At 38.3% G+C, this 72,089-nt stretch overlaps 2 protein-coding genes across 3 annotated transcripts; one reads left to right on the forward strand and one right to left on the reverse strand.

Moving 5' to 3' along the window:
* Positions 1–2,113: 2,113 nt before the first annotated feature.
* GFM1 (G elongation factor mitochondrial 1) lies at positions 2,114–47,009 on the reverse strand. 2 transcript variants are annotated; one of them, XR_002520492.1, is made up of 19 exons: positions 46,607–47,009; positions 45,541–45,693; positions 45,034–45,166; positions 44,383–44,587; positions 42,193–42,309; positions 39,444–39,594; positions 38,228–38,385; positions 37,071–37,155; positions 32,969–33,106; positions 31,071–31,172; positions 29,356–29,412; positions 26,590–26,727; positions 25,660–25,742; positions 12,796–12,958; positions 9,980–10,124; positions 4,337–4,497; positions 3,482–3,535; positions 3,034–3,346; positions 2,114–2,852 (listed from the first exon to the last, which is right to left on the reverse strand). XR_002520492.1 is itself a non-coding variant. In XM_021934718.1 (18 exons), exons 1-18 carry the CDS (start codon positions 46,685–46,687, stop codon positions 3,215–3,217), a joined length of 2,256 nt encoding a protein of 751 aa, XP_021790410.1. In that variant the 5' UTR covers positions 46,688–47,009; the 3' UTR covers positions 2,114–3,214. The 2 variants fall into 2 exon arrangements, 1 of the variants encoding a protein (XP_021790410.1); XM_021934718.1 differs by having other exon boundaries at positions 2,114–3,346.
* On the forward strand, positions 19,311–25,635 carry LXN (latexin). The gene is made up of 6 exons (XM_003894896.5): positions 19,311–19,706; positions 21,035–21,097; positions 22,420–22,597; positions 22,901–23,037; positions 24,973–25,035; positions 25,303–25,635. The coding sequence occupies exons 1-6, from the start codon at positions 19,578–19,580 to the stop codon at positions 25,399–25,401; spliced, it is 669 nt and encodes a 222-aa protein (XP_003894945.2). The 5' UTR covers positions 19,311–19,577; the 3' UTR covers positions 25,402–25,635.
* Positions 47,010–72,089: the final 25,080 nt, after the last annotated feature.

The following is a 72,089-nucleotide window of genomic DNA, read 5'->3' on the forward strand; positions in this document are numbered from 1 at the left end:
TGCCCGTTGTCCCAGCTACTCCAGAGGCTGAGGCCAGACGATTGCTTGAGCCCATGAATTTGTGAGCAGCCTGGGCAACACAGCGAGACCCCATCTCTTTAAGTTCAGGGGTTCATGTGCAGGCCTGTTACCTAGGTAAACTTGTGTCGTGGGGGTTTGATGTACAGATTATTTCATCACCGAGGTATTAAGCCTAGTACCCATTAGTTGTTTTTCCTGATCCTCTCCCTCCATCCACCCTCCACCCTCCAATAGGCCCCAGTGTGTTGCTCCCCTCTGTGTGTCCATGTGTTCTCATTATTTAGCTCCCACTTATAAGTGAGAACACGCAGTATTTGGTTTTCTTTCCCTATGTTAGTTTGATGAGGATAATGGCTTCCAGCTCCATCTATGTCCCTGCAAAGGATTTGATCTCGTTCTTTTTTACAGCTGCATAGTATTCCACAGTGTGTATGTACCATTTTCTTTATCTAGTCTATCACTGATGGGCATTTAGGTTGATTCCATGTCTTGCTATTGTGAATAGTTCTGCAATGAATGTGTGCATGCATGTGTCTTTATAACAGAATGATTTTACATTCCTTTAGGTATATAGTAATGGTATTGCTGAGTCAGACGGTTTTTGTCTTAGAAGACCTCATCTCTTAAAAAAAAGAAAAAATTATTAAACAAAAAAATCAAACTCTAATATCACACAAAAGAATGCAATATGACACTTCTGAATGTCACAAATTTTTCATTTCATGTCTTGGGCTTAAGTGCAGTGCAGGCAATATTTCAGTGGTCTTTAACTTTGTCTGCATATTAGAATCACTCAAAAAACGTTTTATCTTGATCCAGTCAAATACTTTAAATTACTGGGTGTAGGCCTAGGTATTTACTTTGAAGGCTCCCCCAGTGATTTTTCAAGTGCAGTGAGGGTTGGGAATCAGTACAATACTACCTAGTGCTGCTACTATTCTCCAACACAAGTATGTAATATTCGAATTAGCCAACAATTATCCTTCTTGATAGTAATATAAACAACCCTCACTTACAAATATTCTCATTAATTTTTTTCTATGCTACAGACTTTGGTTGGTATGTGATCTTTGCCAACTATAACTAATGAGTTAGAAAGAGATGTGGGTTCTGGTCCTGATCTGTCCGTTTATGAACCTATTCTAATTACTCCCACCAGCTAGGCCTGAGTCATTACCTATGAAATGCTGGTATTGGATTAAATATCTAAGACCTTTCCTAACACTGTAACATTATAACCAGGATGTTTTACAAATTAAAAATAAGTAAAATTTTTACTTATTATTCAAATTTATCCAGTTTAGTTCCAGTAGTTGTGACTATTCTCAATAGCCATAGGAATCACGCTAAATTCCATGAAGGTACACAGAATGTATTTCCTCATTAGGAACAATATTCAAAGTTACTGGGAATGGCACAAGATGCTGATGAAATGCCAAAGCAACCACATTTTTTCAGACCTGATGCTACTGTAGCAACAGACATTCATGGGGGAAATGCACTTAGTGAATAATTGTAATTAAAGTATCAATTTAAAAACTTAGGTTTTGTGGTCTCATTAAAGCTATTTACCTTATCTGTGCTTCCTCTATTACCAATGGACATAATAATAGTACTTACTCCTAGGGTTGTGCGAATGAAATGGTACAATGCATTCAAAGTATTTAGCAGCCAGCCACGGTGGTTCACACCCATAATCCCAGCACTTTACGAGGCTGGGACAGGCGGAGAGCTTGAGCCCAGGAGTTCGAGACCAGCCTGGGCAATATGGCAAAATCCCATCTCTTCAAAAAATGCAAAAATTAGCAGGGAGTGGTGGCACACACCTGTAGTTTCAGCTACTTGGGCATCTGAGATGGGATAATTGCTTGAACCCAGGAAGCAGAGGTTGCAGTGAGCAGAGATAGTCCCTCTGCATTCCAGCCTAGGGGACAGAGCGAGACCCCGCACAAAAAAATAAAAATCTAAAAAAAAAAAAAAAAGTATTTAGTAAATGCCTTGAAAACATGTGCTCAATACTTTTTAAAAATCTTTTTTCCCTAGAAACCTGCAAGTATAAAGCCACGTGTGTAAGTCAAGAAAAGCAAAGGAATTTAAAATCAATTATTTTATTTCTATCATCAGGTAATGGAAAGGACTAGGATCCATCTACACCATCAGATTTTTGGATGAAGCAATTCTGAACCGGGTAATAGAACTGCTTGGGAAAGCCTAGCTTTTTCTGGAAACAAAAGATTAACATTTGTTCCTTCGCAATCTCAGTGAATACAATATATGATAAATTCCAAGGAATTCAAATTTAACTAGTATTCATTAGGTTGATGGAACCAACTTACATTTGATTTAAGTGTACAAAAACATTAAGATGAGCACAAACAAGAATAGCATATGCAAGGGTCTACTTTTCACTTCACAATAGACCACAAGGAAGTAATACTTACACTCCTAAAACAGAGGCAGTTACAAATTTGCAGAAACCACAAACTGAAATAATCAGACATATATAAAACAGAGAGAAATTTGGCTAATATTTTAATATCCCAATGAAGAATCTGAAAAACTCTCTCTATGAAGATCATATGGAACCCACTCGTCAACAGAAAAGCCTGCCCATTAATGACACTCCAAGAAGTGTCATGGTGTATGCGATTCACTTTCAAGTCTTCAGCAAACTAAAAATACAGAGGTATGAGACTTAAACAGATAATAGTGAAAGCAAATATGACAAAACAAATCATTATATGATAAACAACCTGTTAACAAAGGAGGGTAGATGAAAAGTATGTGGTGGTTCTTTGCATTTTTTCAGCTTTTCTCTGTGTTGTAAACTCCTATGATACAAAATTTGAAAAGGAAATGAACATACATTCTAAGCTTAAAAGTATAACCGAAATTAGTCTCTTCTCCCCTTAAATAAATATTAAACATATTTCAGTAATAATTATATTTTATTTGAGGATTTTCAATAAACTATAAAACCAATCAATAGAATTGAGATAGACATAGAATTACCTTTGAATATAACAGAAGCTCCTGAATATGAATAAGAAGGGCTTCTTTTGAAGAAAGAAGAGCCCGCTTCCTGGGCTCAGAATTTCTTGTTTCAGCAGCCTGAATTTATTCCACTGGAATCCATCAAAGTATCAAGACCACACAAATTCAGTTAAAGTCAGTCAACTCACAGTAAGCAAAGTTAGTTCTTGGCTTTTCCTTTTTTAACAGGAAGTTGACCTGTAGCTTCCAAATACTTATTAATGATGTCTTCTTGTGTGGATGGTAAACATGGCTGATACCTGCAGTACTCCATTGTGTATTCTCCCTTTCCCTAAGGATTTTTTTAAAAAGAGAATTTTTTTTTTAAACTATCAAGTAAAGTCATGCAAGGTCAAGATTTTATAATATGATCATTGTGTAGGGTGGTCTTCTGAAGGGTGCTACAGTAAAGTTTAAACTTGCCTACCTCTGTGCATGACCGAAGTTCAGTGGAATAACCAAACATATCATTTAGAGGGACCTGAAAACAAACACAGTAGATATTTTAGCATTGCTTATTGGAAAATATTTGAGAAAAATACAGATGCACTTTAGCCATTTAATTCCTTTAGATTAAGATTTCTGCTCACTACTCTTAGTTTAAAATAATTAAAAGCCAAAGAGAAACATTTTTGTTTTATTCCAAGTGGAAATCCTATTTGAAAATTATTTCATTTGACAGTCGCGACCAGAAACCAAATCTTTCCATTTCATGGAGTGAACACCACTGACAGCCTTCCCTCCTCATCCCCACTCCACTCTGTAGCCCCAGCTTAAGCACTCAGAACTGTTTCTTCTGAGAAAATGTGAATATAACTTTCCTTTGGACACCTTAATGATATGCTGAGAGTAGTGTTTTCCAGGAGGCCTTATGAAATGTAATAAACACTTTCTCCCTTGAGATTTAAGTCAAGAAAGGTATAGGCAAGGGAATTAAAAGGGATAAATTAAAGATAACTATGCAAATAAAGCTAAAATGAGAGAGATAATATACATCTTATTTTTCCTTTTCTTTTTAATTTGTCTGTCTGTGCTTATCCAAGAAAGAGAGATATAATATACATCTAAGAAAATGACACATTTCCAAAAGGTCAAGATAAAATAAATCTTATATTTAACTTCTGCACTTAAGAGTTGCTCTAATAGCAGATTACAGAAAATGCCACATGTATAAAGCCACAAATCCAGCAAGGAAATGTGTCCATTTGCAAAAACAAAAGTTAATCTGGATTTCCTTCTATGGTTAATAAAAGCAGGACTGTCAATGACCAAGAGTACTTACATCTGCATGCAGTGTAAAATAGTCCTCAACTCCGTCTTGCCCAGTGATTACCCCATGGCGTCGGTTAATTCCTGCAATTACTTGTCCCTGAAATTCATTTGGACCTACAATTTCCACAGCCATAATAGGTTCAAGAATACATAATGTTGCATTTGCCAAGGCTGGGTTAAAAAAAAAAAAAGTTCATTAGTCTTCATACAAACTACAACTGTCCAGATATAAAAAAGGGAGAAAGATGCTACTTTCCCAAAGGTACAAACACAAATGGCAAGCTTGAAATATTTGACCTAGACTCATTTTTCCTGTAGTAATAACAGTCACTCTTCTAAATGGAAATTCCAACATTTAATTTTAATATTGGTATTTCCATTATCATATTATTATCCTTAAAACTCATTAAATAGCAGAGAATAATACAAAAGGGTCTTAAAACAACATCTGATCAAGTCCTTTACCATCTAAATGATCCAGCTCAGTTAGGTATTCTCTCTGAAAATCGTCAGGGGTAAAGATAATGACTGTAACAAATTTGACCAAGGTAAACCCTTTCTCTTTTTTTTTTTTTTTTGAGTCTTGCTTTGTCACCCAAGCTAGAGTGCAATGAGGCAATCTCGGCTCACTGCAACCTCTGTCTCCCAGGTTCAAGCAATTCTCCTGCCTCAGCCTCTGAGTAGCCGGGATTATAGGCGTCTGCTACCACTAATTTTTTGTATTTTTAGTAGAGACAGGCTTTCGCCATGGTCAGGCTGGATAAACCCATTCTTTCTTGTAGTCCCTGGCAGACAGTGATTTTTAATTATAAGAAAATAACTTTTGTCACAGGGCAGGAGGGGACGTGGAGGGTACCCTTCCTATACTCAGAAGCAAGAATCAAGCCACGTCTATGATGTCTTTCCTTTTCTAGTCTGAACAATTTCAACACCTGATTGAGAATGGGAAGACCAAGTTTCTAGTTTTTGCTCTACCTCAAAGAAGTTATATGCCTTTTGGAAAAACACAGTTTGTCCAGGTCTCCAATTTTTTCATCTACAAAATAAGGATTCTGGACTAGATTGGGCCATTTAAACACTAAAACTCAGTGCGTTTGTATTTATTTTTATCCCATTTAATACATAACCAAAACACTTCTTTCTGTTAAAGTGCTAATGTTTAAATGTAACAATATGGAGAGAATATAATAAAACTTCAAACATTTATACTTAATTTGGAAGTTGTGATAGTGACAAATACTTCAGTCTCAGGTTTGTTAAATTATCTCCAAATAAAGGCTTTCACAGAAATGATGACAAGGGTAGTATTTTGTTTAAATATAATCACAGGTTTTCCAGAAGCATCAATTTGATTATAATAAACCAAAACTAAAAATTTTTCTTATATATTCACTTAGTGCTTCTTCTAGAGACAGTTATAGCTTAACTGCAATACTTATGACAACAGGAATGTAATTAGAAATATTTTTAAATTTAAATCATATCCTAGCTCACACCTACCCTCGAATAATTAGTTCTAATGGGTGAATTTTGTTCTGAAAGAGAAATAACTGAACTCAAAGAGGTACTGCAGACTCCTATGCTTCACTGGCTAAGTCCTGCAGAAACCTACATGGACATCTAAATCAGACTAACAATTTTAGAGTGTAGAAACAGTTCTATTCCTTGCATAACTTCTTTACAACAGCAGGGCTTCCTTGGCTCTAAAGCAATGTAATTAATATGAAAAAAAGCACCCAGAAGGAGAGATGTGAGCAGACGTATCTAGATTTAGTTACACATTATCTAATGTTCTCAACAGGATAAGTAATGTAAAACATCTAGATTGTGAAAGGGTAAAGGGAAGGAAAGAGGCAAGTATATGGTGTCCATCACTCAATTATTGAGGACAGCCTTTCTGGTTCTATTTCACATCCCCTTACCCTGCTCCCTTCCTTTTAACTCTCTAAATCTACTACCCGATTTAGTTCCAAATGAATCTTATCTTTACACATGTCTTCCTCTAATCCTATACCATGAGATAAGATTCCAAAGCCAATTCGCCTGCCATTTTTCAATAGCCACATTGCATCCAAGTCCTAAAAGAAATTTTTCCTCCAGCAGGTCTGTAGTCAAGTCAATTTCACCTTTCAGTTTTAGGTTACATCACTGATCAGTCTCATGAACAATATTTAAAATTAGGTTCAAATGAATTCTAGTGTTCATTTTTTAAATCAAGAATACAGGAGAATGTGAACTACAGTTCTTCCAATTTTGATAAGATAAAACATATAATAATAGTATACTATTATAGTAACTATAATATCTTATAGTTATAAGCTATTCTTATATTAAACTCATTTACCAACATTTTCACTGTAAAACTCTAATACGGCATTCAACAGAGGTGTATGTAAAAAAAAAAAAGTTGATTTTCTTGCTGAGTGTGGCAAGAACTTCCTTTCACCTGACTTTTATATTTTTGTCTTTTTTTATCAGGACAGAAAAAGCTAATTTTTATTTTTACTTCAAATCTAATGTTTTTAAAAAAATTTTAATTTTTAATTGACAAAATAATAATTGTATAGGCCAAGTGCAGTAGTGGCTTATAACTGGCAGGTGGATCATTTGAGGTCAGGAGTTCAAGACCAGCCTGGCCAACAGGGTGAGACCCTGTCTACTAAAACTACAAAAATTAGCTGGGTGTGGTGGCACGCACCTGTAATCTCAGCTATTTGGGAGGCTGAGGCAGGAGAATCACTTGAACCCAGGAGGCGGAGGTTGCAGTGAGCTGAGATCACACAACTGCACTCCAGTCTGGGTGACAGATAATAATACAATAATAATAATATACAATAATAATAAGAATAATTGTATATATTTGGAGGATACAGTGTGATGTTTTCAAGATTTTTGTCTTTCAATCATGGAGAAATAAAAATCAGATGAAGAAACAGTAAGGTAACTTATTTCTCATGCTAGCATCCTGCTTGTTTGCACAGTATATCTTGTAAAAAATAAAACTACTCAGCCAGCCATGGTGGCTCACACTATAATCCCAACACTTTGGGAAGCTGAGGCAGGAGGATCACTTGAGCCCAGGAGTTTATGAGACCAGTCTGGGAAACAAAGTAATACCCCATCTCTACATAAAATAATAATTAAAAAAAATTAGCCAGGCATGGTGGCATGCCCTTGTACTCCCAGCTACTCAGGAGGCTGAGATGGAGAATCACTTGAGGCCAGGAGTTCGAGGTTGCAGTAAGTCAAGATTGTGATACTGCACTCCAGCCTGGGTGACAGAGCAAGACCCTGTCTCAAAAATAGAAAAGTAATCCCAGAAATTTGGAAGGCCAAGGTGGGCAGATTACATGAGGTCAGGAGTTCAAGACCACCCTGGCCAACATGGCGAAACCCTGTCTCTACTAAAAATACAAAAATTAGCTGGGTGTGGTGGTGCATGCCTATAATCTCAGCTACTTGGGAGGCTGAGGCATAAGAATTGCTTGAAACTGTGAGGTGGAGGTTGCAGTGAGCCAAGATCACACCACTGCAATCCAGCTCCAGCCTGGGTAACAGAGTGAGACTCTGTCTCAAAAAAAAAAAAAAAAACCTCAATTCAATTATAATCTAGTGTTTTCCCCCTGTACATCTAATAGGCAATTAATCATACTTAATAATATATATACTATACCTAAATAACAAAAAACTAAATGGTACATATTCAACTGTTTAGTTAATATTCATATACATTTTTTCCACAGGAAATATATATACATATATTAATATATTAGCTCCAAATGAATCTTACCCTTACACATGCCTTCCTCTAACCCTAGACCATGAGACAAACAAAGCTCCAAACTTAACTCACCCTGCCATTTTTGGATGGTGCATTGCATCCAAGTCCTAAAAGTAATATTATATATACATATTTTATATTTTTTAAAGTGGCCATATACATTTTTTTCCACAGGATATATTTTTATATATTATCTGTATTTTTTATATATCTTTTTCCCACAGTATATTATACATATTATATATTTATATATACTTTATATAGTTTACATATATTTTATACTTTGTTATATATTATACACTTTATATATAGTATATATGCATATATACTTTATACATGTATTGTATATAAACACATCTACAAATATATATACATATATAATATATAACATATATATCCTGTAGGAAAACGTATATGGCCACTTTATTTATATATGTATATATATGGCCACATGCATCTGTATTTACTTATATTTAAATGTAGGAGCAGTTAAAAAGGATGAGGCTCCTTGTTGATTGATAACCATATCAATTATCTGGCTTTATGTAACCTCTATTTCCAGGAAAGCTACCAATTTCCAGTAAAGAACCACCATAGAACAATCAGTACTTTCTAATTTGTTTTAACTGTACTTTTAAAAAGTATATAAAGTGATTATAACTAATTTGTCAGTTTAAAGCATACTAAAGTGGTAAACACACAGAGGTAAAAACCCAAGTATTTTAATGTGAGTCATACCTAATAAAGTCTCATTTTCTTTGTCATTTTATTTACCTGTTTCCTATTTACACAACCTTCAGACTGTGACAAGATTTCTACATCATAAATTTCAACTGCATTTTTAATAGAGAGCTGATATAAAGGAAACCTCTCTTTGATAGCTGAGAAACTGAAACATAAATGAGGAATCAGCAACTCTCCCCAACCACTGCCCCCCACACCTGATCACAGATGCAAAGTGTGACCAAAAATACCACAAAGTTCAAATTCATACAGAATCAATAAATCCTGATCTACAGAATGTTTAGGAAATACTATGATTAAAGTTTCTACTGTCCACTTTAATCCTCTTTGATAAAGATATTTTGGAAATATTTTGTGAATCATAATTCTACTGTGTGAAGACACTTGTGGACATTACTAATGTATTTTCACATAAAGGACATGGAAAAGATAACAAAGAGAATGGAATTTTCTGGCTTCAGGAAATGGCTTTGAAGTTCCTTTCTTGAATAATCCTGATGTGAAACTGCTATGTTGTCACTAGCTTTTTTTCTCTTAAAAGCAAAGAATCAGATATGTTTGCAACTGCATAAGGTTCTAGTTCATCAGCATTTAAATACAAATATTATTCTGTGAGAAATGTTGACAATTTTAGCAGTTTTGCAAGAAATCTGCATTGTGAATAAGGTTTACCAAATTCTTTCAAAATACTTTGCCATTCTCAAAATGCCTAAAAGCATACAATGTCATAATGAAGAAATTACTTACAAATTTATGGATTTCTTGACATTTGAATAAGTCACTGGAAATAACAAGACTGTAGTTAAGACATCTTTTAAAAATTTCTTAGAATTCTGAACATTTCAGTCTTCTCTATTAAAAACAGAACTTATAAATTATCTATGAATTCAAATACCTGAAAGAAAACCCCAGAGAATGTAGGAGAATACGGTAGTCTTTTAGTTTTGCGAGAAAGAGAACGTAATAATCTACCTTGATCTCAATTCCATAAAGATTTGCCCACTACTTACAATATTCCCTGTGGTGCCTAGGGCTCTGGGTGAAGAAGACTAAAAATAGTGTTGCCTTCTGAGGCTATGATGATCTATCAGGAAAACAGATACGCTAAGGTACCCGGGCACAGCATACCTTGTTTAAGAGCACCTTCTCCTGCTCGGATGAAAGAGATTTCATTAGAATCAACCATGTGGTGTGCTCCATCTTGCAGGACAAACCGGAGCCCAGAGAGCTTGTGACCAGAAAGAGGGCCCTTCTCGCAGGCATCTAAAAACCCCTGTTAATGAATGAACACAACTTCTGGAGAGAGTGGATTTTACTTGCAGATACATTATCAAGAACCCCAAAATATTTGTGTTCAGAAGTGTACGTTTTTATGTGTGCTGTATTTCACCCCTCAAAGGAGAATTTTTAAAAAATGTTTAACAACTTTACTATTGTTTTTTAACTTTTAAGTTCAGGGGTACATGTATAGGTTTGTTACATAAGTAAACTTGTGTCATGAGGTTTGTTGTATAGATTTTTTCATCTTTCAGGTATTAAGCCTGGTACCCATTAGTTACTTTTTCCTGATCCTCTCCTTCTCACCCTTCACCCTCTAATAGGCCCCAGTGTGTGTTGTTCCCCTCTATGTATCCATGTGTTCTCATCATTTAGCTCTTTTATAAGCAAGAACATGTGGTATTTGGTTTTTTATTCCTGAGTTAGTTTGCTAAAGATAATGGCCTCTAGCTCCATCCATGCCCCTCCCTGCAAAGGACATGATATTGTTCTTTTTTATAGCTGCATAGTATTGGTGTGTATGTACCACATTTTCTTTATCCAGTCTATCATTGATGAGCATTTAGGCTGATTCCATGTCTTTGCTATTGTAAACAGTACAACTTTACTATTTAAGTTTTATTACTGTGGCATTTAGATGAACAATTCCTTGGAAAAGCATATTAGTTAAGGGCATAAGCTGGTTTGAAAGCAAGGCTTAGAGTGCTAACAGTCACTTTCTCATAACCTCATCTACAGGAATTACTCAACTCAATTATTCATAACACATCATAGAGACAGCATGATCTTAATTTAACAATGAGGAAACAGTGGAAAGGCAAAACTAAGAAAATCCCTAAAAGAAAACCCCCACCAAAATTGGTGTTTATTCACTAGCTGTGTCTTGAGCCCCACACTGCATACCTCTAACTGCTTTGCCTCATTGGTAGATCACTACATTACAGCTCTGGTGTTACAAAATGTCAGTAAGAACTAGAATTAAAGAGTAATTCACCATTTTTTCAAATCTAATTATTTAAAAAAAAATAGCTTCGTTGAAATATAACTGATATACAATAAACTACACATATTTAAAGAGTACCATTTGATGAGCTTGCAATTTTTATTAATTCAGTCACTTAACAAATACTTGTAGAGCTCCTACCACTTAAGTTAGTTTTTCTCGGCAACACAATAACATGGCTGCACAGATAGCACAAAATATTTCTTGACATTTCAAAACTGTAAGTTATATTTGCTGTAAAATATCTAAGTTCTCCTTCATCTACATTCATCTTAGTGGATGTAAGAATTTAAAGTGTGTGAATGACAAAATATTGTCTTGAAATAGAATACATTAATCACACAAAAAAATGCTCCACCACTGAAATCAAAACTATAACCTGTTAATAAGATCTTCTAAGTCAAAAGGTTAAAAACAAAAACTGGCCGGGCACAGCGGCTCACGCCTATAATCCCAGCACTTTGGGAGGCCAATGCGGGCGGATCATGAGGTCAGGAGATCGAGACCATCTTGGCTAACACGGTGAAACCCCGTCTCTACTAAAAAAATACAAAAGATTAGCCAGGCGTAGTGGCACGTGCCTGTAGTCCCAGCTACTAGGGAGGCTGAGGCAGGAGAATGGCGTGAACCCGGGAGGTGGAGCTTGCAGTGAGCCGACATTGCGTCACTGCACTCCAGCCTCGGCGACAGAGCGAGACTCGGTCTCAAAAAAAAAAACAAAACACAGTCTATGTGAATTAATTAAGGGTTTACAACATTTTTTTTTTTCTTTTTTCCGTTTTGGAGACAGGGTCTTACTGTCGCCCAGGCTGGAGTGCAGTGGTGCACAGTTCACCACAGTCTCTATCTTCTGGGCTCAAGCAATCCTCCCCTCCCACCTCAGCCTCCAGAGCAGCTGGGACTACAGGTGTGTGCCACTACACCAGGCTAATTTTTTTTTCTATTTTCATTTTTCTGTAGAGATGGAGTTTCAGCATGTTGCCCAGGCTGGTCTCAAACTCCTGGGCTCAAGTGTTCTGCCCACCTCAGCATCCCAAAATGTTAGGATTACAGGCGTGAACCATTGTGCCCAGCCTACAACAGTCATAAAGCAAATGACCTGGAAAGTGAACAAAACACCCCTCACATGTGCAAAGCACTTCTCCAAGGAAATGTCACATAGTCTTATCTGATCCTCAATTTTGTGAGGGGTGCAGGTTTAAGTATTTTCTCTCAGTTTACAAATGAAGAAACTGTTCTCAATACTGATTTACCAAAGCATATTAATCAGTAGCAGAAATGAGACAGTAGCACCCAGGTGTTGGGAATCTAAAGAATGATCATTCAGCTACAATAGTACACATAAAACTCTTACAAATCACTAAGAACTACTACAAATTTTAATTGCTGATTACAATAGAGTAGTTTCAATTTATTAAGAAAAATACAACTATGATTCAGAAACATAATAATTTCCCATCATTGTCACAGCATGGATTTATAGCTCTTCTACTTAATGAACTAGACATTCTAAATCAGATGGAAAGCCTAACAATCAGAGAAACAGGAATGTAACTAAAACAAACCGTGATAGACAACATGATGGAAGATAAAGTATGATTTAATACCTGACGAACTGGTTTTTAGTAAGTAAAAATGCAAAAACGCTTTTTAAAAAATTTACCTTTTCTACAGCAGGCACAAACTGCTTTGGAATATTTGATCCGAATGTTTCATCTGAAAACTCCAATTTAGTGTAGTCCTCCGGATCCAGAGGCTCCAGGACACCTATTACTTTTCCATACTGGCCTGCACCACCTGATTGTTTTTTATGTGTAAACTCAAACCTGAAAGTGATTTAGGAGAAAAAAAAAAAAGGAGCATTATGTAATTACAAAATAAGTAACCCCTATTAATTTAAAAGAACACATTTGATTATTTATTTATTATCATGGTCTTTTTATAAAAGTTTACTGTAGATTTTAAAAAGAACCCTCTCTTTTCTGTTTTTACTTAAAGTGAGGGTGGGATATACTACCCAAGGTAATACACAGATGAATTTCACAAATAAAAAAGTAAAAGTCAAGTAATTAAAAGAAAAAGGTCAGTCTACGGTTCTTGTTCTAATAACCTACATTCCAAAGACCTTGCCCATTTCCCTGGAACACAGTGTTCTTTCTTTAAATCTCTGTAACCAAAGACTTGAAAATAGGACCTTTGATGGCTAAGTTAATTTATTCAGATAGTTCCTATTTGATTTTATTCCTTGGGCATCATAGACTCAGGCAATACAAGAAAAGGGATTTCCAAGTGAAATAATTAATACCTGAAAATGATCGGTGGCAAAATGATAGAGACTAACATAAGTCAGTCATTCAAAAGACACAAAAAGATACTTAAACACAGGTCAGTGTTTACTTCAAACCACTAATGGCAACATTAATATGATAGAATAAGCACTTTACATACATACTAAAGATATGTAAACACAGGCTACTGTTTCACTGGAAAAATCATTTCATGAGTATCTACTGTTTGCAAGGCATTTCTTCCTTTAAATTGAAATCTTCCTCAAGACTACAAGATGGAAGAGGCCAGCTGCTTTCAAAATTATTAGCAGGTAAGAAAATGGACATTAATGAGTGTGCATTCCTGCATACAAATCTGAGAGTGGTTTGGAAAAAGGAAATATCAATATTTGCCTGTTCTAAGCTGTTAGGAGATGCCAGCTTACAACAGGCAAATTTCCAAAACTGTGGAACGCTCTGATATTCTCAAGTATACACAACGGTTTCTATGAGACATTTTAAATCATGTTTTCAATTTGTCAACAATATAACATCTATACAAGCGTAGTCTAGATCTGTGATGTCTATATGGTAATAACTAACCATGGCTGTTTACATTTCAATTAAAAGATTTCCATCACTGCCCCAAGTTCTACTGGGCAGCACTGCTCTAAAGGACCAAATCACAAACAAGAAACTCCACACAGTTTCAGGAACCATATCTGAATTTATAATCGAGAGAGTGTCAAACAACAGAATACTTCTGTGCCAGGTTTATGTTAAGTACCTTATATGGATTGTCTTACTTGTTCTTTACCACAAACCCATGAAGTAGGTATTATTTGTATCACCATTTTACAGATGAGAAACCTGAGGGACAGAGAGACTAAGTAACTTGCCCAATGTGACAGAGCATTAAGTGGCAGAGTCAGGATTTGCTCTAAAACCAAAGATCTTAAACATTCTTCTAGAAGGCTAATACAAAAAAGATATAAACTAACTTACAAACGCTGGGGTTAGTTTATTCACTTCAAAAGCTAACAGACGGTGCTACAAGAAGACAGATTTTGCAGTAGTTTAGAAAAAGTAAAGGTAGAAGAACTAAGACTGCGTGACAGGCAGCTAAACAGAAATGCCGAAGGTGAAAGAAATGTCACATTATGAAAGACAATTTCATTTTGGCAAAACATCATCTGTCACATTAAAATGAATGTTGATTAGAATTGTTGGGTGGGGAGGGATTGAGGGAAGAGAAATTACCTATTGGGTACAATGAATATTATCTGGCAGATGGTTACACCAAAAGCCCCAGACTTCACCACTACCCAATATATCCATGTAACAAAACTACACCTGTACCCACTCAATCTACTTTTTTAATCAAAAAAAAAAAAAAAAATTACGTCAGGGCCACATTGTTTTCAACAACAAAAAATATATATATATGTAAGAATTGTGTTGGCTTTGTTGTTTACCTCAAATTTGCAGATTTGTTTTGACTTCAGAGTCATAACAAAGTTGCAAGCAATGGGCATTTCTAGTAATTATGTTTTTAAGAGAGCCTAAATTGGTATGTATACTTTTAAATGCCTATTATCTCACAACCAGTGTTACTAGCTTTGATATACAGAGATGGTGACTGTATTCATAAGGCTTCAAAATGGTGACTTGAGGAAGCTCACATATTGTATTTCTCACTACTGGTGGCAACACACGAGATATTAACTAGCGTGAAACCTAAAATTTCATTATCAGCAAAAAGCTCTGAGTTATCAGAATGTACTCAGCCACTTTCCTGGACACTATCAGCAGAGGACCTATTCAAAAACCTCACACACACAACGACAACCTAAGAGGCTGGCTTACAGATACATGACTCATCAAAAGGAAAAAAAAAAAAAGAGAAAAAAATTCCTCCAACTTCTTAGAAAAGGCCTTAAGACAAGAACTAACCATTTCATCCTTTAGTTACTTTATAGTTGCTGGCTAATATAACTAGAAAAGATGAGAAATGCTATATTGCTATTAATTTTTTTAAAAGCTACATAGTCCAAAGAAACACTGTATTTATAAATTAAAACAGTTTATGAGGAAGACAGTACATTACAAATACATTTTTGTTCACTTTCTTTTTCAAAGCATCACAACATACAGGCATATCTTGGAGGCATTGTGGGTTCAGTAACAGACCACTGCAATGAAGCTAATATCACCACAAAGCAAGTCACACAAATTGTGTTCCTAGTGATTACAAAAGCTGTATGTTTACACGATACTGTAGTCTATTAAGTATGCAATAGCATTATGTCTAAACAAAAATCCCACCACACATATCTTAATTAAAAAATACTTTATTGCTAAAAAATGTTAACAATCATCTGAAACTTCAGCATCAGAATTAGGAGTAGACACTGAAGGTCTAGGAGCCTAGAGGGTCTTAGCTTGATGCTGATGGCTACTGACTGATCAAGGTGGTGGCTGCTGAAGGTTGAGGTGGCTGTGGCAATTTCTTTTAAAATGTTTTTTAGAGATGAGTCTCTCTATTGCCCTAGTTGCCCAGGGCTGGTCTCAAAGTCCTGGCCTCAAGTGATCTTCCTGCCTCAGCCTCCCAAGTAGCTGGAATTAAAGGTGTGAACCACTTCACCCAGTCACATGACAATTTCTTAAGACAAGACAACAATGAAGTTGGCCCCATTGATTGACTTTCCCTTTCACAAGACTTCTCTGTAGCATGTGATGCTGTTTGAAAGGATTATATCCATAGCAGAGTTTCTTTCAAAACTGGAGTCAATCATCTCAAACCTTGCCACTGCTTTATCAACCAGGTTTACTCCTTGTTATAATTTTAACAATGTTCGCAGTGTCTTCAACAGGAGTAGATCCCATCTCAAGAAACTACTTTCTTTGCTCATCCATAGAAGAAGGAACTCCTCATCTGCTCAAGTTTGAACATGAAATTGTAGGACTTCAGTCACATCTTCAGGCTCCACTTCTAATTCTAGTTCTCCTGCTATTTCCAATACATTCACTGTTACTTCACCCACTGAAGTCTTAAACCTCTCAAAGTCATCCATGAAGGTTGGAATCAACTTATTCCAAACTCCTGGTAATGTTATTTTGACCTCCTCCCAGGACTCACAAATGTTCTTAATGTCACCTAGAATGGTGAACCCTTTCCAGGTTTTCAATTTACTTTGCCCATATCCATCAGAGGAATCAACCTATGGCAGCGATCACCTTACAAAATGTATTTCTTAAATAATAAGACTTGAAAGTCAAAATTACTCTTTGATCCAGGGGTTGCAGAATGAATGTTGTATTAGCGGGCACGGAAACAATATTAATCTCTTTGTACATCTCCATCAGAGTTCTTGTGTGACAGGTGAATTGTCAATGAGCAGTAATCTTTTGAAAGAATCGTTTTTCTTCTAAGCAATGGATTTTAAACATTCAGTAAGCCATGCTGTAAACAGACGTGCTGTCACCCAGGCTTTGTTATTCCATTTGTAGAATATAGGCAGAGTAGATTTAGCATAATTATTATGGGCCCTAGGATTTTGACAATGGGAAAGGGGCACTATCTTCAAACTTAGTCACCAGCTGCATTAGCCCCTAAGAAGAGAGTCACAGCCCGTCCTTTGAAGATTTGAAGCCAGGCACCAACTTCCCTACAGCTATGAAAGTCAAAGATGGCATCTTCTTCCAAAAGAAGGATGTTTCATCTACATTGAAAACTACTGTTGTTTGACTGGGCGTGGTGGCTCATGCCTGTAATTCCAGCACTTTGGGAGGCTGAGGTAGGTGGATCACGAGGTCAGGAATTTGAGACCAGCCTGACCAATATGTGAAATTCTGTCTCTACTAAAAATACAAAACTTAGTCAGGCATGGTGGCGGATGCCTGTAATCCCAGCTACTCGGGAGGCTAAGGCAGGAGAACGGCTTGAACCCAGGAGGCAGAGGCTCACTACAGTGAGCTGAGATCATGCCACTGCAATCCATCCTGGGCAACAGTGAAACTCCATCTAAAAAAAAAAAAAAAAAAAAAAAAGAAAAGAAAAAAAGAAAATCTGTTGTTTCGTGTAGCCAACATCATCAAGGATCCTAGGAGATCACTGATCACTACCGCAGCTTCCACATCAGCACTTGCTGCTTCACCTTTCACTTTTACATTACAGAGATGGCTTCTTTCCTTAAACCTCATGAACCAGCATCCGCTAGCTTCAAACTTTTCTTCTGCAACTTTCTCACCTCTCTCAGCCTTCATAAAATTGAACAGAGTTAGAGCCTTGCTCTGGATTAAGCTTTGACAGAGAGAGAGACATTTGATATAAGATGATGAGCAAGCAGACAGATGGTATTTAAAGGCAAAGTCAATCAGAACCCCCAAATCCCAGGAGACAATAATAAACATGAAACTGGGGCCCAAGTCCAGAATCCAGATTTACTGCGGAATCTACATAATTGGAAAAAAAGAGACCTCAAGAGTCTCGGGTGTGTGTGTTACTACCAAGTTAAAGGTCCTGGCCAGGCGCGGAGGCTCATGCCTGTAATCCCAGCCCTTTGGGAGGCCAAGGCAGGTGGATCACCTGAGGTCAGGAGTTCAAGACCAGCCTAGCCAACATGGTGAAACCCTGTCTCTGCTAAAAATACAAAAAACTAGCCAGGCATTGTGGTGGGCACCTGTAATCCCAGCTACTCCGGAGGCTGAGGCAGGAGAATCGCTTGAACTCAGGAGGCGGAGGTTGCAGGGAGCTGAGATTGCACCATTGCATTCCAGCCTAGGCAACAAGAGTGAAACTCTGTCTCACAAAAAAAAAAAAAAAAAAAACAGCTGTTAAAACAGCATAATACACAAGGGAAAAAAAAGGCCGGGTGTGGTGGCTCACGCCTGTAATCTCAGCACTTTGGGAGACTGAGGCAGGTGGATCACCTGAGGTCAGGAGTTCGAGACCAGCCTGACCAACATGGAGAAACCCTGTCTCTACTAAAAATACAAAATTAGCTGGGCATGGTGCCACATGACTGTAATCTTCAGCTACTTGGGAGGCTGAGGCAGAAGAACTGCTTGAACCCAGGAGCAAAGGTTGCAGTGAGCTGAGATCGCACCATTGCACTCCAGCCTGGGCAACCAGAGCGAAACTCTGACTCAAAAAAAAAAGGTCCCAATCCAGGCAGCGAAGACCTTGGCCAAACCTTGGTAGAATCTCCAAGTTATCCTAGCCCAATTAGCCTAAGACCACCAAGGATAAACCTGTACTTCTACAAAGTCAGGTTTATAGACCCATTTCAATGAGGGAGACCACACACCAGAGAGAGTAATTTGTATAAGTTTAGTTTTTAAGTTTATTTTAATCCTTGAAGTAAAATATTCAAAATGACTCAAATTGGAAGCATGGTATTACACTAAAACTTCATCATTTTAAGATTAGTAAAGGAGAGGGGTACAGGCGCATTTTTTTTCTCCTGATCCAAATTACATAATCTCCCAATTTAATACTATAGTTTGCAGATTCTCATACTTTGATTTGGGCAGAACTGGTCCAAAACCCACAAAGAGCTGAGGACGAGAAAGCCTCTTCCTGGACTCTCACAAGGGGAAGGGAAATGAAGGAATCGAATCACTACCTGGAGTGCCTGTGCACCTTGCCCTGTCAGGGACACTGCGTGTGGTGTATATGGAAGTTGCACTCCAGTATGCAAGCGAAGCAACCAGACTTTTTTTCCATGGACAGGAAACTGGAGGCTTCAGAGACGTCCTACATAAGCGAAGGCCAGAAAGCCCCACCCTGCACTTCTATAAAGGTTAATGAAAGGAAAGACGCAATCCCAGAGAACCTAGCCCACTGACTCCCTCCCCACACCTCCACCTGCTGGTGCCTGACAGCATGCTGGCCTCTCTTCCAGTAGGAACCGGCAGGCGAGTAAGGAAGGCCGCTGCTGGCAGTAGCGGGGCGGGGCCTCAGAAGCAGCCAGCCCAGGGAGCTGGGACGGAGAGAGCCTGAGCCCAAGCAGCAGCTTCCGGAGTCGGAAGTTGCTGAGAAAGAAGACAGACTGAAGGAGCTTGCGACTTTTTCGCCTCAGCAACCGGACCCAGCAGCAAGCAGGACGGGTGGCGCTCTGCTACTAGTCCCGTTAAGCCTCAGCAGCCCAAGCCCTGAAGTCACTGCTCTAACAAAATGGAAATCCCGCCGACCAACTACCCAGCCTCCAGGGCAGCCTTGGTGGCACAGAACTACATCAACTACCAGCAGGGGACCCCCCACAGGGTGTTTGAGGTGCAGAAGGTCAAACAAGCCAGCATGGAGGTGAGTTTAGCTGGGGGTGGCGCGCAGCGGGGGCTTCAGGATTGCGCTCCCTCCACTGACCCGAGGTCTCAGCCTTTGTGTGCAGATACTCCGTGCCACCCCCTACCCACCTTCTGTTTTAGGACACACTGTTGGTATCTGGTCTTGAGATATTAAGGTTTCTGGGGGAATGTCTATACTACAGTCTCTGCAGACAGCCCGGGACTGTTTTCATCTTAAGGCAGAGACAAAGTTTTTACACGCACAGTTACAGGAAAATGGGAAAACGCTCTAAGTAATGGGGCAGCACTTTCCTTAAGTGTAACCTGTAGGAACCATTCGAAAGACTCTTAAGGCTGCCACGTTTCTCATCTGCTACTCTGATCTGGACCAGCAAAAGCTCCCATCTTCCAAATGACTCTCTATTGCCTACATTTTAAGACAAATCCTTATTAGACCCTTTGACCAAAATGAAGGGGGAAACAAACAGCAAGAGAAACCGACAAAGTCAAAGAATAAAAGCACTGTGGGCTGACGCTGGCCTTTAGCCACCCAAACACCACTACCACATGACTGCCTTAAATGATGTGCGCCCTCTGCTAAAGGCTTGAGTTAAATGTTTAAGGCCTCAGCAATCACTAACGATGTTTGTTTTCATTTTACTAAAATCCACTGGATTTCAGATTATCCCTTATTTATCTGACAGAATATTAACTGCTAACAGTCTTTAAGAGCTGACAGACCGTAGATCTTATTTTGAAACTGGACCAGATAACATAATTAGGTATAAATTTTCAACCAGTATTTTGATTTAAAAGTGAAACTCATTTCTTAGTCTTATAAAATTTGTTAATCATTTTGCAGTTCCACTAATATACAAGTAAAAACAATACTTAATTGTATTAAGTCTCCAATTGCTTTGCAGTAATCTGCCTCAAAATGAAATTCACGTTCATTGAACATTATTTGGAGGGTACACTGAGCTTTATGAAAAATCTTTTCAAAGATGACACTATTTGTCATCTTTAGAATTAAACACTGTTTCACAATTTATGTAGAGACTTTAAGATCACAGATCCAGAGGTTAAAGTCTTTTGATGATTGAAAGTGAGTTGTGCCCAATTTGTATGCTTTTATCCTACCCTTTTGTTTTCATCCAAAATAAACCTGACAGGGGACTTGCTAGATTAGATGTTACATTCATGGTGACATGCCTTTTTCAAGATCTAAGGCTTTCACCATTCCCCTTCAGCCAGCCCCTCCAACCAAATGAGATGGATGCTTCTAACAATGCAAGTATAATGTTGTTATAATATTTTCTTGTCTCCATTACATTTGTTTAATTTTAGGATATTCCAGGAAGAGGACATAAGTATCGCCTTAAATTTGCTGTTGAAGAAATTATACAAAAAGTACGTCAATTTTTTTTTCTTTTTTCTTTGAGACAGGGTCTCTATCACCCAGGCTGAAGTGCAGTGGCGGAACATGGCTCACTGCAGCCTCAACTTCGTGGGCTCAGGCCATCCTCCTACCTCAGCCACCCCCAGTAGCTGGGACCACAGGTGCATGCCACCACACTTGGCTAATTTTTGTGATCCTCCTGCCTCTGCTTCCCAAAGTGCCAGGATTACAGGCATGAGCTACCATGCCCAGCCAAAATGTTCTTATTAAATCAAATTTAATTCTAAATATTCCAGATCATTTTTGCTGATCAAATCCATAACACTGATTAGTTTTACCTCTTTTTAAAAAGTTGTTGTGAAATCCCTGCCTCTAAAAATTACCATATGAGCAAAGTTTACAAGGATCAGTTCTTTACTATCGTTGGGTATTCCTAGGTATGTGAATTATTTCTACCAACCTACACAGAAAAAGACTATATACTTCAGTTCAAATGAATTTCCTTACTCTTAGGGCAATCAGCACTTATGCCTAATATAAATGAGTGAAGTAATTTACTCCCCAATCAATCACTTTCTTACGTCTGCTTTTCTCATTCTGTTTTTCATTGGGTTTTTAGAGAAATAATGTGTTCTTAGATATTCACAAGCAATAGAATGCCAGCTGATACCACCATTCATATAAAGATCCTCCAGTAATAAGGAAGGGAAATTTTAAAGATTATACACAACTGTCAAATTAGTAATGAGACAAACTTCAAAGAAAGGAATGGCAATCTGTACCACAGCCATCTTGAAATTTTAAAAAGCTTGCCTTTCTGTTGAGCATAATTCATAAGGAGATTCATTAAAAGGCATCTGAGCTGCTAGACAGCCATCTTTACAAAGCATAACCCAATGCTATAATCTTCTAATTTTATATCCAGACACAGACTGCTGCATCTGCATTTGAAAAAAATTATGTTATTTCAGGAGCAAGGAGTAAGAGTAATGGAAAAACTTTAAAAGTAACCAGAGTCTTGAGTTGGTATATAAAGTCAGACTAAAATCTGGCCTTGCAAGTGGACACCCCATTAATACTGAGATATATTCAGTTTTAAGACTAGACTTTACAAGATCATTTATAAGGTAAGTTACCTATTTTAGGGTACTCACATGATAAGTATAGAATATTAATAGGCCAGGCCCAGTTAGATACCTCTGAAAACATGCACTCTGAAGTCTAGTCTAAAACAACACCATTAGGGGCCTATGCTTTAAATCATATCTCAAAGATGATAATTAATAATGAATAGCCTCCTGTATATAAGGATCTTTTGCTAAATTTCAAACAGCAAGTTAAGGTGAACTGCACAGCTGAAGTACTTTACCCTTTAATGGGACAAGAAACTGCACCAGAAGTCAACTTCACATTTGAAGGAGAAACTGGAAAGAATCCAGATGAAGAAGACAACACATTTTATCAAAGACTCAAGTCGATGAAGGAACCACTAGAAGCACAAAATATTCCAGGTATATACATAAATATGGCATGAAAATCATTTGTTTGTTTCAACTTCAAAATCAATCTCAATTATCTATGCTTAAAATTGTTAGTTGCTAAGTATGTTAGAAACATGCAGGCTTTTGCAAAAATACTCATCTCCAATCTAATCCAACAAAAAAGAGGCCTCAGAAATTTCATAGATCCATAGCTTAATTAAATTATTTTCTGCACACATTTGAAGGAAACTAAGACATGATTTAGAATTTACATTTTGTTTTAAAAGGTTAATACTACATATATAATTATCATATAAATGTTTCTCCTACCAGACAATTTTGGAAATGTATCTCCAGAAATGACGCTCCTTCTACATTTAGCCTGGGTTGCCTGTGGTTATATAATATGGCAAAATTCTACCGAAGACACATGGTATAAAATGGTAAAAATTCAAACTGTCAAGCAAGTGGTAAGTAGTTTCTATAAAATACACTATTAATGGGGTTAATATTTATCGAAAGTATTGTAATTCATAATTCGATAAACAGTATCCCTATAGTCATTTTGTATTTAATAGCAAACCTGGGATTTCAAAGGGGAGGTCAGTTACAATCAAGATTAGAGAAGGTGAAGAATTGTAGGAAGAGTCCAAAGCAACAGTAACTGGTCTAAAAAGTTGTTTGATTTGGCTGAGAGATGCAAACCACAGGCCTCCTGTGCCTCAAACTTGCCTAATAACTGTGCTTGGTTAGTTGCATTCTCTGGGAACATACTGACTAGGAAGCATAACAATAGCAAGGCAAAGCCAAGGATTTCAATGAAACACTTTCTATTAATACACAGTATCTAGACTGCACTTTCAGAAAGCATCATGGTAATTGTAGCTCTTAATCTTTCAGGTTAGTCAAGTCAGATTTAACTATGATACTTTACTCAAACCCTCTTCTAGAACAAAAAGGTTTAGAGAGTTTTATTAGTAGCAGCAAGATAGAATCCCAGGTATACAATATACAGTCAGGTCTCTCTGTCCATGGGTTCTGCATCCATGGATACAAACAACTGAGAATCAAAAATATTTGGGGTAAAAAATGGATGGTAGCATCTGTACTGAACATGCACAGGTTTTTTGCTTGTCGTGATTCCCTAATATAACAACTATTTACATAACATTTAGATTGTATTCGGTATTATAAGTAATCTAGAGATGATTTAAAGTATATGAAAGGGTATGCATAGGTTATATGGAAATACTACACTGTTTTATGTCAGAGACTTAAGCATCTGTGGATTTTGGTATCTGAGGGGAATCCTGGAACCAGTGCTCCATGGATACTAAGGGACAATTGTAATGACTCTCCTCACCTTTAATCTGCTCTATAAAGATCCTCAGGGCCACTTTTTATGGCAGTCACAAGCAAAGCTGTGCTTTCAGAAGAGGAAAGTCTTGAGTTATAATCCGACATTTAGCTTTTGTGCTCAGCTTAATACAGACTATTTCCCTTAGCAATCTAAGTTTTGTGTTCAACTTACTATAGTCATGCCATACTGAAACTTTTTTTTCCCTCTACTGTACAGTACAGAAAAAAGCTTAATTACACAATCACATAACTATACTCACTACATTTTATTATTCTCAGGTGTTCTGGTTTCATTTGTTTGTTTGTTTGTTTGTTTGCCTGTTTTTGAGACAGGGTTTCACTCTGTTGCCCAGGCTGGAGTGTATTAGTGTGATCATGGCTCGCTGCAGTCTCAACTTCCCAGGTTTAGGCGGTCCTTCCGCCTCAGCCTCCCAAGTGGCTGGGAGTACAGGCGCACACAGCCATGCCTGGCTAATTTTTTGTTTCTTCTCATAGAGACGTGGTTTCACTGTGTTTCCCAGACTGTTCTTAAACTCCTAGGCTCAGGCAAGTTGCCTACCTTGGCCCCCCCGAAGTGCGGGATTACAGGTGTGAATCACTGTGCCTGGCCTTATTTTTCAGTTTTCAAAAAGAAAATTTCTATTGTAAAATTGTATTATTTCAATGTAAACACCCATTGCTACAGTTTATCCCATAAATTATGCTTTTCTGTACAATGGAAACACGAAGGGTTCTTAAATAACAAGCTACACTTGGTAATTCTCTTAAGTAGCTACCACAACTTGGAAAGTAAAAACAGGTAAACATTTTTTGGGGAACAAATATAAAATCATGATTTTAAAATGAATCTTGAAAGAACACTTTATTTAGTGTAAGAGAATAGATTTTCTGTCACATTAAACTGAAATTCTGACATTCAATTTTTATTTTTACCTAAATATAAATATTATATTCATCTACTAATCAAAGATGATTTTCAAAATTAAATGTAATTTTTTGCCAATGATATTAAGTTTTAAACAACAGGTTTTTATTTTTTGTCACAGCAAAGAAATGATGACTTTATTGAATTAGACTACACCATTCTACTTCATGATATAGGATCTCAGGTAAAGTATAATTTACCTTTATTTGATGTCATTCTGAAAACTGAGACTCCCTGTATTGCCAAAGTATGCTTTATTAATTTTGACTCTAAATCAGAATTCATGTAAATCCAGATAGGCACCATATTTCAGTATATTATAGCTGTAGCAATTTAACAAAAGTACTATTCTTTGCGAAGACTGTTTTATCTCTAACAAAATATAAACGCAACTACATTTTCCTAAATGTTTTCTGAATTTTATCATGGCATTAATTTTCTTCACTTGCAGGAGATTATTCCCTGGCAAATGCAAGTTCTCTGGCATCCACAATATGGCACTAAAGTAAAACATAACAGCCGTCTGCCAAAGGAAGTACAACTGGAATAAACAAAAACCCTAACACTGGAAGTGTAAACATGTCTATTAATGATGTATATGCCAATTTCACTGGCATCTAGCTTATGAGGTCAAATAATCCCAAAGTGTCACTTTATATAAATGTCTTGATTATGGTATAGAACTTTATAGATTCATAATACAAAGTATCCCTATATAAAAATGTCTTTATGACAGTAATAGTGGTATGTATATCCAAAATAAAAAGCTTCAATTTCAACATAATGTGTAATTACGTTGCATACTTACGGGACAGGGGCAGTAATGGTCTCTCGAAAGGCAACTTTTGGCTTTCCTGTGATACAAGGACAGCCATATTCTCTTTCCATCCTCTAAAAAGAGTGGGGAAAATATTATTCAAATTTTAAAAAATAAACTGAAAGAAAAACTCCTGAGCATCTTATATATCTTAGTAGCATTCATTTAAATATAATAGATAAACAAATCTTAAATCATTTTAGTATTTTATAAGGATTAGGTATGTGATACTTAATACAAACTGCTTTTACAGATTTTATATAAATGAATTCTAAGTTACATTGGTTAATTTATATTTACCTCCAATTAATCTACCCACTAAAACGTCACCATTGTTCCATATTATTATATATTCATTTGAATAATATATAAATCTGTTGTCAGGATTTTCTATCTCAACTTCAAAGATATGATCTCATCAAAATTTCTAATCACATACCTTTGTTTTTTACTTATATATCCATACATACAAGACCTTTCCTGGGAAGGTATAGGCCCCACCTTCCTTTTATCTATATTATAATGATCTTCAATTATTGACTTGAGAAGAAATGGCCTGAAGAGTTGGTACAACCGCAGGTTGTCTCCCTAAGGCTTGAACCAGGATTTACCTGACCCAGTTAACCATGACCTGGAGATGGACAGATATTCTTGTTGCAAATCCCCTGAGCCTTGATTCTAGGGGTCTAGAACATTTTACAAATAAAAAGATTTAGAGATCAAAAATAAATATTTTGTAACACATAGTAGCGGAAGCAGTAGACCACATCTGCATACAAACCAGAGTGAAGTTAGAGACATTAGATTGAGACATTAGATGAAAAACCAGTTAGTTAGAGACATTAGATTGAGAATTATTGACTTTTAACAAAACAGATAGTAATAAATTGATTTTAACTTAACTTCCTTATTATTCATTACCTGAGCATAGATTTCCAGGTGTAATTCTCCCATTCCAGATACAATTGTCTCTTTGTTCTCAGTGTCAAAGTGTACTTTAAATGTGGGATCTTCTCTTGTAAACCTGCCAATACCTTTTGAAAACTTTTCCAGATCGTTCTTCAAAAGAAGAAGAAAATCACTATATGTTTTACTGCGCATGATAAGCAATGGGATTTTAGAGAAAACTTTACTGAATGAAATAAAATACATCAGCAGTTAAGAAATAAAAATGATACACATCTAGTTCTACTCCATTTTTAAAAACAATGTGAGCTTGGATACCGCACAGCCAAGAGAGCAGGGAATAGCTCACTGAAAAGAATTTTCTTTCCATACCAAGATAGAAAACAAGAGTCCAAGACTTCACTCTATGCCCTTTCCTCTTACACTGACAAACTGTCCTTTTGTGAAAATTGCCCATAAAGCAGAAATTGGAATCTGTGTTACATTTTAGAAATCCTATACATAATCAAAGGAATCAGCATGTTTACCAAGACACTATTGTAGATCCAAGCAGGATAGTTAAGACCAACAAATAGGCAAATACCACAATGAGACTTGTCCCTTTCAAAACAGTCTGCTTGGATGTGGTATGATGTACCTTTTTTCTCGTTAGATGACATGTAATCCCATGTGGTAAGCAAAGTGATGGCCCTCCAAAGATACCCTAATCCTCCCAAATCTGTCAATATGCTGCCTTACATAGTAAAGGGGACTTTGCAAATGTAATTAAGGTTACAGACCTGGAGATGGGGAGATTGTTATCAATTATCTAGGTGGGTACGACATAATCATGTGTGCCTTTAAAACATGGAGGAAGCCAGAAGGGTGGATCAGAGGGATTCCATGAAGGAAGAAGTGGCAGGAGATATCTGAAGCATGAAAGGGACTTAACCAGCTGTTGCCAGCACTAAAGATGGAGGAAGCGGGCCACAAGCCAAGGAAGGTGGGTAGCCTCTAGAAGCTAGGAACAGCCCTCAGGTAACAATCATCAAAGAAATGGGGACCCCCATCCTACAACCACAAGGAATTGAATACTGCCAATAACCTGAGTAAGGAGAGAAATGATCCCATAGAGCCTTCAGAAAGGAAAACAGCATTGCCAATATCTTGATTAATTTAGCCCTTTGAGAACAGTTATCAGTCTATGATCCACAGAACTATAAAATAATATATTTGTGTTGTTTTAAGCCACATGTGGTAACTTCCTATGTCAGCAATAGAAAACTTACATGCCCAGTACCACCAATATTAACAGCTATCATTTACCACACACCTGGAGCTGCGGTATGTGTTTTGCATACGTTTTCTCAAATCCCAACCACAATGCTGCAAGGCAGAATTATCCACATTTTATAGGTGAGGAAATGAGGTACAGAGAGTTTAAGTGACTTGTTCAAGGCCACACAGCTATTGCATGGCAAAGCTGGGACTGAATCCCAGTTTAGTCTTTCTAGGTCTTTTGCCTTTTTCCTGCACAAGCCAGATACTCTCAACTTAGAAACATCATGCCTGCCCCTACTATTGAGACTCATGGAGACTTCATTATTTGATTTAAATTAACTTATTCCAGCAAGCAAACATCTTTAAACTTTTTAATGCATACACAACCCAAAACACCAAAAAACCTTCTGGATATTGAAGCATTGATTTCCCTCCATTATTGTAAATTATCAACAGTTAAGTGTCTTAAATAAACTCTGAATTTAGGAATGAAAAAGCATAATACATAAGTTCTAACCTTGCATACTTCCAAAGAGAAAAGCAAGCAATTTTAACAACGTACTTGGAATAAACTACAGCATCCTACCGAGGTTAAGATGTAAGGTTCACCTTTCCTCAAGTTCCTGAGAAAATGCAGTAATTTAATATGTCTTGCCACCTCAATTTTCTCTTTTCTATATTGAGGAAAGGTCTGGTAAACCTCAAGATTCCTCAAAATAGATGTAGTAGTAGCTGTTAGTGATATATCACACATGACAATTCATCAGAGTATGTTTTGTAATAAGTTCTGTATAACAAATCACAAAATGTTCACTCAATGTATGAATAAGTGAATTTCAATATACCACATTAACATGATTGTTATGAATGCCAAGGCAACTTAAGAACTAAAAAATTATGGTTTAAGATCAGACTAATTCCTATGGCAAAGAATGAAAATGCAAAACCTAACCAGGCAATTTTGGATTTATTAAAAGTTAAATTACATCAACCCAATTATAAAACTATAAAGCATAAAATTATCTTAAAAATTATATTTCAAAGTGAAAAAAAGTCTTATTTTCAGGCTTTCCATGCAATACTCAGACACTTACCTCAGAAATACCACAAAACCTAGAGCTATATTATAACCTATGAGTCGATTAATCAGTTCAACATTCTAAAGTACTTTATAGTGGGGTTTTACTACAACTTACGAGAAATGCCCCTGACTCCCCATTTTCAGTTATTTATGATTTGAATCCGGGAAGTTACACTTACCACTCTGAAGCCAACAATATACTAAAGAGTTATAAAGTACAGTAATGTGAATATTTTAACACCATCCATTTCTTCAAATATACTGAGAAGTTATCATTAGGAACAGACTGGTAAATTTAAAAAGAAGATCTCAATACCAACAGAGGAAACAGAGACCATAAGACTGCTGGTTATTACAAGATATCAAGTGCATGGTAGAGAGAGATGAAAAAGAGCTCAAGTTTTAATTGTGATATACTGAGCTTTAAATCAAACTCCTACCTTGTTAGAAGGCTTCATTGCTACTGAAATGACAGGATCAGGAACATGAATTGACTCCTAAAATATTTTTAAAAGAAAACAGAAGAATTCAAAAACAGACCCACATGGGTCAGGGATAGATTAATGTGCCACTTCACAACAGAACAAAGGATAAATACTAGCCATTGTCTTTAGGCTAGACAATATATATCTTGATGTGTTTTGCATTAAATACATATATTAATACAACATATTAATAAATAAATAAAGCTATCTACTTATATAAGTTCCCCCTTCCCAAAATAAAATTAATGAATGTATTTATTTACCTGTTTAACATAATCACTACAACTAATCCAAATACTGAGATGTGAAATTCTTATTGCTTGGTGGCTGTTGCACTCTTCTAAGTTACTTTATTTAATCAAAATATACTACAATTACTGATAAGGCAAACAGAGAAAGGGCACCACATTCTTCATACCCATGATACCTCATTTAATCAATTACAACTCTGAGAAGCAGGCATTATCCCAATTTTACAAATAAAGTCACTAAAGCCTTGGAAATAAGGTAAAACAAATTGGCTAAGGGCCAGGAGGTAGTATAGGGCAAAGGTGAGACTCTAACCAAGGCCTATTTGTTTCAAAGCCTTGGTAAGCACTTCCCACAACCACCAATCACTTCATGTTGCTAATGAGAAGTACTTAGAGAAGGTCTTATCAATAATACTTAGAAAACATTCCTTTTATCTGGATCTCAAACAAAAATTGTATAGATTTATGCTTTTTTGTAGTGTCCTAAATCAACAGGTAATACTACACACATTAGAGAATATTATAGACAAAAAAACTAAACTATAAAATCATGAATTCATCATTAGATAGCAGGAAGTATTACAGTGCTAATCTGTTAGAGTTGGGTCAGTACTTATGTAAATGACCCACTGCAAATTACCTATGTACTCATCATACTCTTTCTTTACTGAATTCATGAAAGAGATCACTCTTATGAACAAATGGCCATAATGTAACAGAATTTGCTCTACTACAGAAGCAAAAAAGGTGAGTGAGTGAAGGGAATTCAAAGGCAGGAACTACCTGTGCATGCTCCTCCCTCAGAATCCCTCAATGATAAAAAGGGACTTCTGAGTTCCAAACGGCAGGCTGTTTCTATAAATCAGACTGTGTAGTTGCATATTGCCTTCTGAGCCTGGTTATGTTCTGTTATCCCAAGTCTAGTCTAAATGTTACAGTCTGGTCTCACAAGGGATTGAGGGAACAGTACACTTTCCTGCTACTGAGTTAGTAAGGAAGTAGCACTCCACTGAAACTAGCTTGACGCTAGTGGTAACAATTAGAAATGCACCCCGAGTGTGGATGCAGGTCTCAGGGTGGAGGAATCAGAGCCACACTGTCCAGGTACCATCTGGTGGAGATTTTTCCTTCTTGCTAAACTTGGGAGGATTGTGGATCCTCCAAGTTTTCCTTTTTACTATAGTCAAAACTCTTCCTACTTTTTACTATGAAAAAACCAAGTGAGTTAGCTTACACAGCAGTTGTCTAATTGACATTCAAAGAGCTATAACCAACATTCAAAGAGCCACCACTAACTTGATGACTGTGGTACTCAATGAAAACTTCTGTGGTTGTTTTTCTGAAGTATTAAATGCACTACATGAAAAAACAGACTTTTAAAATTCTAGTGATAAGTAGCTTTGAAATTAAATGGCTTACCATGGAAAGGTCACTGTTGGCTTTGTTTGTGAACGTGTCTCCACTAGCACAGTCAATGCCAAACAATGCACAGATGTCTCCAGCATATACTTCCTCAACATCCTAAAAAAACAAATAAAACAAAATGATATTTGATATAAGTAATACAAATAAAGACGTGGTAACTAAAAAGTAACTGTACAGTACACACATTGTATATAAATAAGCATGGCAGAATCTCTCAGCTTGAATTCTATAGTGAATTAGCTAGAACCAATACAACAACAATCAACCATGCTAAGATGTATTTTTAAAAGGCCTTCATTTAAACCATATGTCAACAGACAAGATTTTAAACAGAAAACTCATTACTTGAAGGATCTGCAGTACCAACAACACAGTGCCTCAAAGTTCTAAAGTTATTTCTATGGAATTAAAAGGCATGTACTGGCGGGGCATGGTGGCTCACGTCTGTAATACCAGCACTTTGGGAGGTCGAGGCGAGTGAATCACCTGAGATGAGGAGTTTGAGACCAGCCTGCCCAACATGGTGAAATCTTGTCTCTACTAAAAATAATTAGCCAGGCATGGTGGCGGGTGCCTGTAATCCCAGCTACTCGGGAGGCTGAGGTAGGAGAAACGCTTGAAACTGGGAGGCTGAGGTTGCAGTGAGCCAAGATCGCGCCACTGCACTCCAGCGTGGGAGACAAGAGCAAAACTCCATCTCAAAAAAAAAAAAAAAAAAAAAAAAGGCATGTACTATGTGTGTTGCCACAGTTAGACAATGAGATTGTGTATGACAGAGATATACCAGGAAACCTGTAAAGGAAGTTTTGAAAACAAAGGAGAATGGAGCCCACTGTACTAAAAATAATTTTAATTTCTCACAGATGCAAGCAGTCAAGAAAACACAGGAAATCTAAGAACAAAGCATTGGTGCCTCCAAGCTTCCTAGTTTTTGTCCTTTTACATTTACAGTTCATTCACAACAACTGTGGCTGTGAGTAAACATGTCTTTCTTTAATGGTGACACAGCTACACAAATCTTCCAGCTCCTGGTCCATGAAACAGCTATGACAATAATTTAGCCTGCCCCCTGCTGCCTATCTCACAAAACAGCAATGCTGTTGGGTTTTGAGACTGACAATTCCTCCTCTAGAAGAAACAAAAGTTATAGCTACCAAAAAATTCATAAGATTTTGCTTAGACTGATACATTTCTCCAGGAATATATAGCTGGATTGGGAGAGGGTGGGAGTAGGGGACAAACTCATGCACTCAGTATTCCTTCCAAGAACTAACCATAAGGACTACAGAAGGCTATAGCAGACTCCAAGCCAACTCAAGAATTCAAGGCGTAAGTCAAAGTTTATCTCCCAGATCAGCCCCTGAAGCTTTAAATCTTCAGGTGGATTCTGGCCCCAATATGGTCCTATAGTGGGTTCTACAATAGGAATAAAAGCTCCGGGGTTAAACAGGTCTTTTGTGCCTGCTGTATTTCAGAAAGTAAATAAAACAATGTGGAAAAGTGTGTAAATTTATGATTCTCTTATCTTTAAGAATCACAGTTCCACAGTCTTAAATGCCTATTACATTCTTTGTAATGATAGTTCTTGAGGAAAGTGCTGAATCTTATATTCTGAGTGTTAGGAAACTATCTCTTTTCCTTAATCCAGGCCCTTGAGAAAATATAACTAATTCACAACTAGTGGTATTTAAAAAAACTGAGTTGTTAACATCTGCTAATTTAGCCTATAGCAAAGTGCTAGATCAGAGCTGCAACACATTTAAGTAAAAAGGAAGAAACTAGGAACATACATTTAACCAGAATTAATTTTCTAGTGGGGCTCAGGATACCAAGAAAGGTCTATTTCACCCATATTAGAGGAATTTCTAACCTCACGATGACCCCGTACTTGCCTCCATCATGTCGGCATGCATGCGAGTCAGCCGTTGCAACCGTACTTTCTTTCTTGTCCTTGTGTTATAGATGGTGTCACCCTTCTTTAGCTCTCCCTGGTAAATGCGAACGTAAGTTAATTGTCCAAATCGACCTACCTAGAAGTCAAGATCGGGTAGGGGCAAGAAGAATAAAAAGAAACATAATAATCAAAGTACTGAGGAAAGCTTCATAAGTCCCTCCGAGTATTCTCTACCAATTTTAGTAAACTATCTTACATACTTCAGTTTATTGTCATAAACTAATACTAGCTTTGAACACAGATAAATGGCTGTTATTCATCAATCTTTTTGGTATCACAATCTAAGTTATTTCTGTTTCCTTTGAAATAAGCTATTAGTATTAGAACAAAATTTTTAAATTTTTTACGTAATACAGAAGTATCTTTTGCCTTCTAACATTATTTCGTAAGTTTAATACAATAAGATATCAGACAAAACAAGGTATAATTGGAAAAACAACAAAGATACCATTAGAAACAGTAGGTGTGTGCTATACATCTAAAATACAATCTCTGATAATCATGTGGAAAATTATGCAAGTAAGAGTTCTGTGGCTGGGCTGGTCGCTCAGGCCTGTAATCCCAGCACTTTGGGAGGCAGAAGCAGGTAAATCACCTGAGGTCAGGAGTTCAAGACCAACCGGGCCAACATGGCAAAACCCCATCTCTACTAAAAACACAAAAATCAGCCGGGGGTGGTGTCGCACCTATAATCTCAGCTACTCGGGAAGCTGAGGCAGGAAAATTGCTTAAACCTGGGAGGCGGAGGTTGCAGTGAGCCAAGAATGCACCATTGCACTCCAACCTGGGTGACAGAGTAGGTGAGACTCTGTCTCCAAAAAAAAAAGAGTTCTGTGAAGTGACTGAATATAATAGCAGTGACCAATTAACATATATTTAAAAGTTCCCAGTTCTTACCATGTTAATTGTACGCTTAACAAAATAGCAATAGAAATCCCAATAGGAAATTTTAAACATGTGATTAGTGATTTTAAATTCATTCAGAGGAATAAATAGGTAAAAACAGAAATTTTTCAAAATCTATGGTAATGATATAAAACTAACCCTGACATATATAAAAACATATTAAAATGCTTGAAACTCACAAAGTTCAGAAACAGCACAAATTAAACTAACCACCCCATACAGTATAGTATAAAAATCTAAAGTATAAAATATATTTGTCAATAGATGGTAAGGAAACATGACAAATCAATGGAAAAGGAAAAAAGGATTATGCATAAAGTACTAACTGGACAAATGATACTCTATTTGGAGGCAGAGGAAACACATTTAGATCCTACTCACCAAACCAAATACCAGTTGAATTAATAATGGGGAAAGAAAAAAAAAACGTAAAAAAGTAGAAGGAACGAAACTAAATATTAACAAAATATATACAAATAAAAGGTTTCTAAGGTTAAAAATTAAAGAATGACTAAACGAAAAAGACTGACATATTTGAGTATATGAACTTTAAAGCACTGATTGCTTTTAAAAATCAAAATGTATTTCATCAAGATGAAAGATTACAATAAAATTTTTCATTTGTTAAATCAGTAATGATTTTTAAATAATACTCAATGATGATATTCGTTGAAATAATCCAATACATTAATTTGGAGAATACGAACACAATCTGGCAATATAAACCATTAAATATGAAAACATTCTATGCCTTTAACTCAATAATCACTATTCTGGGAATCCTAAGAAAATATTCTTATAGATGTATTTTTAAAAGCTTTACATGTAAAAAATTTTACTGTAATGTTTCTACTTTTTAATTAAAAAAATTTTCCCCTAATTTTGGAGGTAATAAATATACTGTGAAATATTTTTAAAGTAGGAAAAAGCCCCCAAAATATAATCCCATCCCAGAAATAACCACTCTTAACACTTCCAACTTATCTACCACTTTTCCCCACTTAAAATATTACTAACAGAAGCAACAGCATTTCCACAAAAAGCCCATCCAGTCCCCAAATCTTGGTTTCTAATGCCATTTTACTTAAAAAGGAACCAGTGCTCCTTGGAGAATGGCTGACTCTAGGGCTAGGACACGGAATATACAAGATAAGCCTGGAGCGTCTTGTAGTGCTGGCAAGTAAGGAAGTATTCTCAAAAAGGCAAAACATTGGAAGATGTTAAAGGAACACAGGAGTCAACTGAGAGTTCCCAATCGCCAAACCCAGTCACTCTGAACGACAAATGACATACTCAAAGTCATAGTCATGATTATAACTCAAAGTTCAAAATACGTATACATGAGTCCATACTGATATTAAATAAGCGATTGTCCAAATAAACAAATGAGCACAGAAGAAAGACCAATCTCCCATTCAGAAGAATTCCAAATAACTTATGTAGATACTGCCCCCTCAAGGGGGTGGAACATAATTCCCCACCCCTTAAGTGTTGGCTGAGTCAAGTGACTTCCTTTTAAAAAGTACACTATGAAAAGAGGAATAAAAAAAGTACAGTAACTTTATAGCGGAGAAACCTGTCAAACACTATCTCAGCCAGGTGTGGTGATTGAGGTTAGCATTAACAATGATAAATCATGCCGCAAGTCTGTACCTTGGATATGATGCAACAAGAATAACACTTTACCTCGATGGTAGTCCTCCTAAAAACATGACTCCAATCTAATCATGTGAAAAACATCAAATAATAAACCCAAATTGAGCGACACTCTACAAAAGAGCTGACCAATAATTCTCAAAAATGTCAATCTCGTGAGAAACAAGAAAGTCTAAGAAACTGTTACAGCCTAGGAGAGCATGAAGAGACACGACAATCAAATGTAACATGGTCCTCTGGATGGACCTTCTGTAGTCCTTCTGTCTAGTGAGACGGAAAAAGGACCTAGACAAAAACTAAAGAAATTCAAATGAAATATGGATTTTAGTTAATAATAATATACCAATATTGGTCCATTAGTTGCGACAGTGTATATTAACAATAGAGGAAACTGGGTGCAGGATATACAGGAATTCTGTGGACTATCTTCATAACTTTTCTTTAAAATATTCTAAAATAAGTAAGTTTGTTTCTTTTTAAATCACAAAAATCTTTTCATGTCAAAAAATAAGCATTTCAACATAACTTTTAAAGTCTGAATAATGTTGCACTATAAGAATGTACCTCAGTTTATTTATCAAATTGTAATTACTGGGCATTTTATTTTTATTTATTTATTTTTTTTCGAGATGGAGTCTTGCTCTGCCGCCCAGGCTGGAGTGCAGTGGTGCGATCTCGGCTCACTGCAACCTATGCCTCCCAGGTTCAAGCAATTCTCCTGCCTCAGCCTCCTGAGTAGCTGGGATTACAGGTGCCCGCCACCATTCCTGGCTAATTTTTGTATTTTTAGTAGAGACGGGGTTTCACATGTTGACCAGACTGGTCTCAAACTCCTGACCTTGTGATCCGCCTGCCTCAGCCTCCCACTCCTGACCTTGTGATCTGCCCGCCTCGGCCTCCCAAAGTGCTGGGATTACAGGTGTGAACCACCGCGACCGGCTGGGCATTTTCAATTATTTGTGAGATTTTGGTTTTATAAGGTGAGCTGAAGCTAACATTAATTCGCTACCCTTCATTAGTTCCTTAGGACATATTTCTAGAAATGGACCCAATGTTATTTATAATAGCAGAAACCTGGAAACAATATGAACGTCTAACAATTAGGAAATTTTAAGCAAATTTTGGTGTATCTACTTGATGCACTGTTACGCTACTACTTAAAATGTTTAAACTATTTATAGAAATATGGACCATTATCTATTGTGACATTAAATAAAAAGAGCAAGACAAAACTATACAGGTAGTATGAGTTCAGTAAAAATGTACACTCTTCAGGCAAAGAGAAGAGACTAGAAAGAAATGCACCTAATAACAAAAGAACTATCATGTCAGAGCTTTGGAAATTCTCTATCTGCTCCTTCTACTTTTCCTATTTTACGCATCTTTCATAAAGGTCAGAGTCATTCTGTAATAGGAATAAAGCCTAGAAGTAAAAACATTCTACAGATAGCAGTTAAATACATTAAAAAGCAACTTACCTCCAGTTTAAAAGCCAGGCCTACAAACGGGTGGGAATTGTCTCTACTGGAGTTCATTAGGATTTTGGTTTTCTCTTTTGAGTCACTTAAAATAAAAGAAATATAAATCTATGAGATGTAATATTGATATTTCTATCATTTTATTTCATCAGGAAGTATTATCTGAGAAAAAGCACGTGTGTGGGATATTACTGGTGTCATACATAAGTAAAATTTCACTGAAAGAGATCAACAGAAATAAGTTCTCAGCTGGGCATAGTGGCTTATGCCTGTAATCCCCACACTTTGGGAGACCAAAGTGACAGGATCACTTGAGCTCAGGAGTTTGAGGTTGTGGTGAGCTATTACTGCACCACTGCACTCCAGCCTAGACAACTGAGCAAGACTTTGTCTCAAAAAAAAAAAAAAAAAAGGTCTTCAGAGCTTAGCTTAGTTACTACACAGGGATAGGACAAGAGTAGACTAAAAAACAAAGAAATGGTCTCATAGGGAAAGAAAAGAAAATAATCAATGAGTTTTTTTTTTTGAAGTTTGGTTTTTTTTTTTTTTTTTTCTGAGACACAGTCTTGCTCTGTCATCTAGGCAGGCTGGAGTGCAGTGGCGCAATCTCAGCTCCCTGCAGCCTCCGCCCTCTGGGTTCCAGCGGTTCTCCTGCCTCAGCCTCAGCTGGGATTACAGGCGCACACCACCACGCCCAGCTAATTTTTGTCTTTTTAGTAGAGATGGGATTTCTACATGTTGGTCAGGCTGGTCTCGAACTCCTGACCTCAGGTGATCCGCCCGCCTTGGCCTCCCAAAGTGTTGGGATTACAGGCGTGAGCCACTGCGCCCGGCAGAAGTTTGTTTCTTAAAGTTTTTTTTTTTTAACAGTTATGTCTGAAAACATCTAGTCCCAAATGAAAAAATTTTCTAATGATGTAAACCTTGAGAGATAGTAAAACAAATCATACTTTTAACTCAAAACAGAATATGATATGGGAACTGATATAATATTTTTCTATGTCAAAATTGTTACCCAAATAAAAACCATGATTAATGTTTGTAAATTATGAAAAAAAATCACAGACATAACTAGAAGAATCATCCTTAAATTCCTTCACAGTGCACAAATATGAAAGTATTTCTGCATAAACTAAGATTCAGTTTTCAAGACTTACTCCTCCTGATTGAGAATAGCATAGTTCTGGACTTCAGATGGATTTGGGAGGTATTCTAAAACAGCATCTAAAAGAGGCTGAACTCCTTTGTTCTTCAGGGCACTTCCCAAAAATACAGGAGTAAATGATCTTTTCAGAGTAGCTCTTCGAATTGCTATCTACAAAAGAAAACAATTTAATGGTAGTTAATGTTAAAATTATATGTTGTGCTTCAAGTCAATTACAAAAGAATAAAATGAACTGATACTCTACTCTTTGGAGTGCTGACTCTAATAGAGACTAAAATCAGGTCCCCAATGAACTTAAGGTCAAAATACAAAGAAAAAAATCACTTTCTCCTTCAGGGTGGGGAAGTGATTTACTATACAACTGCTTTCGACACTCTTGGAATCACTAATTGTCACTAATTTTCAATTTGCTAAATAAAAATACATATACACATAGAAAATAAACACACTAATAGAACACTGCAAAGAGTATGCTACAATTGTGTAAAATGGAGGAAAAAGTAATATATATGCAAAACCAAAAGCCTATGGAAAGATATACCAGAAACTATTAACTGGTAACCTGTTTCAGGGACGGGGAAGAGAACTGGGAAGACGGAAAAAAAATAAAATAAAAGGGTGTTTAGTGTTTACCTTTGTATACCTTTTAAATATTTAAACCATATGAACATATGCTCGATTAAGGAACATTTATCTTTTTCTCTTTGTAAAGAGCATACATACAGGAAACCAAACAGTACAAATCTCTCATAAATTACAGGTCATGACAGTAGCAGGCTCCAGGTCCTGCCCCAACCCTTAGTGAAACACCATCAATGTGTCTGCTGGCTGAGCAGGCCTTAGAGAATACGTAGTGGAGCTTTAGCTCTAGCAGCTGGAAGAGGCCAACAATAGTGCTGTGGCCACAACCAACAAATGAATAAAATGACCTGACATTCTTTGGAGTGCTGGCTCTAATAGAAACTAAAATCAGGTCCCCAATAATTTAAGGGTCCTCAATAACTTTTCTCATTTGAAGATATTATATAACTCACTTAAAAAAAGTAATATACCATGTCAAGTATTTTTTGAGGAAGCCAATTATGTTAAATAAATGTACTGAGATTTCATTAATAAAGCCCATACATAAAAGCATCATGTCCCCTCCCTACAAAAAACAAAAAACTTCTTTTTGTTGTTAATATAAGACTTATTTTGAAAGCACTTGCCTTTAAATCAGAAATCGAGGGGATTTTTTCTTCCAGAAACATCTCACCAAGCTGTTCATCTGAATTGGCAACACATTCAATTAGCTCCTGCCGGTGGTCAGTGGCCGCCGCCCTTAATTCAGCTGGAATCTCACCATATCGAACAATCTGACTAAGAAAACAAGTATTTTGGTGCTTTAAGGATATTCAACTTGATATATGAAGGACTAATGAAAAAGATATGATTAAAACATTTTTTTAGGTAAGACAGAGCTCTGATACATTTGCATTCAAATGGCAAACAAGACTAATGCATACCTTTAAAATGCACACAGAATAATAGATAAATATACCGTAACAGGCAAGTTTAAAGACAAGGTTGCACTACCAGTAACTGAAGAGCTAAAACAGTCCACTATCATAAGAAAAAAAATCTCTGGTTTTATAATAGACATCACATTCTACTTTTCTGCATATCAAGTTTTACAGAAGATAATGATAAAATATATAACACAAAATCTTCCCAATGTAATGCAACCTGGTTTTATCCTTACTCAATATACAGTAAAACACAAGTTCAAAACAATGACTTGACAAAGTATCAACTAAATCAAAGTTTAAACTCTTCAGTGTAGTTTTTACTGTATTCTAATTATTTTAAAACTGGCAAGCATGCAAAGTAATAACAGCATCCATTTACTGAATACTTATAATGCAGTAAGCACTAAACTACATATCTGACAAGCTATTTATTTGATCTTCACATATGAAGTAGCTTTTATTATCTGCATTTTCAGATCAACTAACTTACATAGGCAAAGTAATTTGCCCAACGCTGTCCTACTAGTAAACAGAAGAGGTAAGATTCAAAGCCAACCTGTCTGGGGCCCATCTGAGTTCTTGAAAATTCTATTAATCATATTCTTATTAATCACATTCTTATTAATCACAACATAACAATCTCTAGCGAGCAGCACTAGGAAGACCTTACTCTATTCCTTTCCATTAATAACAGACCTGATCATACACTTTTTAACAAAGAATATCCCAATTTGTAGTTTAAAAAAAAGGGTGACTAAATATGGCAGACTCTTCAATCTGTGACATCAGTTCTCCATTCCTCCAGAGGCTGAACAGGTAAAATTACAAATCAAATGTTCAAAGCTAAAATGGATATACTTGATATGATATTTAAAAGCAATCTGAAAACTTTTCAAGGTATTTCTTTTAAAATGGAAATTAATATAAAAAATTAAGCGTTTCAGAAAATACATTCCTAACTTTAATAAAGACAAAAGAAGCCATTTCCAAGGAAACAAAAAGTAACTCTTAATATTCTAAGACTCCCCACAGCCTCAGATTTTAGTTTCAACCTTCCTGGCAAGCTCCCTGCTTCTTAGCCTTTCACGTGTCAGAATCATCTGTGGATTCCTTTCCAAATATACATACAGTAAACTAGGGCTGGAGAAGGGTACATGTACATTAAGAAGCTGCATCTGTGGTTCTGATGTACAACAAAGTTTAAGAGTCTCTACTTCTGACAACAGAAATATGTGCCTTGGTAATTCTGGGAAAGTGGATTTATTCATTCATTTACAAATATTTTTGAGTCCCTATTATGTACTAGGCAGTTGCAGGGGCTGGGACATAGCAGTGAATAAAGTAGGAAAAAATAAAATGAAAAATTCTGCCTTTCTGGGCCTTATATCATAAGGAGTAGAAGGTAAACTTTGCTGTCATTACTCAGTTGTCACATAAAAAGTGAGAGAAACACCTTATCCCCTGGACAGACTCCATCCTTTTCCTGCTTACAAGATGGCTGATGAAGATAAATTCTACAGTTCACTGATCACAATGCCATTCACCCACCTGCCTGACCTGCAATCCCAATTCCATAGCAGAGGAAGGAAATCCCTCAGGAAGTGCCTGTGGAGAAACTACCAGGCTCCAGAGGTCACTCCTCAGAACAAAGGATCATTTATGACTCCTCACATTGTCTAGATCAATGTCACTCAAAGTATGGTCTGCAGACCTGTAAGAGCAGCATCAACTGGAAACCTTCCAGAAATGCAAACTACGGCCCCTACCCCAATGGACTGATCAGCATCTCTGGAGGCAGAGCCAGGACTATGTCTTTTAACAAAGTCTCCAGGAGACTGTTATGAATGCTGAGGTTTGGTAACCACCAGGCAATTGCAGTACTTTGTAGGTAAAGGTCGCTCAAAAGCTGATGAACCAAATACCACATCAAAAAGTTACCAATTTATTTCTTGCATTTCCCAAACTACATTTGTACAATTTTTACTGTTTTAACTTATCAATCTTTTTTGTCCATGTAATTATAAAGCAGGAGGAGCAAATATTTATGATCCCTATTTTCTTCCTAATTTTTATCCCAATACCCCAGACCTGGCAGCTGCTCTATAAAAGTCCACAGAATGAATGAATAAATGAACAAGTGCAAAAAGATATAATACATTTACTAACCCAAATTTACTAACCCAAACTGAAGGCCTCCTTCCACCACACCATGCGTGCCATAATGTGATATGAGTTTATTACTCAAAAAGTAACACAGTCTTTCTCAGAATAAATACTAAATAAAATGGGGAGCAACAAGGATTAAAGGCATTAAAACAAAACCATCTCAGAGTATTCTTCCAGCCACATTTCAAAAAGATAGTTACTCTGGGTTTGATGAACTTATCCTTTCCTTCTTTTTAATGCTTTTTAAAATTTTAAATTTTAATAATGTATTTTTAGCACTTACCCAAAGTCTCCATCAAAATAGATGGCTCGTTCCTCAATAAGATCTATAATACCTTTAAAATTACCCTCCAAACCAATGGGTATCTGCATAAACGCTGCATTATGATTTAGTTTAGACCTGAAAAATAAAAGTACACTTGTTTACCTTTTTTCTTTTCCCCTAGTCCCTTTGAAATGAGTATTTTAAAAAATCAATGGCAGACACTGGAGAACTGAGAAGGGTGTTACCATCAGGTCAGAACAGAAAATATAAATCTGTTGGGAACAGACTGACAATGTAACTCAAGAAGCTCAGGAAGCCACAACCCCATTCAGGCAACAAAAAGAACTCCAGAATAACTGTTTTACCATCAGATCCCCAGATACACTGGATCAAAAGCAAAAGGGGGAAGAATAGATAATGGGGGGCTAGCCGGGAAATTAAATAGTAGGATAGCTGAGCCCACCTTTTATTTATTTATTTATTTTTATTTTTTTTGAGAGAGTCTCCCTCTGTTGCCAAGGCTGAAGTGTAATAGCACAATTTTCGTTCACTGCAACCTCTACCTGCTGGGTTCAAGCGATTCTCCTGCCTCAGCCTCCCGAGTAGCTGGGATTACAGGCGCCTGCCACCATGCCCGGCTAATTTTTTGTATTTTTAGTAGAGACAGGGTTTCACTATGTTGGCCAGGCTGGTCTTGAACTCCTGACCTTGTGATCCACCCGCCTCGGCCTCCCAAAGTGCTGGGATTACAGGCGTGAGCCACCGCGCCCGGCCCAGGCTCAAAACTGAATAGAAACTGCATTCACTGGCAAAAATTCTCATTGGAAAAGAATATGCTCTAGCTACCACTGTTTAGTCTAGACTCTAAACTCCCATCTATAACTATGGTTAAAGATCTAAGAATTACCAAATATTTGAAGGAAACCAAAAGCTAGAAAGAGAATGTGAACTTAATAAAACTTATCTCCAAGAAGAGAGTTATTAGAGCAAAGAAAATAAAATGTAAAGATTTGAGAAACGATTACCTCTACTGACAAAAATGTTGCAATAAAAGAGAAAGTTTACGAAAATTAAGTACATAATTGCCGAAAAAAAAGTTTTAAGGCAAGCTAAATAACTGAAGAGACACAAATGAATATCAAATCAGTGAGCTGGAAGATCAACCTCAAGAATTCTCTCATAAGTGCAATGCAAAATGAGAAGGAGACAGAAAGAATAAGTATGATAGAAAAGGTAAGACATGAAGGTCAGATCTAGAAGTTCCAGATTTTTATCTGCTTTATAGAAGTTACAAAATGGAAAACAAATAAATGGGAGTGGAGAAAAGAATAAACCGAAGCAATCAAATAAATGCTAAAACAGTGTTTCCTTGGAATTCAGAAGATTCGGTGAAAAAAGTCCATCTATTGCCAAGCACAAATAAAATAAGGACAAAAAGTAAAAACATTTTACCAAAAGTTATAAATACCCAACTAAGAAAATGTTCACTTTCATATCAAATATATCACTTCCATCAGATTTTTTGTCATCAGACACACCATTCTCAGCCTGTCCACTACCATAAACTTTACACCTATATATCCATCAACTGTGCCATGTGAAACATAAGTATGAACTCTACAGCTACACTTGCACATCTACAAAAGGTGAAAAGTGAAATTCTGACCTTTTTAAAGGCTTTGTGAAATATACAGTATTGTGTAAAATTTAAAATGCTATAAATACTACTGGTTCTATCTGGTACAGAAAGGAAGTGTTACTGTTGTCCTAAAAATATGTTTCCATCTGAAAACAAGAAAATCTCATCTCTATGGCAAGCTATTTAAGGGCATTAATTAAAATGCTTCAAGGAAAAAGTAAAACCAAAGATAATCTTTCGTCTAAATAAAACACAAGGCATTTTTAGAATCTAGATTATAACTTCTCTAATAATAGCAAAACAGTATAAACAGACTGTTTTCTGAATCCATCTTCAAATTCCCTAGAATTTAAGTAATATTGTCCCCATTTTACAGGGAAGGTAGCTGATGAGAACATACCACAAGTCAATTTACTAAAATCAGTGTTCCACTTACTAACTCACATAAATACATTTAAAAAGCTAAATTTAAGAATAAAGTTTAATGACAGTGAATTAATCATCCTTCTGGATATAAGGTTTGCTGTCTAGAGCATCACATCCTCTTTGTCCATTCTAAGGCTCATTACCTCATTTGCTGCAGGGCCCTGGCTGGGTTGGAGCCCAGTCGGTCCAATTTGTTAATAAAAGTTAGAAATGGAACGTTGTAGCGTTTCATCTGACGATTGACAGTCATGGTCTGGCACTGTACCCCTCCAACAGCACAGAGAACAAGGACTGCACCATCCAACACTCTCAGGGCCCTTTCAACTTCTATTGTGAAGTCCACATGCCCTGAATAAGATGAAGTATGAGAGGGTCTTAAAGAGCAATCTGAATTTTTAACATATGCACTATTAAAAGTTTTTGTATCTCTGCTCATCACTAAAGTCTTCTAATTAGAATGTAGATTCCTGAGCTCACCAATACTATTCACCAACCCTTAAGTGGAGGGCCCGGCAAGACCACTTCAAGAAGATACTAGGGCACAGGCACCTTTAGAATCAGCTAGAATATGTAGGAGGCAAGAATCTGCCTACTCACAATTACTTGCACAAAATTTTCAAGAAAACTACGTAAGGATGAAGTGCTCTAGGTCCTAAGTTAGGCTTCTTTAATAGGAATTCAGTGTTATACTTTTGAGTATTTGACACTCAAAAATTAATTGGGTCATAGTAACAGAAAGAACCAAATGTGCTTTTGCCAAAAGAAGCTGCAATAAAACCAAGAATCCAACTTACCAGGAGTATCTATAATGTTAATATTGACATCTTTCCACATGGTGTAAGTGGCCGCTGACTGAATAGTGATTCCTCTTTGTCTCTCTAGTTCCATGGAATCCATGACAGCACCAACTCCATCTTTACCTTTCACCTAAACACAAGCACAGCAATTCAGACTTTCTCTGTTCCTGCATTCCAAGAAGGAAAGAAAACTTAACTGAAATGGAAACAGTTGCCAGGTGCAGGGGCTCATGCCTATAATCCCAGTACTGTGGGAGACTGAGGCAGGAGGATAATTTGAGCCCAGGAGTTTGAGACCAGCCTGAGCAACAAAGTGAGACCCCGTCTATAAAAACTTAAAAGAACACCAGAACACAGATACTTAAGCAACTTTCAGATAGGCCTGTCAAAGGTCCACTGTTACCACTGTTTTAATATTTCAGGTTTATAAGCTTTATTAAATAATGGCAACAAAACAATTAAAATCAGGTTCTAATTCATCCAGAATCGACCATGAATATATACCTCATGCATCTGTGCAATTCTGCCAGTGTAGTAAAGGACTCGTTCTGTTAATGTTGTTTTCCCAGAATCAATGTGAGCTGAGATTCCAATATTTCGTATTTTTTCATTAGGAATCACCCCTGATGAAGACCATCGGCAGGCATTCCAATTCACCTGAAAAAAATACGAGAGCTCAATTCTACGCACCTTTTATAAGAGAGAACAACAGAGAATTAAAGGAGTATGGTGCACATTATTCCTCCAAGAAATCTCATTGGATATGAGATAGCTTGAGAAAGGCACCAGGGGAAACGTTTAAGCCTGGAACTCTTGTAATCAGAGGAGAGACTACAAACAACAGAAAAGGCGTATTCTTTTAAATTAATTAACGAATAAATCAAATTTAATTAAAATGGGAGATAATTTTTACTACAGATTTGAAAATACACACTGGGGCAGATAAAATCACAAAGACAGCTCCAAAAAACTTTAATACAAAATACAAATTTTAGCTTAAATTTAACTTAATTGTTTTCCCTTTCTCCTTTATTGTAGTTCACAGATGACAAATATGTTTGAGAACTTATATGCTCTATGCAGTGGTGCTAAGGTCTCCAAAAGATTTACAATTCCCTCGAAACAAAAACAATTCATGAAGTTTGTTTTAACTTTACTCTGGGGGCAGGGGATGGGGATCCCTATTCGATGGAATTAAGATACAATATAAACCTTTCCCTATAGGACTGCACTTCCACAATGTACAACTATTTATGGGAAAAGAGAGGCAAAAACAAAAACAAAAACAAAAACAAACAAAAAACAACCTTAGAAAAGGTGGATAAAATATGAAAGTATTTGAGTGACAGGTACTTTTAGCTGATTAAACCCCAGGGATACCAGAGAGCAAAACAAACAAGTTAACGAGCTAATGTGCAGGCACGGAGGGGCTTTTCAGCACTGACGCGCGACCGCCAGTATTCGGAGCTGCCAGTCAGGAGGACTCAGGGGTGTCACTGCCTTCCATGGCCCAGAAGAGACCACAAGGTCTCGGGAATGGTCCCGATTCAGTCTCTCTGTGCTCCAGTACCTGCTTCCTCTGCCATCCTAGGGAGGCGGGGGCCCTTCCGCGCCCCAGAGCCGTGACAGCTGCGGCTCCCAGCAGTCTCATCGCAAGCACAGAGCACGCGACAACTCCCGTGGCTCCGGGTCGGTTCAGCTGCCGGTAAGGCACCGGGAAGCGGTCAAAGTCACGCCGGCGGCCAATGTTGTAAGAGCACTTCCGGGGCAAAGGACGCAAGGAAAAAGAGAGTGAGGAAATGAAAGAGAAGCAACTGGACTGGAGGCGGAGCAGTGCCTACGCTGCTCGCGCGCCTTCTACCGACTTGGAAGAGAAAGTGCAATCGCTTTGCGTTTGCTCCCAGTAAGACGACACAGGTGTATGGGTGGGGGAAGGGAGTCCTTCTTTGGTCTTCGTCTTCTTTTTCAAATATTACCTCTGTATTAAAATACAGCCTTTAAACATGGTTGTTAGGCCTGTAAAGCAATGTGGAGAAGTGTATATAACAGAATTTAAGTACGTAAAAGGCAAAATTATCTATTACAAATATATATATATGTGTATATATATGACATGGCCTGAAAAAGAAAGTGGAAAAAATATAGTGAATGAACTATCAATTACAACTACAAACATTTCAAAATGTTATTTGTTATTGTTCGATGTCAGATATTAATATCTAGTCCATATGGAAGACTGCATCCTTGACTATTCTGCTTGGGTGTGTTAGAGGCATGTTGAACTTAACAGGTCCAAAATTGAGCTTCGGATCTTCTTCCCCAAACCTTCTACAGTCTTCTCCAACTCATAAATGTAAGCTTTAGTGACTCTAGCCAAAAATGTTAGTTACTTTGACACCACGCTGTGACATCTCTGGTCTAATCAGTCAGCATATCCTGTAAGCTCCACTTTCAGAAAAATACCCAGAACTTGGCCGGGCGCGGTGGCTCACGCCTGTAATCCCAGAACTTTGGGAGACTGAGGTGGGCAGATGACGAGGTCAGGAGATAGAGACCATCTGGCTAACACGGTGAAACCCCGTCTTTACTAAAAATACAAAAAAAATTAGCCTGGCGTGGTGGCGGGCCCCTGTAGTCCCAGCTACTTGGGAGGCTGAGGCAGGAGAATGTAGTGAACTCGGGAGGCGGAGCTTGCAGTGAACCGAGATCGTGCCACTGCACTCCAACCTGGGCGACAGAGCTAGACTCTGTATTAAAAAAAAAAAAAAAAAATCCAGAACTTACTTCTCCGCACCTCTCAGTACTGCCATTTCTGGAAGGAACTATGGTAATAGCCTCGTAACCGATCGCACTGCTTCTATCCTTGCTGTTGTCAGTGGGCCGGTTCAGGTGCTTGACTTCGCCACAAGAATTTGAAAGCAAGTACAAAGTAAGAGTAGGCGAAAAAATTTATTTGGTTTACCAAAAGTACACTCTGAGAGGCAGAGTGGGCTGCTCAGAGACAGAGAGATAGACAGCCTTTAGTATCTTTAGGGAATTCCCTTTATGGGTGAGGCAGGAGAACAGGGTCTGGAGGCAGGGAACCGAAGGCCCTGCTGACTTCCTAGAGTTGAATCAAAAGGAAAACCCCACCTCTCCATGCCCAAGTAACAAAAGGATCAGAGGCTACTCCCAAATGCATTGCATTGCAGATAAAAAAATGGAAAGTACCTCTGACTGGTCCCCTATGGCAAACAGTCAGACTGGTTGCAGGCGAAGTCCTCATGTGTAACTTTGTAACTTCACTTCAGCCTCTGATTGATCATCTCCTGCAACCAAGCAGGCTGGTTGTGGGCCACTCCTTCATTTACACAGGATGTAACCAAGTAACCAATGGAAACCCTCTAGTGGGTATTTAAGTTCCGGAATAACAGATGCTCTTGAGCTGTGGAGTGTACTTTTGTTTCAACACATCTGTGCCTTCATTGCTCCATTCTTTCATTGCTTTGCTTGTGTGTTTTGTCCAATTCTTTGTTCAAACACCAAGAACCTGTACGACTCATAGTCAAGACCCTTCACTGGTAACATGGGAGATGCACATCCATATTAATAAAATACTGGTAAGTTCAAGTATGCAAAGCTGGACCTGTGGTTGGCACATGTACTCAGGATCTACATGTTCTAACACAGGGGTACCCAACCTCTGGAACAGGGACCAGTACCAGTCCATGGCCTGTTAGGAACCAGGCCACACGGTAGGAGGTAACAGTGGGCAAGCAAGTGAAGCTTCATCTGTATTTACACCCTCTCTTTATCACTTGTTTTACCACCTGAGCTCTGCTTCCTGTCAGATCAGCAGTGGCATTAGATTCTCATGGGAGTGTGAACCCTATTGTGAACTACGCATTCAAGGGATCTAGGTTACACACTCCTTATGAGAATCTAATGCCTGATGACCTGAGGTGGAGCGAAGGTGGGGCTGCTAGTGTTGGGGAACAGCTGCAAATACAGATTAACATTAGCAAAGAGGTTTGACTGCACAGAGACCATAATAAATCAATTGCTTGCAGATTCATATCAAAACCGTATCAGTGAGTGGCAAGTGACAAAAGCTGCACTGGTGGCAAGCTTTATAGTGGCAAGTGAGTTGATGTACTTTAATTTTACAGCTGCATCTGATGGCAGACTTTAAAATCATGCGTGACCCGCCTATTATTTTATTTACCAAATCTGTCCACGCTTCCTTCCCACACTGAGCACTTGTCTCAGTCACAGTTTTGGTAAGCCCACAAGCCAACCCTAGCCAAATGAGTAAAAAACAAATGTCACTGGAGAACTTCTTTGAAAATGGGGACAGACCCAATGATGAGACAATGGAAAACTGTAAGACTGACAATAAAAGGAAAATTGCATTTAAAAGAAAATACCTAGAGCCCTACTTAAGTTGCAGGTTCATTGCAACAGGTGATTCACATTCTCCAAGCCTGCTTTGTAAAATATGTGGCAAGAGACTATCCAACAAACCCATGAAAACCTTCAAAACTGCTTCACCACATGGAGACCAAGCACCCTACATTAAAAGAGAAGCCTTTGGAGTTTTTCAAAAGAAAAAACATGAACACGAAGAAAGAAGCAATTATTGAAGGCCACCACTTCCATCAAATGTACCTGCACTGACAGCATCATTCTTGGTAGCTAACAGCATTGCTAAAGCTAAGAAGCCCTTTACTATTGGAGAAGAATTGAACCTGCCTGCTGCTAAGGACATTTGTCGTGAACTTTTAGGAGATGCTGCAGTTCAAAAGGTGGTACGTGTGCCTCTTTGGGCTAGCACCATAATTAGAGGAAATGATGAAATAGCAGAGGATATCGAGGCACAATTGTTAGAAAGGATTAATGGAGCTGGGCGCAGTGGCTCATGCCTATAATCCCAGCACTTTGAGAGGCCAAGGCGGGCGCATCACAAGGTCAGGAGTTCCAAGACCAGCCTGACCAAAATGGTAAAACCCCATCTCTACTAAAAATACAAAAATTTGCCAGGCATGGTGGTGTGTGCCTGTAGTCCCAGCCTCAGGAGGCTGAGGCAGGAGAATCTCTTGAACCGAGGGAGACAGAGGTTGATGAGTGAGATCATGCCTGCACTCCCAACCTAAGATTGACAGAGTGAGGGTCATTTCAGAAAGAAAGAAAGAAAGAGAGAGAGAGAGAGAGACAGAGAAAAGAAGAAAGAAAAGAAAGAAAGAAAAGAAAGAAAAGAAAAGAAAAGAAAGAAAGAAGAAGGGGCAGGACGGTGTGGCTCCATGTAATCCAGCACTTTGGGAGGCAGAGGCAGGAGGCCGGATCTAGGTGGAGATGGGGCCAGTGAAACTAAAATAAAGTCGCCAGGTGTGATTGTGAAATTATGAGGTCAACTACTCAGGAGGCTAGAGAACAGGAGAATAAAGCTGAGGAACGGAATGAACACAGTGAAACTGAATCAACCACTACCTCAGCTGAAGCGACAAAGCGAGATCGTCTCAAAGGAAAAGGAAGGAAGGAAGGAAGGAAGAATCACTCTGAGTACAAAATCCGGGTTGACAATAATTGAGTTCTAAAAGCAACAATGCTTGTTTTTGTATGATTTTTCAGGAGGATGTGCCGGAGGATATGTTATGTGCACGTTTGTTGCCTACAAACACCACAGCGGCATAACTAATCAAGTCTTTGAATGATTACATAGCAAAACTGAATTGGTTATTTTGTGTCAGTATTGCACAGACAGAGCAGCTGCCATGACTGGACAGCTTTCTTGTTTCACTACTAGGGTCAAAGAGGTTGCTTCTGAATGTGAGTCTACACACTGAGTCGTCCATAGAGAAATGCTAGCTAGCCAAAAAGTATCACCTGAACTTAATGTTTTGCAGGATGTGATTAAAATTATCAACCACATTAAAGTACATGTCCTTAACTCACGTCTGTTCACACAGCTCTGTGAGGAGATGCACACAGAGCACACCTACCTTCTTATGCACAGAAATGAGATGGATTTTTAAAGGTGGATCACTGGCCAGAGTTTTTGAGTTATGAGAGTCATTCCACAGATTTCTTTTAGAAAAACATCACCACTGGCAGCACATTTCAGTGACACAGAATGGGTCACAGAACTTGCTTAGTCATATGACATATTTAACCTGCTCAATGAACTCAATCCGTCACTTCAGGGGAGAAGGACAACTGTGTTCAAGTTGGCAGATAAAGTGGCTGCATTCAAAACCAAAATGGAATTATGGGGTGATGAGTTAACACTGGGATTTTTAACATGTTTCAAACATTAACAGAGATTTTGAAAGAGACTAAGCCAGGGCTTTCTCTCTCCCAGCTGGTGCATGATCACCTATCTTAGCTTTCAGAAGAGTTTGAGCATTACTTCCCAACCACAAAAGATCCCTGAACTGGGAAGGAATTGATCCATGACCCATTTGTGAATAAATTATTTGTAAATCAACTTTGTCTGTGCTAGAAGAGGATCAATAGTTTTGTAGCAGGAAGAGCCATAGACAAAACCCCTCAGACACTGAGTTAAAGAAGGAAGGGGTTTATTCGTCCGGGAGCATCGGCAAGACTCCTGTCTCAAGAGCCAAGCTCCCAGAGTGAGCAATTCCTGTCCCTTTTAAGGGCTCACAACTCTAAAGGGGCCCACGTGAGAGGGCCATGCTCAATTGAGCAAGCAGGGGGTACGTGACTGGGGGTGCATACACAGGTAATTAGAAAGGAACTGAACAGGACAGGGATCTTCACAGTGCCTTTTTAATGGAAATAATCAATTAGGTCAGGGGTCGATCTTTAACTACCAGGCCCAGGGTGTGGTGCCAGGCTGTCTGCTTGCGGATTTCATTTCTGTCTTTTAGTTTTTACTTCTTCTTTCTTTGGAGGCAGAACTTTGGCATAAGACAATATGAGGGGTGATCTCCTCCCTTAGTTTGAGATCACAAATAATGGTGGCCTTAAAAGTATGTTTGAGACAACTTCAAAATCTCCATACATTCTGGATTAAAGTCAAGGCAGAATATCCTGAGATTGCCTAAAAAGCATGGAAAAGCCTGCTTTCATTTCCAACACCCTATCTTTGTGAAGTAGGGTTTTCTGCAGTGACAGCAACCAAAATGAGTTATGTAGTAGACTGGACATAGGCAACACACTTTGAGTGTCACTGTCTCCTATCACCCCTAGATGGGACTGTCTAATTGCAGGAAGACAAGCTCAGGGCTCCCACTGATTCTACATTATGGTGAGTTGTATACTTATTTCATTATATATTACAATTTAATATATAATGAAAATGATAAAATTGTAGAAATAAAGTACACAATAAATGTACTTGAATCATCTTGAAACCATCCCCCAACTCTCTGCCAGTAGAAAAATTGTCTTCCATGAAACCAGTCCTTTGTGCCAGAAAGGTTGGTGACCACTGCTGTAACAGGTATTGCATGTATCATTAGCATACAAAATCTCTTCCTGGTGGTGTGTTTTTTACTATCAAAATAAGGAAAAAACTATTAAAAGCTAAACCTTGAGCCTAGCTTACACATGCAGAACCTGAAAAATTTCTAGCCACCCAGTCGCCCTCCCCCTGCCCCTCACTCAAGGCAGGAATTTGTAGCTAATAGCTTCTTGGGTTTTGATGCTAATTGGCTGGAAATTGGGGAAGCTACAATATGAATAAAGGCTTTTGTTCTCTTTCCCGGCTGTACTGGGTGTCAGGAACTTGTAACCATTGGGAAGCGGGCTGGTACCCTGTACAACTTCTTAGCATGGCCTCCTAAGCTTATTTATTCTGCCTCAAATTCACAACACAGTAACTAAAGGGATACCTTTAAGTCAGACCAGGTCCTTTGCTAAAGACACTCCATCCACTGAATTCATTGTTGCTGTTATTGTTTGGGTGAGGGAGAAGGGACCAAAATGGAGGAAGGTGAACAAGATGGCACAGTCCCGATTGCTTCTGGGTTCTTCATCACCAACTTTCCCGTGCCCGGGAAAGTGCAGGACAACCGAGCATGCGCCAGGTGACGTCAATCCAAAGAGATCGAAACTTACCCGGCCAGGCCTACAGAGACGCCCCTATCACGCCCTTATCTCGCCCACTGCCCTCCCCCTTCCAGTACCAATGTATAAAAGTCCGCCGCGGGCAGAGGCCGGCATGACTTCCCCGGCCCCATACCTGAGGACCGGAGAACCTCGCCTGAGAGTTGCTGCATATTTGCAATTAAAACCTGCCACTTTCTTACTTAATTTGGTCTCGTGTTAAACTTATTTAACTCCCCTAAATTAATTAAAGCTCCCCTAAATTAATTAAAACAGTTATCTCAAGGAATTCCTACTTCCCTGCCCCTTTTGCTCAAGCCACATTGGCCTCTGGGATGGTTAGTATTGAGTGTCAACTTGACTGGATTGAAGGATGCAAAGTATTGTTCCTGGGTGTGTCTGTGAGGGTATTACCAAAGGAGATTAACATTTGAGTCAGTGGACTTGGAAAGGCAGACCCACCGTCATTCTGGGTGGGCACCATCTAATCAGTTGCCGTGGTGGCTAGAATAAAAGCAGGCAGAAGAATGTAGGGGGACTAGACTGGCTAAGTCTTCTGGCCTCCATCTTTTTCTCCCATCCTGGATGCTTCCTGCCTTCAAGCATAGGATTCCAAGTTCTTCAGGTTTTGGACTCTTGAACCTGTTGAGGACTAAACTCTGATTTTTTTTTTATCTTGCCCAAATTCCTATCTAAGGGGTCTGGGGCGTAATGCCCTATGCCCTACAAACCATAAATTCTCATCAGGTGGGTTTTATTTAACCCTGTATATTATGACTTATTTTCCAACCTGATCCTGGCATGACATTATGAGACAAGGAAGAAAATAAAAATATTTTATCCCACAACATGTTTATTTGCCGCATTTTGAAATAGCCCTGCAAAGCTGTTCTTTGTGGGGGAAAATTTGCATCTGTAAAGAATCTTTGTTAAATAGCTAGATCTTTTTCTTCCAGACCCTCCCAAGCCTAAAGAGATTAACTAAGATCTGAATAAGAAACATTTGTCATCTATTTTCTCTAAGTGCAGCCACTAAAGACTTCAAAAGAACTTTGGTCTCCACAATCTTTATCTTAACCTGAACATTCCCTTTCTATCAATCTCAGGTCTTCAGACAAATTCAACCAATTGTCAACTAGAAAATGTTTAAATTCACCTACAGCCTGGAAGCACCCCACCTCCACCTCCGCTTTGAGTTGTCCCGCCTTTCTGGGCCACACCAATGTCTTTCTTAAGTGTATTTGATTGATGTCTTGTGCCTCTCTTAAATGTATAAAACCAAGCTGCGCCCCAATCACCTTGGGAACATGTTCTCAAGACCTCCTGTGTCATGGGTCACAGTCACTCATATTTGGCTCAATAAATCTCTCCAAATATTTTACAGAGTTCGAGTCTTTTCTTCGAAACTATCAATTGAGGAAAATGACAAGTATCAGTCATTTTAGGAGATTTATTTGCCAAAGTTAACAACATGCCCGAGAGACAGATCTATGCCTTTCTTCAAAGATGATTTTGAGGGTTTCAAATTTAAAGGGGAAAGGACAGGATATTGAGAAGCATACAGTTTTCACATAAACAAAAGGGGGAGAGAAAAAATGTGGGGAATCTGCATTTTACCTAAAATAACACAGCCAAAATGGGGTAGGGGAACAATCACATACACATTTGTGTCTGGCGGGCCAGGTTGACTGCACCTGTAAAGATAAGCTATCAACTTGCATTGCATGGAGAAATTTTAACAGCTCACCAGGAATTTCCCTGTGGGAAAAATATGGGGGAGGCATGCAGCTTTTCATCTTGTAGCCACCTTATTTGGGAACCAAAAGCAGGAGGCAGGTTTGTGTGACCCAGTTCCCAGCTTGACTTTTCTCTTTGGCTAAATGAGTTTGGGGTCCCAAAATTTAATTTCTTTTCACAAACCTACACCAGTGGTTTGCCAGGGCTCTTGGGCCTTTGACCACAGACTGAAGGCTGTACTGTTGGCTTCCCTACTTTTGAGGTTTTGGGACTCGTACCGGCTTCCTTGCTCCTCAGCTTGCAGATGGCCTATTGTGGGACTTCACCTTGTGATTGTGTGAGTCAGTACTCCTTAATAAACTTCCTTGCATACCTACATCTATCCTATTAGTCCTGTCCCTCTAGAGAACCCTGACTAATACACCCTCCTTGCTGATCCTCATGTGGCTAGAGCCTTTGCTCTTCCCCAGAGAGCAGCATGGTTCTTTCCCTCTTTTTTTTTTTTTTTTTTTTTTGGACGGAGTCTAGTCCTGTCACCCAGGCTGGAGTGCAATGGCATGATCTCAGCTCACTGCAACCTCTGCATCCCAGGTTCAAGCAGTTCTCCTGCCTCAGCCTCCCGAGTAGCTGGGATTACAGGTGCCTGCCACCATGCCCAGCTAATTTTTGTATTTTTAGTAGAGACGGGATTTCACCATGTTGGCCAGGCTGGTCTTGAACTCCTGACCTCGTGATGCACCTGCCTCAGCCACCCGAACTGCTGGGATTACAGGCGTGAGCCACCACACCTGGCCTCCCTCCCTCCCTTTCTGTCTTTTCACTCTGATTCATTTTTCTTCAGAGTTCTTCTTAGATAAATTCAGACATTTTGCATACATATCTGTGTATTGTCTGAATCTCCATGTGAGAATGTAAGTCTCATAAAGACAACAGTTTTGTTTGTTCATTACTGTGTCTCCATACATGTTTGAGGTGTCTAATAAATATTTGTTAAATGAATGAATAAATAAGATCAAGTAAATTGAAATCAGTACAAGGGACAAGAAAAGGAAAATGAAAGTTTCAATGATGAATTTCAAACTTATTTTTTGTATATCATCCATGTAGTAATTTGCAATAAAGGATTTCTAAGCCACTTTAATGAGTGAATCCATTAACATTTAAAAAATACTGTATTAGTTTGTTTTCATGCTGCTGATAAAGACATACTTGAGACTGGGTAATTTAGAAAGGAGAGAGTTTTAATTGACTCACAGTTCCGCATGGTTGGGGAAGCCTCACAATCATGGTGGAAGATGAAGGAAGAGCAAAGGGATATCTTACATGGCGGCCAGCAAAAAGAGAGTTTGTGCAGGGGAAATCCTCTTTATAAAACCATCAGATCTGGTGAGATTTATTGACTATTGTGAGAACAGCATGGGAAAGACCCACCCCCATGATTCAATTACCTCCCACCAAGTCCCTCTGACAACATATGGGAATTACAGGAGCTACAATTCAAGACGAGATTTGGGTGGGGACACAGCAAACTACATCAAATACTTTAAATAAACTTTTTTATTTAGACTTCTAAAAATTTAGTCTTTATATACCTTTATAAGTATTATTTTAAAATACATAATTATGTAAATATAAAATAAAGGTTTTTAATTTTTAATTTTATATTTAATTTAGTATACAGATGACTAATCTTAAATAAGATTGTATATCTACTATATTGAAATTACTACTTTAATTGTTTCCTTAGTAACGATTTATATTCATTATTTTGTGTGTGTGTATATATATATATTCATTTGTTCCATGATTATACCAAGTATATTTTTATTGTTATTAATCACCACTTTTAATCAAAGTAATCCACTTTCACTTTCTCCAAAGAGAAAAATAGAAGACAGAAATCTATGAAATGTCTAGCTAAATTTTTATGAGTACATATTTTCGTCAAGGAAAAACAAATCTTGAGGACCCAAAATCACTTAGCTAATGGGAAGAGTCAAGCTGGGAACTGCTTAGGGCAAAGCCTACCTCCCCTTCTACTCAAAGTCACTCCTCTGCTCACTGAGATAAATGCATATCTGATTGCCTCATTTGGAGAGGCTAATGAGAAACTCAAAAGAATACAACCATTTGTCTCTTGCCTACCTATGACCTAGAAGCCCCCTCCCCACTTTGAGCTGTCCTGCTTTTGCTTTGAGTTGTCCCACCTTTCCAGACAGAACCAATGTTCATCTTACATATGTTGACTGATGTCTTATGTCTCCGACTGTATAAAACCAAGCCGTGCTCTGACCACCTTGGGCACATATTATTAGGACCTCCTGAGGCTGTGTCACAGGCATGTGCCCTCAACTTTGGCAAAACAAACCTTGTAAATTAACTGAGACCTGTCTCAGATATTCAGGGTTCACATTTTGGTAACCATGAAGGGAATCTGAGTGGAGGTACCGCTGATCTGTAAGATAAAATAAATCTTTCTGAGTTCTCTTCAAAGTGTTTAGCCTGTGAACTTCCTTACCAAGGCGAGACGTGTCCCACTGCCCCATTGCGGTGGCCTCAGGGACGGGAGATCGAGACCCATCTGTTGTGACGAATAAACCCAGACTCTCAGAAACGTGGGGAGGAGAGGCTTGCCAATACTGCGGCGAACAGGTAAACTCTGTGCACAGACCAAGGTAGGAAACGTCGCAGGGGCGACAAAGTACTTCTTTGGTGGTCGGAGGGGGTGGTCGGGGCATTCCGGAGGTTGAAAGTGCTTGAATGGTAACAAGCACTACTGCTGTGCGCAGTGAGTGAGTCCAATCTGCGGTTCCGTGGTCACCTTATATGGCTTAGGGCGACCCTTTGGGGGTCCCATCAGGGATTTATACTGACCCGCCATCAATGCTAAGAGGGAACTGAAACATTCCCGTGAGGGAAGTGACCAGAGCCGACGAAGCAAAACAAGGGTGCAAGGGACCTCCAGCAGGCGGAGATAGGCGAATTAAGCCTTAGCAAAGCTTCCACTGAAGGATAGGCAAGACACTGCTAATATGAGGGGTTGAGCCACAAGGAACTCCCCTAATAGGCAAGAGATCCCTAATATGAGAGGATGAGCCACAGCAAGACCCCGCTAGGCAAGAGATTCCTAATAAGAGGGATTGAGCCTAGCCAGGACCCAGTATGGGAAATATTACAAGCAAAAAAGATGAAGTTAGCAACAAAGATATCCCCCTTGATAGTCCCCTAGGTCTCAAAGATATACCACCTGATAGCCCTCTAGGTCTCATGCTGAAAGGTTGGGAAGATAATGAAAGAACTAAACGTAAGAAAAAGCAATAAATGATAAAATATTGCTGTTCTATTTGGACTCAAAGACCTATCCTCAATCCCTCAATCTTCTGGCCAAAGTTTGGGTCAACTGACGATATACTATGTCAACTTTTAATTCAACATGCAAATAATAAAAGCCCTGTTTCTCAAGAAGAACTGGTCTATGCTCTTTGTTGGAAGCAAAGACCTGTCCTCCCTTTTCCCTTATGCACCTGCCCCTACTTTAGAACCAGTGAGGGAAGGGGCTCAGGAGATCCTGGCAAAAAGAACAGCACACGGGATCCCCTAGGCCATCCTCCACCTAACACCCATAGTCCCCCACCTAATACACCCAACCCTTCCCCTTAGGCCTAGCCTAAGTCCCCCTCCCCAAAAGAATTCCAAGCTCCTAATTCGCCAGGTGGCTTTTGCCGGGTTGGCAACATCAAGGATCTGCCACAACATGTTGTTGGCATCATCCAGCCCATAGTACACCCCAGCGAGGGCAAAGCCCATGCTCCTGCCCGCTGGGTGGTCCAAGGTCCCGGCACCATATTGATGGTAGCTCTGCAAGACACACAGGCCAGGCCCCAGCCTATGCCCTGAGCAGACTACATTATGGGACATCTGCCTTGCTTTTGGCAGGGCCAAGTAATACCAGGCCTCAGCCGCAGCTCCTAGCAGCCAGGCATCTCTGCAGCTAAGTCTCCTGAGGAGGTAGTAGATAATCTTTCAGCTGATATATCCACTAGCATTTATTATGGTCAGGCCAGTGTTAAAAGTGAAAATATCCACCTGAAAAGAACTCTGATTCTTTAAAGTTTTATATTATATATTAAGGTTTTATATTTTATATTAAAATGCGCCACCAGAAAAGAATTACATGTGTATAAGTATGAGGCTATTCTGTTAAAAAGGATGGTTTAACATTAATTACTGACAATTCACTTAACCTAGCAAGTTTCTTAATGATATATCCAAATCTAAAAAGAAAGCACACATGTTTAGATTTAACGGATTACCACACAAACATCTGGCCAAACTTAAAATAAACCCCCTTCAAAAGTGATTAAGGGAAAAAGAACGCAACAAGTGTTCAGTGATTAATAAAAGTTCCTAGAGAGATAAAATCAAAGTGTTTAATAAGTAGTCTATCCACATTTATAAGCTGTCTGCACTTAGTTAAGCTTTAGAGTATCTGCAAGATCAGGAGAGAACCATCTATACTAATTCTAAATATGCCTTTATGGTGGCTCATACATTTAGAAAAATTCAGACTGAATTAATAGTAAAAGTCAAAGCCTTGTTCATGAAGAGTTAATCACCCAAGTGTTGAACAGCCTTCAGTTACCAGAAAAGAAAAAATAGCTATTGTCCATGTCCCCAGGCACCAAAAAGCCTGTCTTTCAAAAGTCAAGAAAATAACCTAGCAAATCAGATAAGCTGGACCAGCTGCCGTTTCTCCTGGGAACTCAGAGAAATGTTATTCAAACCTTTTATAAAGAAAGTCCTATCCCACCTACATTAGAGGACTCATTAAAGACCCCAAGCCATGTATAGTATAGTCAAAGTTTATACCTGTATAGGAATTTATACCCTTAGCCAAACAAGTCTGGAGACTTGGTTGCCAAAAATAAAATATCTTCTGACTTCCTATTACCCTAGTAAGAATCCAAACTACCTCTCAAAGCAATCCAACATTCCTACGTACTTGGTTTATCTTCCACTTTCTCTTCCTTCAGAACTCATGATTTTCCAGTACAGGCTGCCCCTAGAGTTTCCAGGACATTGACACCAGCCTGAGGAGCCAGCCTAGTGCTTCTAACACACTGAAACCATAGTCCAAATAGGAAGAAAAGATGAACCTATCATACCCGAGTCAAGAAAGCACTGCCATCTCCGAAGTCATTGGTCATTATCCAAGAGAAAAACCTCCTCAAACTAAGGTTAAGAAAAGTTTAACTCTCTTTTATCTATTCTATTACCCTTTCTTTTTTCCTCATTATATTGCTGTCCTTGTTATGAATGTAACTAGGTCAGACTCATTCCAAATCATTACTTTCGATGCTTGCCTTGTCATGCCTTGTCAAAAGGATGAATACTGGCAAAGATATGTCTCTACTTAAGAAAAATACCTCTGCCCCTTCAGAGAAGCCACTGACCACCCCCCCACCTTGCTCGTGGTGGGGGTACCAAGGCACCCCAAGTTAGGAGATAAGTTCTCAATGGGCAGATGTCATCCTAACTACCAGAGCACACAGCAGGACCTCCCCATAAGGCTCTACTGACCTAAAATCTTACCTCTGCCTTACGAAAGGAACTACCCCCTCTAATTGTCAATTTGACCGTTGTAACCCAGTAACTATCTCTATTAATGCCCCTACCTCCACCAACCCTGCGCCCCCTTTAGAATGCCTGTATGGCTTAGGAGCAGAAGTCAATGGATATGACTACATAGGCTTCTTTAAAATTTGCTTTATTGACCCCCCCCTTCTTCTTCTCCATCTGAACCTTCTACCCTACCTAACAACGTTAAAGTATATATTTTAGAAGTAAAAGATTTAAGACAAATCCTAACATTGAAACAGGATATCAAGATTTAAATGCCTGGTTGAAATGGATTCAATATTCCCACCACACGTTAAACAAAAGCAGTTGTTACGCTTGCGCGCACGGCAGCCCAGAGGCACAGATTGTCCCGTTTCCACTAGGATGGTCCTTCAATCAACCAGGCATAGGCTGTATAGTAGCTCTTTTCCAGGATAATACAGCCTGGGGCAACAAATCATGCCAAGCTCTCTCTTTCTGCTATATCCTGAAGTCCAACACCCTGCAGGTCAGTCCCTGAGGGCCATCCAGCTTCCGGTTCCCAACATCAATTTCACCTCATGTCTCTCACAACGGGGAAAATTTGGCATTCCTTAGAAGCTTAATAGGATGCGGTGAGCTTAAGCCCTTCCAAGAGCTTACCCATCAGTCTCCCCTTAGTCATCTTCAAGCGTATGTATGGTGGTGTTGCGGTGCACCTTTACTGAATACCCTGCCAAGTAACTGGAGCAGCACTTGTGCTCTTGTCCAGTTGGCTATCCCTTTCACCCTGGCATTTCATCAACCAGAAAAAGAAAAACCACAACACCAAAAAATAAGAGAAGTCCCTATGGGTCTTTTGACTCTCAAGTTTACATAGATGCCATTGGAATCCCCCGGGGAGTGCCCAACAGGTTCAAAGCCTGAGACCAAATAGCTGCAGGATTTGAATCCATGTTTCCATGAATAACTATTAATAAAAATATAGCTTGGAGAGATTACATCTATTATAATCAGCAGCAGTTTATTAATTACACCAGGGATGCTCTCAAAGGAATAGCTGACCAATTAAGGCCTACTAGCCAAATGGCTTAGGAAAACAGAATAGCTCTAGATATGTTATTAGCCAAAAAAAGTAGAGTTTGTGTTATGATTAAAACCCAACGTTGTAAATTCATCCCAAACAACACTGCCCCCGATGGGAGCATGACAAAGGACTTGCAGGGACTTACTGTTTTATCCAATGAATTAGCTAAAAATTCTGGAGTCAATGACCCCATTTCAGGATGGCTAGGAAAGTAGTTCGGTAAACAGAAAGGAATCGTGGTCCCAATTCTTATTTCCCTTGCAGTTGTAATAGGTGTACTCATTCCCGTCAGGTGTTGTGTCATACCATGCATCCATGGGCTAATACAAAGAATTGTACAAGCAGCACTTACTAAAGCCTCCCTTAGTTCTCCTCCACCTTATTCAAGTAAGCTTTTCCTTTTAGAAGATCAAATCAAACAGCAAATCCAAGACATGTTATAAAAGTTTGAAGAGAAAGAATCATAAGAAAATTAAAAGGGAGGAATTGTAAGATACGATAAATCTTTGAGTTTCTCTTCAAAGGAATTAGCCTGTTAACTTCCTTATCCTTTGTTCTCAAACTCAACTTTCTCGTTCTTCCTTGCCCCTTGTTTATTACCGTAAACAGCCTACCCACTTCCCATCAGTTCTAATCAATAACTAACATCTGTTCTTTTGGTTACCTGTACCCACTGTTCCCCCGAAACTGCACGTCTCACATGCTCCACCTCTGTACCTCACGTCCCCCTTCCCTTCTCTATTTAGGAAAATATGTACAAGTAGCCAATTGGGTCAGCTCAGATTGTGCAGTACAACTCCAGCCCATGGGGGAGTGACACAGAGATAGGGACTGCATTAAGGATAAAAACCCTCTGGTCTCCTTTGTTCTCTGTGCACTTGTGATCTTGATTGACGTGAGTGGCACCCTTTTGCAAAAGTAAATTGCCTTGCCGAGAGCATTAAACTTTTGCCTGGGTGCTGTTTTTACTTCACTGCACCAAGCATTTTATATCCAACAGATCTCTGACAAATCTTTTATCAGTGCTTGGTACCAGCATGAGCTAATTTTATGGCTGAAACCAATATGACAATTTGCTGAGGTCTGGGAGCACCCCCTCCAGAGAATCCCTAATCTCCCAAAATTTGGTGAAGATCTAAAGTTTATTTTGCTGTGCAGCTCCTATTTTTGGAGTTTTACTTGCTTCCAACAAGGAAAGAAAGATTTTCTGCTTCCATGATGATGGAAGGCAGGTAACTCTTTTACCGGAGTTTGAGCTTGCTCCTAACAAGAAAGACAAATTTGAGTTTTTTCCTGCTTGTAGGATGGTAAAGCAGTCTTCAGCCTGAGACCCATCCCTAGGTAAATAGCTGAATTGGGGTTTTGTCCTGGCTAAATTTAAAAAGCACTTGGTCTTAATTTCTCTTTACCATTAGAGTGCTCAGTGATCATATTGTTGGGTTTTTGGTTGTGGTTTGTTCTGGTCTTTCTCCCATCAGATTTGTCCAACTCTACCTGACTTGGTTAAATCCGAGTGAGAATTCCAAATTATGGATAACAAAGCCTCTCTAATTTGGCTAGAATTCCTCGCAGCTGCAACAGAGGGAAGAAAAACACACAACAAAACAAAACAAAAAATACGATGCACTTGATTTCCATGTTTGCTTCCTGTCCTAAAAACCAAATCTTCTTTCATTTACTTTTCTTCCACCCTATACCTCCTTCCCCCTTTGCCATCTGCAGTACCGAAAAAAATCTAGAGAAGGCTTCTAATAACTTGAACCCCTTTAAAGAATTCAGAACAAAGCCACCACTAACCCTTTTTGGTGTGTTCTGTTTTCTTTGTGGAGTTTCAAGAGTCATGGGCAGACTCTTCTTAGGTCCAAAGCTCTTTTTTCCTGTATTGAATGACCTGACATCTTTGGCTTTGGGTGTACCAGAGATGACCTTGTACTGTGAGAGGATTTGACCTTGGCATGTGTAATGGCAAATGAGAACTACAATGTTGGGGTGGCTGTGCACAGTTTACAGGAAGTGGTCTTGGCTGTTTTTTGTTTCCTCCTAGGAAGTTGTTGTTTAACAATCCTAATTCTAGTTCAGAGATGCATTCTAAAGGGTCTTCTCTATTGCTTTTTCTCTGAAAATTAATCTTGATTTGGCTTGTTGGTGTACATTTGCATGAGTAACTGAACTATTGTTCAATTCATAGGTAAATGAGACACTGAGTTTTCTCAGCTCAGAAGAGAAAGGGCATTTTGCTTCTCCCAGCCAAAAGGCACCCCTGGGTGACTGGGGGCCTCCTGGGAGTGTCTAGGGGGTTGGCCCCTTGTTGGGAGCTGAAAGCCTGAGGGTCGTGACCAGCTCAGCATTCTACTGGAGGCTATATGATCAAACAGCAAACTGCTTATCATGAATGCAGGATGTGGGCAAACTCACATCTGCACCTGCCGCCAGAAGGTATGCTGAGGGCAATCACTCCCTGGCACCATGCTCCTTGAGGTTATCTACTGGGATATCTGGAGCCTACTGTTCAAAGAATGCAGTCATGCAGGCCTGCCCTAAGTAAAGCAGCTGACTGACAACCACCCTCTTCTCCCTATCTGCTTTACTCAATAAATATGAAGGGCTCTAGAAGCTCAGGGCCCTATTCACTAGAAGCAAGGAACCCCCTGACCCTTTCTTCCAAATATACACTTTTGTCTTTGTCTTTATTCCTGCATTTGTCCTCCTTTGTTCAGTCCACCAGGGTCCGCGGCAGCCCCTCACAACATGCAGTGGCCCTACAGGGAAATCCACAACAAAAATTAATTTTAAAAAAGGCAGCCAGGTGCAACGGCTCACACCTGTAATCCCAGCAATTTGGGAGGCTGAGGTGGGTGGATCACGAGGTCAGGAGTTTGAGATCAGCCTGGCCAATATGGTGAAACTCCTTGTATACTAAAAACAACAACAACAACAACAACAACAAATCCAAAAATTAGTCAGGCATTGTGGCATGCACCTGTAGTCCCAACTATTTGGAAGGATAAGGCAGAGGAATCACTTGAACCTGGGAGGCAGAGGTTGCAGTGAGCTGAGATCATGCCATTGCACTCCAGCCTGGGTGACAGAGACAAAAAAAGACTTGTCCAGGAAAAGCATGTAAGGACTGATCACCCAACATTTTGAGCCCTCACCTCGGGAGAGAGAAACTGAGACATATAAGGGGTAGAAACAACTCAGTGGTGACACACTGTGGAGTCCTGCCCATAAGCAGCATACATTGATCCACCATACAAAAACTGTAATCCAGGGCCAGGCACGGTGGTTCACACCTGTAATCCCAGCACTTTGGGAGGCCAAAGCAGGTGGATCACCTGAGGTCAGGAGTTCAAGACCAGCCTGACAAACATGGAGAAACCCCGTCTGTACTAAAAATACAAAATTAGCCGGGCATGATGGTGCATGCCTGTAATCCCAGCTACTCAGGAGGCTGAGGCAGGAGAATTGCTTGAACCCAGGAGGCAGAGGTTGTGGTGAGCTGAGATTGCGCCATTGCACTCCAGCCTGGGCAACAAGAATGAAACTCCATCTCAAAACAACAACAACAACAACAACAACAAAACCCTAAGCCACAGCTCAGTTCTTCCTTTTAAGAAAAAAAGTAGGGCCAGGTGCAGTGGCTCACGCCTATAATCCCAGCACTTTGGGAGGCTGAGACGGATGGATCACCTGAGGTTGGGAGTTCGATACCAGCTTGACCAACATGGAGAAACCCTGTCTCTGCTAAAAATACAAAATTAGCCAGGCATGGTGGTGCTTGCCTGTAATCCCAGTTACTTGGGAGGCTGAGGCAGAAGAATCACTTTGAACTGGGAGGCAAGAATGATTCAACATTTGCAAATTAATAAATGCCATATATCACTTCAACAGAATGAAGGACAAAAACCATTTGATCATCTAAATAGATGCAGAAAAAGCTTTTGATGAAAACTTCAACATCCCTGCATGATAAAAACTTTTAATAAATTGGATATAGAAGGAAATAACTTTAATGTAATAATAGCTATATACAACAAACCCATAGCTAGCATCTTACTGAATGAGGAAAACCTCAAAGCTTTTCCTCCAAGAACTGAAACAAAAACAAGGATTCCCAGCCTTACCACTTTCACTCAACATAGTACTGGATGTCCCAGCTGGAGCAATTAGGCAAGAGGAAGAAATAAATGGCATGCAAATTGGAAAGGAGGGCATTAAATTGTCCCTGTTTGCAGATGACATAATCTTATATATACAGAAAAACCTAAAGACTCTACCAAAAAAACTCTTAAAACTAATAAAGGAATTTGGTAAACTTGTAGGATACAAAGTTAATATATAAAAATCAGTAGCATTTCTATTCACAAACAGTGAGCAAGCTGAAAATAAATTAAGAAGGCAACCCCATTTAGCTATAAAAATAAGATAAAATGCCTAGGAATAAATTTAACCAAGGGAATAATAGACCTCTATAAGAAAAACTGTAAAACAATGATGAAAAAAATTAGAGGGTACAAACAAATGAAAAAACATCCCATGCTTATGGATTGGAATTATTAATATTGTTCAAATGACAATACTACCCAAAGTAACCTACAGATTCAATGCAATTCTTATTAAAATACCAATGACATTCTTAACAGAAATAGAAAAAAAAATTCTAAAATTCATTATGAACTAGAAAAGACCCTGAACAGCCAAAGCAATTCTGAGGAAAAAATAATAAAACTGGAGGTGCCAAACTACCAGATCTCAAATTTTGCTACAAGATATAGTAACAAAAACAGCATGACACTGGCATAAAAATAGAAATATAGACTAGTGAAACAGAATAGAGAATCCAGAAATTAATCCACATACCCACAGCCAGCTGATTTTTGACAAAGCTGCCAAGAAGAGTCATTGGGAAAAGAACAGTCTTTTCAATAAATGGTACTGTGAAAACCAGATATCCATATGCAGAAGCATGAAACTAGACCCCCACCTCTCACCTTAAAAATCAACTCAAAACAGATGAAAGACTTAAATGTAAGACCCTAAATGATAAAACTATTATTAATAGAAAAAAAATAGGGGAAACATTTCAGGACATTGGTATGGGAAAAGATTTTATGAATAAAACATTAAAAGCACAAACAACAAAAACAAAAGTAAACAAATGGGATTATATCTAACTAAAAATTTTCTGCACAACAAATGAAACAGAGAGTGAAAAGAAAATGTACGGGATAGGAGAAAATGTCTGCAAACTGCTTATCTGACAAGGGATTAACATCCAGAATACATAAGGCACCAAACATTTTAACAGCAAAAAACCCAAACAATCTGATTTTTAAATGGACAAATAATATGAACAAACATTTCTCAAAAGACAACATGCAAATGGCCAAAAAATATTTGAAAAAAAAAAAGTTCAACATCACCCATCATGAGGGAAATGCAAATCAAAACCACAATAAAGTATCATCTCACTCCTGTTAAGAGGACTATTATTAAAAAGACAAACAGTAACAAATGCTGGAGAGGATGCAGATAATTGAATTTAAGATTATCCATTTTGACCAACTGCTATCCCCAAGCAACTGCAGCTAGAAGAACAACATAGAAATCCTTTTTGAGAGAGAGAGAGAGAAAAAAAAAAACAACCTTCAACAGGACTAAAGAATTATTGGCTGGGCGCGGTGGCTCACGCCTGTAATCCTAGCACTTTGGGAGGCTGAGGCAGGTGGAACAGTTGAGCCCAGGAGTTCAAGACCAGTCTGGGCAACATGACAAAACCTTGTCTTTACAAAAAATGCAAAAAAAAAAAAAAAAAAAAAAAAAATGCAGGTATGGTGGCACCTCTAGTCCCAGCTACTAGAAGGCTGAGGCAGGAGAATCACTTAAATCCAGGAGGTAGAGGTTGCAGTGAGCAGAGGTTGAATCGTTGCACTCCAGCCTGGGTGACAAAAAATTTAAAAAAAAAGGATTCCCACAGATAAAAGTCCAAGGGGAAAAAAATAAATGAGTTCATAGAAAAAAATTACAGGCCAGGCACAGTAGCTCACGCTTGTAATCCCAGCACTTTGGGGGTTGAAGTGGGCAGATCACCTGAGGTCAGGAGTTCGAGACCAGCCTGGCCAACATGGTGAAACCCCATGTCTACCAAAAATATAAAAATTAGCTGGGCATGGTGGTGGGTGCCTGTAATCCCAGCTACTTGAGAGGCTGAGGCAGGAGAATCACTTGAACCCTGGAGGCAGAGGTTGCAGTGAGCCAGGATTGTGCCACTGCATAAGACTCCATCTCAAATATAAAAAAAAGAGTAGAATAGTGGGGTTACCAGAAGCTAGGGACAGTAGGGAAGATGGGAAAATGGGGAGAGGTTGGTTAATGTACAAAATTACAGTTAGAAGTTCTATTTATTGCACAGTATGGTGATTATAGTTAACAATAACGGATTGTATATTTCAAAATAACTAGAAGAGAGGATTTTGAATGTTCTCACCACAAAGAATTGATAAGTATCTGAGGTAATAAGTATACTAATTATCCTGTCTTGATCATTACACAATGTATACATGTATCAAAACATCACACTGTCAAAATTTAAAAATGAACTTGAATGCAACCAAACAATCCAACCATTCCAGGGCACAAGAAGTTTGCTCCTTTAGACTTTGCCTTTCTCACCTCCACTGCATTTTCAACTGCTGTCTACTTTTTTGCACATTTTTCCCTGTGCTCTGACCACAGCCTTCTCCCAGTGTCAGCTTCCATGTGCATAGTAAAAACAGGCATGGTGGCACCTCTAGTCCCAGCTACCGTCTCTTGTATGTAACTTAGATGTTACTACCATGACCCTGGATGAAAATAATTGGTAGAATGGGCCTGGACGATCCAGAAACTTTAGAGAAAGAACTGAAAAATATGTGGCCATCCATATGGCAAGCCATCCAGTGCCTTAATTTTAGAGAAAATATAAAATGTTGATTACGTTCTTCTTGCAAAGTATGGGAGGCAGAAAACCATTTTGTTTTTCAAAGTCAACTACTAACTTGCATTAGTCTGGTTTCTCTGAGAAGCAGATGCCAAGAAAGGATTAAACGATCAAAGATTTTATTAGGAGAAACACCTGAGAGAGAAAATGGAGGTAGCTAGGTAAGGTTGAGAGGGCCACCAGTCAGTCATACAAGTTTGATCCTGAGTGAAAAAGAGAGGGAAAGAAGAGTTGGTGAAAGCATCCTATACTGCCTTTCACTCTCCAGAAGTTTTGGCAAGGCCACTGGGGAGTTCTTGAGCCAAAGTCAGATATCAAAGTCTGACGACTCTCAGGAACAGACCTATATCCCTGCAGGACTTAGTCATTGACTGGGAGTGGCCCATGGAAAGACCATTCTCAGAGAAAATGCAGAGATGGATCAGACCACAGCCGGTCAACCCCTTTGTCAACTAAAATCCCCTGTAGTTGGCCAGCCAGGTGTAGTCTCCTGGTTACCATCCAAGCAAACATCTGGGCTTTGAAGGAGGAGATTTCTATACATATGTAAAAGAAGAAATTTCAGCCTGGTGATATCATTATTGATCAGTTCATTGACAGGACAATCATAAGTTCTCAGATCTTCTATGACAGGAGCCATTCCTATGACATATTCCCATGACTAAACGAAGCTGCCCCCAAACTAAAGAGGTTCTCTACAACTGCCAAGAAGCTAGGACTGTGATGTCACTCAAAGGGGACAATGGACACAAATGCAGGCCTCTGTTTTAGCTCCTGAGCAGAAATATTCTTGTTCTATACTGAAGGGGTGGATATTATATGACTACAATTCCAGAGGTGGAATTCTAAAAGTGATAAGCTGGAATTTACTATACCAACATCGCCATGGCTACAGATAGGGATTGCTATAAGGAGCATGAATATGCAGTTAATAGAGTTTTGAAGACCCTGATAGAAAATGCAAGTAAGATCTTAAATTTACTCTTCACTATCATATCACATATAGGGTTCATGGAATATTCAAAACCTCTTTATTATGTGAAGAATAAGAGCTAATTTTGTTAGATTACAAGACTAAAATAACATGGCTGCCCAGGAGAAAATATTATAATTTCAGTCACATTGGGATACTTAACTTGAAATAATGTGATAAACACACACAGTTTCATGTCTTGCTCATTTAGGAAGAACTAATGATATGACAAGAAATTGCTTATGTTGGAAGCTCCTACAAGATCTGCACTGCTTAAAATGTACAGAAAAGCAAAGCAAATCAGCTGTAAACATATGGAAAAAGATCATACTTCATTAATTATCAGAGAAAAAGTCCAAAATTAAGATAAGGAGATAATATTTTACCTCTATTAAAATTTGTAATAATAAAAGTTTGAGAAGTAACATCTACTATTCTCTTTGGGCAAGGGATATGAAAAAAATGGACATTTCTGGGACATTCATTGGTATGACTATAAATAAGTACAATCTTTCTGTAATTTACTAAAATGTATCAAAAATTTAAAAATAGCTATACTCGGCCGGGCGCGGTGGCTCAAGCCTGTAATCCCAGCACTTTGGGAGGCCGAGACAGGCGGATCACGAGGTCAGGAGATCGAGACCATCCTGGCTAACACGGTGAAACCCCGTCTCTATTAAGAAATACAAAAAACTAGCCGGGCGAGGTGGCGGGCGCCTGTAGTCCCAGCTACTCGGGAGGCTGAGGCCGGAGAATGGCGTGAACCCGGGAGGCAGAGCTTGCAGTGAGCTGAGATCCGGCCACTGCAGTCCAGCCTGGGTGACAGAGCGAGACTCCGTCTCAAAAAAAAAAAAAAAAAAAAAAAAATAGCTATACTCTTTGAATTGGTAACTCTCTTCCCATAATTATCTTGAATTATTAGCAATAGTTATGTATAAAAATTATAGTCATAAAAATTTACAATAGCAAAAATTTAAAACAATCTGAAATAACAAATATTTGGAGATAAAGTATGGTACAGCTATAATTAGACTCTGATGTAAACAATGAAACTGAAGATCGTGTTTTCAAAGAATACTTACTGTCCTCAAGAAATGGTTACTCCAAAATGTGAAAAATCAGGATATAATTTTACAGCATTTTGTTTTTAAAGTTCTATATATCCACATAAAAGGACTAGAAATGAATACACAAATCTTTCGTTGTTTGAGGGATAATGGGATAATGGGTATTTTCTATTTTAGCATTCTTCTGCATCTTTACATTTTCCATAATAAATGTAATCAAATAGTAAAGTCGATCATTTTAAAGAATGAAAACAACCTGAGAAAGTTCCAGTTCTTGAAAACACACAGATTCTGGTGAGGCAAAATTTGAGGCTGGAGTATTATGAAAAGTTGTTTTCTTCTTAAAAATTAACTCTATGCACCATAGAAAGAGGATTATTAATGTCTATATCCCACAATCATATTTGTATATATGATAGTCTATAAACTATTTTAAGACTATATACACAACGTAACTTTTTTTTCAGATTATTTCCACTCCTTTCACACCGTATCATTCTTCAAGTACCAAAGTCCCTAGCTAGTCTTTTTCTCTCTGCTCTAATGTTTAAGAATTATTACCAGAGTTTTTAGGTGTACTTAGTGGGAAGAATACGAAAAAATATGTATGCTCCATTTGTTTAGAACCAGAAGTCACTTCTCTCAAATATCGCTTCATATATTTTAATGCTATGTTATTAGGTACACATAGGCTTAGAATTGGTGTATCTTCCTGATCGGTCAAATCTTTTATTATTTAGCAGGGTCCCCCTTTATTATCTAGTAGTCACTTTTTGCCTTAAATGTTTCATTATAATATAGACATACCAATTTTCTTATGGCTAATATTTGCCATTATATCTTTTCCATCTTCTGTCAACCTTTTAATGTCTTTTGAATACGACTTTTGGAAACAGTATGGTGCTAGATTTTTTAAAAATTTGAACTGACAATTTTTGCTTTTTAATGTTTTGCCACAAATTATATACATATTTACATTTATTTCTCATCAATTTTTTATGTTTTGTATTTACCTTTTCCTCCTTTCTTGCCTTGAGATTGAATTCATTTTATCTCCTTCAAAGGCATACACTCTATCGCTAGTCTATTCTTTCAGTGGCTACCCTATTTTGACAAGCATTCTTAACACAGTCATCAGTTAATCATTTATTTTTACCTTGAACCTTAAGACTACAAGGACCTTAGAAAATTTTAATTCTGATGATCTTCTTCCAATTTATATCTATTGTTCCTTATTTTAATACTAGGATTAACATTTCCCAAAAGATTAGCCATTCATGTTTTATAAGTCTGGATTATTTTTTTTTACAATTAGCAAATTACATGGAAAGTAATTTCATAGATCTAAACACATTAACTTTTCAGACTCTTTTTTTTTTTTTTGAGATGGGAGTTTCGCTCTTTTCATCCGGGATGGAGTGCAATGGCGTGATCTCGGCTCACTGCAATCTCTGCCTCTCGGGTTCAAGAGATTCTCATGCCTCAGCCTCCTAAGTAGCTGGGATTACAGGTGCCCACCAACATGCCCAACTAATTTTTGTATTTTTAGTAGAGATGGGGTTTCAC

This window comes from Papio anubis, chromosome 2, assembly GCF_008728515.1.
Source record: "Papio anubis isolate 15944 chromosome 2, Panubis1.0, whole genome shotgun sequence".
NCBI lineage: Eukaryota > Metazoa > Chordata > Mammalia > Primates > Cercopithecidae > Papio > Papio anubis.

Coding starts and splice junctions, on each gene's coding strand:
- LXN (XM_003894896.5), top strand. CDS start 19,578: ATGGAAATCCCGCCGACCAACTACCCAGCCTCCAGGGCAGCCTTGGTG. Junction 22,598..22,900: donor AGAAGCACAAAATATTCCAG/GTATATACATAA, acceptor TTCTCCTACCAG/ACAATTTTGGAAATGTATCT. Junction 25,036..25,302: donor TTCATGATATAGGATCTCAG/GTAAAGTATAAT, acceptor CTTCACTTGCAG/GAGATTATTCCCTGGCAAAT.
- GFM1 (XM_021934718.1), bottom strand. CDS start 46,687: ATGAGACTGCTGGGAGCCGCAGCTGTCACGGCTCTGGGGCGCGGAAGG. Junction 45,694..46,606: donor TAGGATGGCAGAGGAAGCAG/GTACTGGAGCAC, acceptor TATTTTTTTCAG/GTGAATTGGAATGCCTGCCG. Junction 26,728..29,355: donor CAATGAAGCCTTCTAACAAG/GTAGGAGTTTGA, acceptor CTTCTTTTGAAG/AACGATCTGGAAAAGTTTTC.